This window comes from Pinus tabuliformis, chromosome 2_1 (assembly GCF_031772625.1).
Source record: "Pinus tabuliformis cultivar Carrire ecotype Pingquan chromosome 2_1, CPIR1, whole genome shotgun sequence".
NCBI lineage: Eukaryota > Viridiplantae > Streptophyta > Pinopsida > Pinales > Pinaceae > Pinus > Pinus tabuliformis.
In genome coordinates this window covers 479,029,786-479,101,874 of record NC_142299.1, presented here as the reverse complement: position 1 = coordinate 479,101,874, position 72,089 = coordinate 479,029,786, and the positions used below count along the sequence as shown (strand labels likewise).

The following is a 72,089-nucleotide window of genomic DNA, read 5'->3' as shown; positions in this document are numbered from 1 at the left end:
TATATAAATATTGTTGGCATTAAAATCTGAAATCTCCCTCCAAATGTATTGATTGAGAATGTATTTATTATAAGTCAAATGTGAGAAGAAATGTTCATTTTTTGTAACAAGCATATGCCTCCAATCCCTTTATGAAGGATTTGATATTCCATATCAATCACAATACAAATCCTTCAATGTTAAGAACCTTAGATTCTTCATGCTTACAAGCTTCAACCAATAATACAATACCAATTTCACTCAAAATATAAATTAATATATGCCATTTGTTCCATGGAAGACCATGAAGAGGATCTGAAGTATACCAAATTCCTATTTATTTTTTACCTTTAGTATTTTTATCTCTAATAATAACTTTTTAGTTCCTAATTATTGTTTGTTTTCCTTCCTTCTTAGTTTCTTTAATCTTTCCGATTTACTTAGTTAATTCTATTTGGTCTTTTGGAATGAAGTATTTTCTTTATAAATATTTTGGCCTCTTTTATGCTTTGTAATTTTGCTTAATATACTATATTTATGGTCCTTAAAACTTCACTTACTATAATCAACCTATCTTTAAATTCAATTATTTTTTCCAATCTCTTTACTTTTATGAAATAAATTGTTTCAATATATAATTTATGTTTTAATTCTTGTTAACATGTCTTTTATCTTTCAACACTTCCCAAAAAACAAAAAAAAACAAAAAACAAGCCAATAAATATATAAAATAGAATTATATTTCTTTATATTTAGATTCCTTCACTCTTGAGAACATGTCCCGTTCTTTTTAAAAATAATTATAAAATATAATTGAAAATTAAATCACTTTGATGGTGATATTAAGTATAATAAGTTTCCTTAGTTTATGGCCAGTTATAAAAAATAACTATATGAAATCATAGCAAACAAATTGGAATCCTTTATTTAGACATAATAGAAATATAAAATTGTTTTATAAAACAAAATAGAGGATGTTTACTTATATTATAATCATAATATAAAATAGTATATAATAATAAAATGATTAATTAATATTTAATATTAAATATTAAATATTAAATATAATAAATTTAATTGATTTATTATGAGTTTTAAATTTTGTTATAACTTATTTATTGTAAAATTTATTTTTACATTTATGAATTTATTACATTTAATTTTTATTCTTTGAAAATTTTCAAAATAGATATTACTTCCAAAATTAATTTGTTAACGAAATTATAAGGGTGTTATATTTTGTTCAAAAAGTAATTTACGCTGGCTTGAATTTAATCATTATAAAAAAGAGTAACATCCTGAAAACTAAGCCATTAATAATCTCTTTAAATTGGTGCCATAAACCTAAATAAAATATTAAATATATATTTTTAATTAAAATATAATTATTTTAAAATTTTAGTTTTATCATTTACTTTTTAATACTAATTTGAATGTTCAGTAAAAAATATACCATATTAAAAATTATTTTCCATAAAACACAACAATAAAATTTAAACTACCTCCTCTTTATCCTAATTTATTGAATTTCTTTAAATTTTTATCTAAATTAAATTACTTTACAGTTTTAACAATAATCAATCAATTGTTGAGTTGAGGCTTTCATTGTTGGCATTTGTTGTCCTTGATGGCAAAATGACAAATTATAGTGCAGCAGGTCAGTAGCAAGGAATTGATGATCAGACTACAAGTATGAAGAGAAAATATTTACACGCAGGTTCACTATATACCAAGTAGGGTATACATGCAGGTTCACTATATACCAAGTCGCGTATACGCAGGTTCGCTATATACCAAGTAGGGTATACACGCAGTTTCATGCACGGAAAAGCGCATACATGTCGGAAAGCTTACTTTTGGTCTGTGGTAGTTAGTCCTCAGTATTTGAACCTATGGTTTTGGACCATGGTATCTCGACAAGTGTGTTAAACCCAAGTATTGGGCTCTTGGTATTGTTTATTATGGTTTTGGACCGTGGTATTGTGCAAGGCCCATAACTATAAAAGAGGAAGGAGATCATGTGGCAAGGAATCATCTGAATTATTGAATATCATATATTGTGCTAGATCTGGAATAGGTGTGATCGGGTTATGGTGTAGATCTAGATCTAAAAAAGGAGGAACCTAAGCACAAGAAGGATAAGGGCTATTGATGGATCAAAATCTCAAGGCTTGAACATTGGTATCTCTGTATAATTTTGATCTATTTGGCGCTCTCTTGATCTATAAATCTGGGTTAACTAATGTCTGAATGCTTAAAAGAATAAATTATCCTTTATATATCTGTACGCAGGTTCAGTGAATTGAAGGTGCGTATACACGCTTTTTATGTGAATGAAATACGCGTATACGCAGGTTGGTTATGGTACAGAAGTGTATACTCGCAGGTTGATGAACAGTGAAGTAGCATATATATCTTGATTTATGTTCTAGTTGCTTCTGTTTTATTCTTGCAGTTCTCTGGGTTCAGAATTGGTGTTTGATTACAGTTACTGTGTTCTGGGTACAGTGATCAGAGAAGTGCTTATTTGTTTCGGCTTTTGATTGGTGAAAAGGAGTTTGGGTTATGCAGAAATTCTTGATGTGTGATTGATGTTACTTGTGGATCCAGTCTGAAAATTAATGAAACGAGGTCCTTGAAAGCAAAGAGAAGGTTGCAGCCTTCTGCAGGTAGGAGCCTGCGTACTAGTATCTCAAGCTAGTACAAGAACTAAGGGGGTTGGAGCTCCCTTTAGGAAAGCTGGAAAATGAGAGGGAGAGAGAGAGTTGTAGCTCTCTGCAGGTTGCAGCCTACGTACTGGTAAAGTCTGCTCCAGTACAAGACATTGTAAAGAGAAGTTTCTAATCAAAAAGAAGATATAGATGAATTGCAGCAGGGGGTTTTCACCCACATTGGGTTTCCTCCTTATATCTTGTGTTCTTGTGTGTGACTGTCTTCTGCTATGTTTCACTGTTTCTGGTACTGTTTATGTGCATCTGAATCACAGATTAATAACTGACATCTGAAAGATATTTCAAATTATAAGTTTGCTTTATATACGCGTGTTTATTTATCTGTAGTTGCGTATATACGTTGTTTTTATTAACTGAAGTAGCGTATATCATCTAGAATTTAAAAAGGAAATATTTGGCTAAATAATACTGATTCACCCCCCCCAGTATTATTTCCAACAATTGGTATCAGAGCAGGTCCTTCTGAAACAGCTTGATCGCTTGAAGGAAAATCTTTCATCATGAGCAACTACGAGAGGGAAGCATCAATCAGGCCACCGGTTTTTGATGGGACAAACTTCGTATATTGGAAGGTAAGAGTTACTGCCTATCTTCAATCCTTGGGTACAGAAGTCTGGGATATCATAGATACAGGATATACTTTTCCTGCAGCAACTCCTACAGATTCGGCTGAGAAGAAGAAATATGAAACAAATGCAAAGGCAATCAATACTCTATTGGGATGTCTGTCGCAATCTGAATTTGTCAAAGTTATGCAGTGTAAATCCGCAAAAGAAATATGGGACAAGATTGTTCTGAGCTATGAAGGAGATGATCAGGTAAAAAGAGAAAAACTTCAAACCCTCAGGATTTGGTATGAAAATCTCAAGATGTATAATGATGAAAGTGTGGCTAACTATTTTCTTCGTGTGGATGAGATTGTTAATTGCATGAAAAATTTGGGTGAAGAAATAAAAGAGGCTGTTGTGGTTGAAAAAGTTATAAGATCTTTGTCACCTAGATTTGACTCTAAAGTTTCTGTTATAGAAGAAAAGGAGAATCTACAACATCTTAAAATGTCACAACTACATGGAATTCTAACTGCTTATGAAATGAGGAAAGGAGGTCCATCTGACAGGAGAGAAGCTACCTTCAAGGCTTCAGGCAAAGGAGAGTACTATGAATCAGGACATGGGTCAGAAGAAGAAGATGAATCAATTTTTTTCAAAAATCTTCAAAGGGGTGTTGGACGATTCCGAGGTAAGTTACCTTTCAAGTGCTTTGCTTGTGGAAGAGTAGGTCACTATGCTGCCAAGTGTCCTCATAAAGATAAGATTGAAAAAAGAAAGGAACCTGTTAGATGGAACAAGAAACAGAATCCAAATAAGAAAAGCTATTACACTCATGAAGATATTGATGGACTCTCAAATAGTGACGAAGATGAACGAGGTAATGAGTATAAACTTTTAATGGCTTTTGAAGATGATGAGTACATGGATGATATAGATGTAGAGGGTTTTTATAATGAAATGTCTGATCTCAAAGTTTTCTTAGAAGAGAAAAGTGCAATTATTGATTCTCTACAATGTCAACTAGCTGAAAGGGAAAAACATCGAGAAAAATTGGAATGTGAAAGTTTTTGTCTTAGAAAGGAGATTGAGAAAACAAAAGCTATTAATCTTAAATTTGTTAAAGGATCTGAAACTCTGGATGAGATTATCAATGTGCAGCGTTCTCCACTAATCAAGACAGGTCTGGGATATAATGGAGAAACATCTCAAGCATCCACATCCAAAAGTTATCTTGATGCAGCAAGGAGGAGCGAGCAAAGGCCTAATAGAAATCATCAGGTAAATCAGGGACAGTTTACCTCAAGAACAAACAAAGATTATCAAGAAAATCGGGGCAAGCTATCTTAAGGACAAATAGAAGCTACAATCAGCCACAGGTAAAATCTTCTCAATTTGCCTCAAGAATGGATGTCAGTAGAAACTACAATCGGTTGGATGATAGATTTGATAATCGCAGGAGTTTCTTCAATGGCCAATGTTTCTCTTGCCATAATTTTGGTCACAAAGCAGCTCAATGTGTTTCCTATAAAACAATCATGACCAGAGAAGCCCAAAAACAAAAGAATATGACTGGGATCACGAAAAGGACCTATAACAACTTTTCGGCCCTTGAAAATGAAGTTGAATGTTCTATTTGTAATAACTTTGGTCATGAAGATTCTGAATGCAGGAGCAGGTTTTGGAAGACAACTCAGAAGGAACAAACCTCAAGTGCCAGAACATGGAGAATGAAGGAACCACAACCAGAAAGATGTGGGATAGCCTTTTATGCAGAAGGATAGGAAAATCTATGGTATATCGACAATGTATGTTCGAAGCATATGACAGGGGATAAAGAAAAACTTGAATCATATACTGCATTAGAAAAAGGGAAGAAGGTTTCTTTTGGAAACGATTCCCCTGCAGCCATAAAAGGAAAAGGTATTGCTTAGTTGAAAGAAAAGGTCAAAGCTGTAAATGTGTTGTATGTTGATGGATTGAAACATAATCTTTTGAGTGTCAGTAAGATGTGCGATCAAGGAACCGAGGTAATATTTAGATCAAATGGATGTCGTGTTCGCGATCTTGATACAGGTGAAACAATGATCAAAGGTAGAAGAACTCCAAATAATCTATACATATTTGAAGAAGGACAACAACAATGCTATTTGAGCAAGGATGATGAACACTAGTTATGGCACCGGAGGTTGGGGCATCTAAGCTTTTCACAAATAAGGAAAGCATGCAAATATCAGGCAGTTCGTGGTCTTCCAGATATCAAAATTCCAGACAACACCATATACAAATCATGTCAGTTTGGTAAGCAAACCAGAACTAACTTTCCTGAGAAGGAAGGATCAGCTAGCAGGCCTCTTGAGCTAGTTCGTACAGATGTATGTGGTCCATCTAGGAAAAGGTCACCTCGAGGAGAAGAATACTTTATATTATTCATTGATGACTTTTCCAGGATGGTTTGGATAGGACTGATGAAGCACAAAGATGAAGCGTTCGAAAAATTCAAATCTTTCAAAGCATTGGTTGAAAACGAATCAGATCGCAAAATTAAATGCCTCAGGTATGATAGAGGTGGGGAGTTTACCTCAAATGAGTTTTTCGATTTCTGTGAAGAACATGGAATAAGAAGGGAATTCTCTACAGGTAGGACTCCTCAACAAAATGGAGTAGCGGAAAGAATGAACAAAACGGTTCAACAAATGGCTCGTGCTATGCTTGATGAATCTGGAACTCCTGCAACCTTCTGGGGTGAAGCGGCTTATGCTGCGGTGGTTATTCTCAACAAAACAAATGTCCGGGTAAATAGCACTCAAACTCCTCATGAGCTTTGGTATGGTGAGACTCCCTCGGTAAAACATTTCAAAATTTTTGGAAGCAAATGCTACATTAAGAATAATGATGAACATCTTGGCAAGTTTGAACCTAGAGCTGATGAAGGCATTCTTCTTGGTTATTCTCCCCGCAGCAAAGCATATATATGTTACAATAAAATACTTGGAAGAATTATTGACAGCATTGATGTTGTGGTTGATGAAAAAGGAAACGTTCCTAGGCAAGTAAATTATGAAAATATAGAAGAAGATGAAGACTACCCTCCAAATCAAACTGATGATGAAGAAGAAACTCAAGAGGCACCAGTGAAACATATAAGGATAGAAGAGAAGACTCCATCCAGGTATGTGCAGAAGAATCATCCAGAATCTCATATTTTGGGGCAGAAAGAAGCAGGTGTACAAACTAGAAGAGAAATTGCATAAGCCTCAAGCTATTTGGCATTGCCCTCCTCCACTGAACCAAAAAATGTAAAAGAAGTGTGCAAAGATGAATGTTGGGTCAAGGAAATGGATGAAGAACTCAAGCAGATCGAAAAGAACAAAACTTGGGAGTTGGTCCCTAGACCAAAAGATAAGAATGTCATAGGAACAAAATGGATCTTCAACAACAAGTTGAATGAAAATGGGGAAGTTATTAGAAACAAGGCCAGGCTTGTTTGCAAAGGGTATGCTCAACAGGAAGGAATCGACTTTGAAGAAACTTTTTCTCCCGTAGCTAGACTTGAGGCCATCAGAATGTTCCTTTCCCTCTCTAGCTTTCAAAAATTCAAAGTATTTCAAATGGACGTAAAATCAGCCTTTTTGAATGGAGACTTAGAAGAAGAAGTGTACATTGAGCAACCAGATGGCTTTATCCTTGGAAATGATCCAAATCTTGTATGCAGACTTAAAAAGGATCTCTATGGGCTTAAACAAGCTCCAAGGGCTTGGTACTATCGGTTGGACAAATACCTTCATCAACAAGGATTTTCAAAAGGATCAGCAGATAGAAATCTCTATATAAAAATTGAAAATAACAAATTGCTAATACTTGTTGTGTATGTAGATGATATTATATTTGGAAGCAATGAAGAAGCTATGAGTCAAAGCTTTTCCTTGGTAATGCAGAAAGAATTCGAAATGTCCTTGCTTGGAGAACTGACATACTTTCTTGGATTGAAAATCCAACAAAATTAAGATGGTATCTTCTTGTCTCAAACCAAGTACCTCAAGCAGATTCTGAAGAAGTATGGCATGGAAGATTCAAAACCTGTATGTACCCCCATGATTACAGGATGCAGCCTCAGTACAAATGATGAATCAGCAGCAGTGCATCAACCAACCTACAGATCCATGATTGGGAGTTTTCTTTATTTGACAGGTACCCAACCAGATATTATGCATGCAGTGGGAATAGTTGGAAGGTTTCAAGCCAACCCAAAGGAAACTCATCTTCAGGCAGTCAAAAGAATCTTCAAGTACCTTCAAGGAACTCAAAACATGTCTTATGGTATCCTATAGATATATATCTCACTCTTCATGCTTACACAGATGCAGATTGGGCCAGAAGCGTGGATGACAGGAAGAGCACAAGTGGCAGTGCATTCTTTATGGGTTCCAGATTAGTATCTTGGTTCAGCAAGAAATAGAGTTCGATTGCTTTATCTACAGCAAAAGCGGAATATGTGGCTGCTGCATCTTGTTGCACTCAACTCCTTTGGATGATGCAAACCTTGCAGGATTTTCAAATCACTAGTACTCCACCTGTCTCTATCTTATGTGATAATACAAGTGCTATAAGCATTTCAAAGAACCCAGTCATGCATTCAAAAACCAAGCACATACCGATCAAGTATCACTTTCTCCGGGAACAAGTGTTGGAACAAAAGGTTAAATTGGAGTATGTTCCTTCTAAGGAACAAGTTGCTGATATTCTCACCAAACCACTTCCCAGGGAAACTTTTGAATATCTCAGACAGAAGTTGGGAGTCGTTGATGCTTCATCCTGTTGTTGAAGCTTGTCTGTTCCAAAGAAAAGTTGGTATACACGAGTTGGATGAGGGGTATCCGCGTACATACGCTGATTTATGCAGGTTCAGTCGCGTATATGGAGTTCTGAAGAAAATCAGCAAGGGCAGACTCTGGTTGGAGAGAGTCTGAGATGGGTCTGTCAGAGACCATCAGGCATAGGTTCAGTGGGAGCAATTAATCTTCTAATAATGCAATGTTGGCATTTCCTTAGAAGTTCTTGGTTCTCGTACTCAAGTTGTTTTGTTTCAGGTGGATCAGCTGCAGAAAGGAGAACAAAAGATCAACAATTGATTCCTCTTGAAGAACATCTTTTTGCAGATCTTGTCTTCAGTCAGGAAGAGCATGAACAGCACACTTCAGCAGTACAGAGACTTGGCATGTACTCAGGGGGAGCATGGACAGATTGGTACACTTTGTCATATACAAAGGGGGAGCACATTTGAGATTTCAGAAGGTACTCAGGGGGAGTATGGACAGCAGAATGTTTATCAAGGAAAGAGAATATCTTGGTCCACCCTTTGCCCTTGATGTCAAAGGGGGAGAGTGATTTGGTGTTGTTGCCATAAAGTCCAAAGGGGGAGATTGTTGGCATTATGATGCATGTGTTGTACTTGATGGCAACCCTCTCATAGAAGAACATCTCACTTACATATAACTGGATCAATCTACAGATGTGACTAAATGCATGGGATGCAGGACAGCTCAAAGGAATAAGAAGATCTAAGTATGACAAGTTAGCTTTGCCATCAAGTCCAAAGGGGGAGATTGTTTGCATTTGTTGTCCTTGATGGCAAAATGACAAATTATAGTGCAACAGGTCAGTAGAAAGGAATTGATGATCAGACTACAAGTATGAAGAGAAAATATATATACATAGGTTCACTATATACCAAGTAGGGTATACACGCAGGTTCACTATATACCAAGTTGCGTATACGCAGGTTCGCTATATACCAAGTAGGGTATACACGCAGTTTCATGCACGGAAAAGCACGTACATGTCGGAAAGCTTACTTTTGTCCGTGGTAGTTAGTCCTCGGTATTTGAACCTATGGTTTTGGACCATGGTATCTCGACAAGTGTGTTGAACCCAAGTATTGGGCTCTTGGTATTTTTTATTATGGTTTTGGACCGTGGTATTGTGCAAGGCCTATAACTATAAAAGAGGAAGGAGATCATGTGGCAAGGAATCATCTGAATTATTGAATATATGATATTGTGCTAGATCTGAAATAGGTGTGATCGGGTTATGGTGCAGATCTAGATCTGAAAAAGGAGGAACCTAAGCACAAGAAGGATAAGGGCTATTGATGGATCAAAATTTCAAGGCTTGAACATTCGTATCTCTGTATAATTTTGATCTATTTGGCACTCTCTTGATCTATAAATCTGGGTTAACTAATGTCTGAATGCTTAAAAGAATAAATTATCCTTTATAGATCTGTACGCAGGTTCAGTGAATTGAAGGTACGTATACACGCTTTTTATGTGAATGAAATACACGTATACGCAGGTTGGTTGTGGTACAGAAGCGTATACTCGCAGGTAGTTGAACAGTGAAGTAGCGTATATATCTTGATTTATGTTCTAGCTGCTTCTGTTTTATTGTTGCAGTGCTCTGGGTTCAGAATTGGTGTTTGATTACAGTTACTGTGTTCTGGGTACAGTGATCAGAGAAGTGCTTATTTGTTTCGGCTTTTGATTGGTGAAAAGGAGTTTGGGTTATGCAGAAATTCTTGATGTGTGATTGATGTTACTTGTGGATCCAGTGTGAAAATTAATGAAACGAGGTCCCTGAAAGCAAAGAGAATGTTGCAGCCTTCTGCATGTAGGAGCCTGCGTACTAGTATCTCAAGCTAGTACAAGAACTAAGGGGGTTGGAGCTCCCTTCCAGGAAAGCTGGAAAACGAGAGAGAGTTGTAGCTCTCTGCAGGTTGCAGCCTGCGTACTGGTAAAGTCTGCTCCAGTACAAGACATTGTAAAGAGAAGTTTCTAATCAAAAAGAAGATAGAGACGAATTGCAGCAGGGGGTTTTCACCCACATTGGGTTTCCTCCTTATATCTTGTGTTCTTGTGTGTGACTGTATTCTGCTCTGTTTCACTGTTTCTGGTACTGTTTATGTGCATCTGAATCACAGATTAATAACTGACATCTGAAAGATATTTCAAATTATAAGTCTGCTTTATATACGCGAGTTTCTTTATCTGTAGTTGCGTATATACGCTGTTTTTATTAACTGAAGTAGCGTATATCATCTGGAATTTAAAAAGGAAATATTTGGCTTGATAATACTGATTCACCCCCCCCCCCCCCCCTCTTAGTATTATTTCCAACATCCATCACCGAAAATTTAGGGAGGCGCTTGAGATTGAGAAAAGGCCAAACAATCTCAACAAAGAGGATGGCTGGAAGAATAGCAGTTGCTAGGTCCCAGCTCTCTCCTCCTAGTCATGGTCTGTCCCCCCTCCTCCCCCTTCCCTCTCTTGTCTTTTATTTTTTATTTTTTTATTATTTTTTTATTATTATTATTTTATTTTTTATGATATATATATATATATATATATATATATATATATATATATATATATATATATATATAGATATATATATATATATATATATATATACTTATTTATTTATTTATTTATTATTATTATTATTATTATTATTTATCTTTTATCTTTTATTTTTATTCTTATTTTTATTTTTTTCGTCTGTTTCATGTTTCTTGGTGCCTTTCTTCCTTGAAGTTCTTATAGTTGCTCTTTTTATGCTAATAACTTTATGGGAATTTAGCTTTCAATTTTTCTTTGATTGTTTTAACCTTTATTTTTAAATATTAACATTTTCTTTCTAACCCTTAAATTACTCTAATTTTTAACTAACTTTTATAGTTAAAATTTTGAATTAAAATTATTATTATTATTATTATTTTATTTTTATTTTTAATCCGAATATATTGTCCCTCAATCTTACATAATAGTCACTTTTTATTACCCTTATGTTTATAATTTTTATTACTATCTACTCTAATATTTAGTTTTCATAAATTGGATTACATATTATTATTGTAGATTAATTTATTTATATATATATTTATAATATCATCAAATTACTCTATTATCATAACCTAAATTACCCTATTATTTATATATATATTTGTTGAACTTTTATAAATAACTATTATTTAATATTAATTTAATTAATTTAATATTTATTTATTAATGTATGGAACACCCCTTTGACTTATGTTTGATTTTAGTAATTAGGTACTTTTATATATTTAATAAATATTATAACTAACTAACTATTAATATATATCAGCTTTCGTTATAATTTATTTTTAATATATATCTATAATTATAGGTGGTTAAAAATGATCCATGGTCCTAATTAATCAGTCAAATCTAGTCATTGTCAATATAACCGTTTTTTAGTTGTTGGAGTTTCTGCTCTATTTATTTAACATGCAATGCCTCATCTGCTCATTCAACTTGCCCAGACGATGAACCACACTAGTTGGTTTGAAACGCGTCGACAAATAAAATTTCTTTTGATGTACGCCGAAAAATCTCTCATAAAAAAATAATCAATCAAATAAATTACTTTTTAAGACCCTGTACTCACACGTTAATTAAATTAAATTAAATTTCTTTACACTATCAATTAAATTACTATTAAAACCATGTAACTCGCATGTTATAATAAGCACGAGTACCATGATGTGAATATAATTGTCTAACACTGAATACACTCGGACAGTAGTGGGTGTCTATTATTAAAAAAACAAAACATAAATAAAAACATTTCTAAGCGTTATGACCATCTGTTACAGTGATCTAATTATTATTGTTGGAGAGGTAAATCCCCTCTACGGATAGAGGCGATCCCTACTAGCCCAGCAGGGGTCTAGCAACAATCACACAATGTTGCTATGCATGTTCCTAATTACGATTAAACAAGAGGTAAAGAGCACCTACTTGGATTCCTGCGCTGTCGTTTGACGAAGAGATGTTGCCTTCGCTCCTTCGCTTCGGCTGGTCACAATCCTCCGCGATCCCCGCGAATAGATACCTGCACACACGAAGAGGAAACAAACGCAAGCGTGAAATCTAGTAAAAGCAACCATACATCAGTCAGAAAAGATGTAATTCACATTTAACCATTGCATAGACAAATGAGAATGGAACAATAATAGCAGTCATCTATTATTAATCATTATAGAGAAGAGTACAGCCAAGTGTTCTGACATCGGTAACCTTCTCAGGAGGGGCCAGTCAGCATGTATCTCAAGCATTCACCTTTGAGGATGATTCTCCCAAGACAAACAACTCTCTCTCTCACACACAAGCAACACAAAACAACCTTCCCTAAGCAATCAATCACTTCCACACCTGGCACACCAAACCTATAGTAGCAGCAATCTGAGCACTACAAGCTCTATACAATCCAAGCTATTCCAAGCTATGTCTAACTAGCTGCTCATGGTAATGGTGGGAGTTTATATAGGAGAAGGAGTCTCCTAAAAGGGTGGAAGGATGAGCTTATCTTCAAGGGAAGTTGTTGCAAAGGGTCGAACAGACATGCCATGGAAAGGAGTCGATATTCACAAAGCTAACAACCAAGCCTGGAATTATCTAGAAGGCTTGCTGTTTGAACAAATTCGCCCAAACTGGATCAGCGCGGATTATTAGGCAACTGTCGCGCTGTCGCCACGTCTCAATAACTGGGACAGTCATGTCAGTGCGGAAGTACACGGGAAAGGCGCGCTGTCGACCAGCGCGGAAAAGTGATGTCCTTCCGCACTGGCAGCGCACGGAATACACTACAGGGCGCCAGTCATCGCGGATATTTTAGGAACAGACGCGCTGATGAACAAAACTTTAGAAAAATGGGTTTTTGGGCCAGTTCAGAAAGCAGGAACTTAGTGATTATGAATTCTTGGCACAGCAAGGTGACTGACAGGAAGGCAGTGACAAATTACTGTGTAACAGATGCCCCCTAAAGCATGAAGACCGAGAGAGTGGGAGGGGTGAAATGCTTTACAACACACGCCGAACTGGAACACCACCAGGAAGGACCGAAAATCTCTGACAATCAAGTACATGCAGTCTAGGCATGGGCGCAGCCATCTAAAGACGTGCGAAAAGGTCTGTGGAATGGACGCAGCCACCCAGCTGAAGAGACCAAAATGATGACAAGGTATGGTCGCAGCCATCCATGAAGACTCAAGTATGGGCGCAACCATCCATCAATGAGTCATGTAATGATCATCCACAAAATCGCAGCCTGGACCGTAACAGACAGGGATCCAGGGTCTTGCGCTCCATCCCGACCCGAACAAAGTACAAGTTCAAGCATGTGAATACAGGAGTTGAAGTCGAGCATGCATGAACATCGTCTGATTACCAGTCAATGATGGAAACTGTTAACAGACGCGAGAGGTACCACCAATAATGACAATGGCCCTCAAGGTACTATAGGTACAATCCGTGGCGTGTGAATCAATGAGCTGGTGTCGAACACCCACGGAATCATTCGATCGGAGGTCAATGATGAAAACCTCGCATCGAACACGAAGAACCTGCCATTGAGGCATGCAGGCTCTAAGGCACCTGAAGGGAGTCTCTAAGTCACCTTCCCAGATAATGAGTTGGAGTCGACGGGAAAGGACCTTGATCGAAGGTGGGCCATGATGTTTCCCACATCATCGACGCGAGACAGAGGTAAAATAGTTTGTTTGAGATAGCAGACGAGGTTGTATTGTTGCAGAGGTCAACTTCTCTTGAACATATGGCGGCACTAAAACGGGTTTGGCAGTACTTGACATCAAATGAGCAGAGGATATGGTGATGATGGCAGTGAGCAAATGAGAGGCAAAATAGGATAACCCAAACCCATGGAGGCTAGTGAAAACAAGATGAGATGGCCCCACCCAGACACGAAGCAGTGGAGTGCCATGTTCAAGAGCGACGTACTGCCGAAACCACTGTAATCATAGTTCCATTTTCCCCACCATTTCTGGCAGGTACCCCGATTATTTTTGGATGACAAGCTTGACGGGGATAGCATATGCTTGATGTGTATCATTTCGACAATACCCGATGTCATTGAGTGTTTAACGAGCCTGACAAAGGAAAAACTCGGCATCTTTTCTTGTTTCGAGAGTCTGAAAAGATCGCGGAAAAGGAGACTCCAGGGGGGGTCCTTTTTCGTACAGTTGTGTCTCTCGAGCCCGAAAAAGTATAAAACTATGCTCGAAAGAACCGCCCGACCATTACGACCGAGGAGTACTTTTCGTGGATAGTGCTTTCGACCCGAAAAAGTAAAAAAGCGGTCGAAAACACGTCGTTTTAGAGCCGATATCGAGTGTGAAACGACAAACACCCGGCAATCTTTTTAGTTCAACGGTCGAAAAAGAGCTTAAAATGATCGCCTTTCATTCCCTTTAACGAGCTGAAAGGAGGCTCGGCTATCTTCTCTCGTTTAATGTCGGAAAAGAGCTTAGAGACGACATATTTGGGGACCAAATGCACGAAGAACCATCACGACCAAGCTGGTTTATCCGAACCTGCACAAGAGCACTACCCGCATAAATTCATTCGACATGTGTAAAAAACATATTAAAACATGCATTCGCCGAACCTAGGGCTAAAGTCATGGCAAAAGATGGTAGAAACCCAAAAATATGGTCATTTGTGAGTTTTTACTATAAATAGGGGGGTGAAAAATCATTTTTACCATTTTACCATTTTGGGATGTGAAGGACGTGGAGAAACCAGAAAGTTGACGGAGTGATTTCCAGCCCGTACGGACACCATTTCTCGAACCGCTTCTTCCAGGTAGGTTCTTTTCTCCTTGCCCTGCATTTTGATCATATTTGATAGGATTTTAGCGGTCGAATTTTCCTAATTGGGCGAATTCTTGGCGCATAGATGCGCTCTCGGTCAGCGCGGATATCCCACGCGGGTCCGCGCTGGCCGAATTAGGACAAAACGCTGCCAACTTCGGGTCAGCGCGGAAAACCCATGTTCTTCCGCACTGAAAAAAATTTTGTTCCAATTTTGAACGTAAAAAATTCCATGCCAGCACTTCTAATTTCTTTTCATGGCTTGTGCAGGACGTAATGGCTTTCCAATGGTAGGAAAGAGTGCACAAGGTCGAAGATATAGCTGCTTGGGCAAATGTGGATTGCTGCAATGCCATGCGGGCTTGCAGTTTCATGAAGTTTTTCCTCACACCGCGCCTAAGAGCTCAACATGATCTCCTTGAGCTACTGATCAGGGCATGGAACCCGGTGGATGGGAAGTTCACCATCCGGGGCCAAGACATTGAATTTGACCACATGGATATCTTCTTTCTGACTGGGTTGTCACGCCGGGGTGCGAGGCCCATCATAGAGGGACAACGACCTGGCGGCAGTCCTCTAGATGATCTCATGGCTCGAGTATGTCCGGAGGCTGAGAAGACGCGGAGTGGGAAAGTAGCAATCCCCACAGTGGGAAACATAGTCCTTCACACCATCCTTTTCATGGTGACCCGGGCAGTGGGAAGCATGGCCAACCACGAGGCTTCGAAGACCCACCTTATGCTAGCTCTCGATTGCCTCGAGCCTACAGTGTTTGATTGGGCCACAGCAGTGACCAACAACATGAAGAGGCAGCTGAGCAACTGTCGTCGCGGAGAGACGAAGCAGTTTGGCTACGGGTCTATCCTGGTCCCGCTCATTCTAGAGCGAGTGCCAGCCATGCGGCTGCAGACGATGGCCGTGGATGCTCCTAGGGATCCTCGGGAGACGAGGGCCACACGATGGGCTCGCATCATGCCACGCGGAGGTGGTGGCCGGCCACATAGCTGGGGAGCATTCTTCCGGGACTGGCTAGATCAGCAGGTTATCTTCGTGGAGGACTGGCCATACGCGGGCATGGATTTCCGCAATGACCCTGATATGGTGCTGCCCCCAGGTGAACAGTGGGATGATGCAGGTATAACACTTGACTTTTGAGTTTTGCAATGTTTTTGAATTTTTTATGTACATGTCTTAATAAATGTCATGGTATGCAGATGTGGGGCCTACTAGACTGATTGGCCTGGCTGCCGAGGCACGGAGAGAAGGACAGGGAGTTGGGGCCTTGGCCTTAGTCCCTCCAGGGGTTGACACGTCAGAGATTGTAGCTCGCAACCTTGAGGGGTTGCTGGAGGGAGTGCCTGACTACCAGGGGGTCGAAGAGGTCCCCTTAGAGCATCAAATCCATACAGTGGGGGTGGCACCTAGGGTGCACCGCCTTCTGAGGCGGGTAGCACGAGCAGCTGTCATGGAAAATTTTAGGGGCTAATGTTCGCCCAGTGGGCTAATTTTCCATGATTTTTCCACAAAAAAGATTCGCCAATTTCCAATTTTATAAAAGACGATTCGCCCAAATTTTAGAATATAAAATTATTTTACCTTAAAAATCGCCAACATTATAAAGAGACTATATATAAAATAATTATAAATTTGATTAATTTTACAAATATATCAATAAACATTTATAATTTGCATATTAGGGATTAGTGAGATTCGCCAATTTTTTAAACTTCAAGAAAATTTTCCATCCTTAAAATTTTCCTTGGTGCCAGCTGTGTACTACAGAGAGCATCACCCGGCTCAATAGTTACCTAGGTTTTATTTCCACTGTTATTTTGAGACACACGACTCAGATGTACTGATATTTTGGACATGTACACCTATTTTTGAGCGCCTTAGTGCGCCACACGATATATATATATATACATACCGGCTTTTTAGATGGACCATTGTTACATGTGATGATGTCTTGTTTATGTTATGCAATTGTTCAGTACAATTGTGATCTTATGTATGAATTTGCATGACACATGACCCATGCATTTTATATTTTTTAATGCAAGATTAAAAGCACACACATGCATGCATGCAAACTATGCTTGAGAAAATTAACGTATGCTTATTCTTAGATGGATCTTTTACATATGATGATGTGTTTTATATGCTATGCGACTGTTCGACACACATGTGATCTGATGTATCTACTTGCATAACAAACGACCCATCGTGAAATATGCACATATTTTATTTTTATGAAAGCTTGAAAACACACATGATAATCACGTATGCAAACTATGCTTTGAACAATGGATTTTATTTTTGATGCAAGCTTAAAGGCACGTATATACATGCAAACTATGCTTGATGGGAAAGGAACGGGCATGCCCCCAGCATCGTGTCTCAATTCGAGGTACATGCCCCCCAAGCTTCAAGCCATTGAAAATGGGTTGAAGGTTGACAAAATGGTTATTGCGCTCGAATTGCACGAGCTTATGTTTCATTGTTTTAACGAGGTTGACACAGGTAAAAGAACTGTCCTCGGAACGTCGTGTTTCATTTTTTAGCGAGCTTGACACAAGACAAGGAACTGTGCTCCAAACAGACTTCATCATAATGAACGGGAAGTGGAGGCCCCCAAGAAAGTGGCTCCGGAGGGGAGGCCAACATCTTGGAAATCAGGACCTAATGCCCCCAGGACACTATGCACGATGGTGTCATCACTGGGTACGGGCACAGGGTGGGTGGCCACGTAGTTGATTTGCGGTGAGGCAAATGCAACTTGTGGATGAAAACCAGGAGGGAAGGATGAGTGCGCCGGAGGGGCTTGTGGACGAACGAACGATAATTGATCGAACGTCACTATTCTTCCATCGTGTGGAAAGCAGACCACACGGAAAAGTGAAGAAACAAGGGCGCCCATGGCATACACATAATCACGACCAAGGAGAAGACTAAAGTCTAGAGAACCTTGGGTAACCGAGACGTCTATATAGACAGTCTTGCCTCCCAAAGTAATAGGAAACTTCGGGAGGATCCCTAATGGCTGACTCGTTCCTCCATCAAACGCGGTGAGATGCGGTGCGACAGGTACAAGCGATGGGGAACCCAAAGCTCGCCAAGTAGTAACGGGCATGAGACTAACCGATGCTCCTTCGTCTAACACAGTGCCGGGCAGTGCCTTATTGCAGGCATAGGCGGTGACCCAGAAAGGCACATGGGACGGAAGGGGAGGGGCAGTCAAACGACTCCAATCAAAGGAGATGACCGAACTACTTGGTGGGGGAACCATATGGTTGCCCCCCTGCTCGGAAAGAACCGAATTTAAATTCTCCGGAGAGGTTTCAGGAGAACCTTTATCAAACTCGGGAGAATTTGAGGAGACGAGAAGAACATGAGAATTTTTCTTTTCCGAAACAGAGTGCTTGAGAGGAGGTGAACTCGAATCAACACCCTTTTCGACCAACGGCGGGTCTGGAACAGGCTGGGAACAACCAGGTTCGGGAAGAGGGGTCTGGACAAAAGGGGAATCTGAAGCGATCTCTTTGTCAACAGGGGCGCGATCTACAACTGTAGAAAGACGTTGATAACCAGCGGGAAATGGATTCGGAGGAACAGCAAGACTTTCCAACACAGCAGAGGCTTTATCCATGAGTGGACAAAGGTGAAGGGGATGCTTGCCTTCACAAAGTCGACAGGGGATTCGAAGCTTCCCTTTCTCCTTACCATTCCCAACTGATGAGGTAGCATCGCCATGATCATCAGTGGACGATGAAGGGCGGGCCGGATCGTGAGACCAAACTTCTAATACCCTGGGAATGCCAGGGTAATCACGAAGGAGATGGTCCTCCTTGCATAATCGACAAGGAAACTTGACCTTCCACGGAGGAGCAGAAGGTGACCCGACTTCAGGTATACTGGAGGGGATAGCTGGACTTGAGGGGGGGACTGTGTGTGTAGGCTCTCCCTTAGGGGACTTCTTCTTCTTGGTCTTCTTCTTCTTCTTCTTAGCCACCTGGTTATGCGAATCGAGACTTTCACCAGGCGAAGTACAAGAGGACGACGTAGAAGTAGGCGTCGAAGGGGAGAGATCCACCTTAGGATCAACATGACGTTGTTCAGGTGGAGGGACTGATGGACTAACAGCCGATACGGTAGGGACCAAAGAGGTTGAAAACAACCACACAGGCAACCCGACAGTTAACCCTGGGAGGGACAACGTCGCCATATACGGAGCACCAACATTCCCAAGAGGAGGGAATTGTCCTGGATTCCCATCAGAGGGGGAACCTGGGTTAGTGAATCCTGGAAAAGTTGCCATAGCAAATGAAAACGAAACCTACTCAAGCTAACGCGCACAAGATCTAACCAAGTGATGTTATCGTGGCCAAATTAATTATAAGACACAAGAACCAAACTTGACCTTTTCATGTTTCAGGAGTCGAGAAAAGGACGAAAAGATGACTCCAGTCTCCTTCGAATATTTAATGAGCACGAAGTGACAAGACGCTCACAGGCACCTTTTCATTTAGGGAGTCCGAAAAGGATCAAAAGTGACTGCTCTGGAGACTCTAGGTATAAGGTTTACCAAGCAACCCGTAAAACTGCTTATACACCTCAGCAATCGTATGAGAGCCAAGGACTTTCCGTACTGCAGTCAATCTTCCCGAATGCTGTGTTCGGTGCGTTACGGTTCGCAAGGCGGCAGACTCGGCTTCCTATGGATAAAGGATAAAAGCCTAATGGGGTCTCCCTATATACGCGACGGTACGTGGGAGCACAGTCCGTGTTAGACCACTATTGAGTCACAGAAGGAGGAATCACCCAACCTAATGTGAAACAACAGTGACTATGTTTAAAGACGCCAGAACACGTCTCTAACCTAGACCTCTAGATATTTGCGTTTAGTTCCAATGCATTTTTAGATTCATTTGGTTCATTTTACAGTTGATCTTGAGATTAAGTTTCGATTTCAAGCTCTATCGTATGTTCTCTCACAATTACCTAGATGCAAACTACATGCCAAAGAATTTCATTTTGTTCGATGAATTCTAGCTATGAGAGGGCAAAGAATTTTGACCAAACAAAACAAATATAAGCAAACAAGCAACTTAATGCAACTAAAGCGAGGAAAGGAAACTTTTTCTTTTGAAGATGCAAATCAACGAAATGTTCTTTTCCTTTTCAATTTTTTAAAGCAAAGCTACTAGTTTGATTTCCTTTCAATGGCACAAAGCATCTAAATGAATTTGGAGGAACCGGAACACCAAGCAAATTACTTAATGAAAGCACACAAAGTTCCCAAAACACTCAACAAAAGCTTCCAAATCAAAGGAAAACTAAGTTCTGCACGAGCTATGTGATCTAAGCTCGGCAAGACAAGCAAGGATTGCAAGTAAGGAGGAAGCGAAAACCACTTGGAAACACAACCCAAAACACTCCAACAATCACTGAACAAGTGCATAAACAAATCTGAAATCGGCTGGTCAAACAAGCAAACAAGATTCCTACGGTAGGCTTGACACACACACGACCTCTAGATGTCCTAGGGCTAGAGTGCGAAATCAATGGAGAAAAGCGAACACCCGAAGGATGAGAGTCACGACCAGTCAACTAGAGACTCAACACAATCCAACAACTATAAAAGTAATGATGGAAACACGAACCAAGCAGCGAAAGCAAAAGGGAAGGTATTCGCAAAATTAAAAAACCGAGCAAAAACGGAACCCTATGGAACCAAACTCCGCAATCAAGCAGTTCAGAGTCCAGACAGTGAAAAGCAAGTCACAAAGCAGGTGGAGAGAAGAAGGGATAGTCACAGCAAGAGGTTCAGGAGGCTAATTTGGTCAAAAAATGAACTTTACAGGATCAGCGTGGGTAGCCTTCGGCAACTCGGCGCTGACAGGAGGAGGCCTGTAACAACTTTGCGACGTCAGTGCGGAAGGACAGGGATAAAGCGCGCTGTCTCAAAAAAACGAGGTCAGCACGGAAAGAAGCCACACAGACGCGATGACACAAATCACAAAGAATCGGGGGCGCGATGTCAGCGCGGAAGGACACGAATAAAGCGCGCTGTCTTTGAAAACGAGGTCAGCGCAACTGTTAGACGTACAGGCACGATGGAAAGGATACAAAAGGAACAGGGGCGCGATGTCAACGCGACTGTTCTGAATTAAAACGCCCTGAGAGTAAAAACAAGCAAAGCCAAAGCAAAAACTTCCAAAACCAAAGGCAAGAGTCTTTTAACAATTAAGATACTTCCCAGAAGTACCCAGAAAGTTTATAAGCAGAGAGACAATCCCAAAATCTCGGAAAAGAGACCAATCAAAGTCAAACACAAAAGTGGATTCAAGAGACAAAAAGGTTGTTCCCCAGCGGAGTCGCCAAATTGTTGGAGAGGTAAATCCCCTCTACGGATAGAGGCGATCCCTACTAGCCCAGCAGGGGTCTAGCAACAATCACACAATGTTGCTACGCATGTTCCTAATTACGATTAAACAAGAGGTAAAGAGCACCTACTTGGATTCCTGCGCTGTTGTTTGACGAAGAGATGTTGCCTTCGCTCCTTCGCTTCGGCTGGTCACAATCCTCCGCGATCCCCGCAAATAGATACGTGCACACACGAAGAGGAAACAAACGCAAGCGTGAAATCTAGTAAAAGCAACCATACATCGGTCAGAAAAGATGTAATTCACATTTAACCATTGCATAGACAAATGAGAATGGAACAATAATAGCAGTCATCTATTATTAATCAGAATAGAGAAGAGTACAACCAAGTGTTCTGACGTCGGTAACCTTCTCAGGAGGGGCCAGTCAGCATGTATCTCAAGCATTCACCTTTGAGGATGATTCTCCCAAGACAAACAACTCTCTCTCTCACACACAAGCAACACAAAACAACCTTCCCTAAGTAATCAATCACTTCCACACCTGGCACACCAAACCTATAGTAGCAGCAATCTGAGCACTACAAGCTCTATACAATCCAAGCTATTCCAAGCTATGTCTAACTAGCTGCTCATGGTAATGGTGGGAGTTTATATAGGAGAAGGAGTCTCCTAAAAGGGTGGAAGGATGAGCTTATCTTCAAGGGAAGTTGTTGCAAAGGGTCGAACAGACATGCCATGGAAAGGAGTCGATATTCACAAAGCTAACAACCAAGCCTGGAATTATCTGGAAGGCTGGTTGTTTGAACAAATTTGCCCAAACTGGATCAGCGCGGATTATTAGGCAACTGTCACGCTGTCGCCGCGTCTCAATAACTGGGACAGTCATGTCAGCGCGGAAGTACACGGGAAAGGCACGTTGTCGACCAGCGCGGAAAAGTGATGTCCTTCCGCGTTGGCAGCGCACGGAATACACTACAGGGCGCCAGTCATCGCGGATATTTTAGGAACAGACGCGCTGATGAGAAAAACTTTAGAAAAAAGGGTTTTTGGGCCAATTCAGAAAGCAGGAACTTAGTGATTATGAATTCTTGGCTCAGCAGGGTGACTGACAGGAAGGCAGTGACAAATTACTGTGTAACAATTATCACTTCAATCCTCCACTCAGCGGGTCCCCTACTCCCACACAGGGCATTGTAATTTAGGACATTTTGAGACATCTAGCATATGCAACCACGTAAAATCTTCAATGCCTTCCACTTCTTCTAACTCAAGGCACTCACTAACATTCATTACCTGAAGCTTTGTCGCGTGCTCCAACCCCCGGATCCTCCTCAGCTTCACACATCCATCTGCGTAAAACCCCTCCAAGGATACCAACTTTTCCATGCTGGGCAGTTCTTCTAACTCTGAGCACCCAGAAACATTTAGGAATCTAAGATTTGTCGTCTGCCCCAACCCCTGTATAGTCTTAAGCTTCTTACATCCGTCTGCCCACAACTCCTCCAAGGATACCAACCTTTCGATGCCCGGCAATTCTTCTAACTCTGAGCATCCAGAAACATCTAAGAATATAAGCTTTGTATCCTGACACAACCCGTGTATGCTCTTTAGCTTCATACATCCCTTTGCCCGCAGCTGCTCCAAAGATACCATTGCTTCTAGACTTGGCAATTCTTCTAACTCAGAGCACTCAGAAACAATGAGGTATTTAAGTTCTGTAGCCTGCGTCAATCCCCGTATGCTCTTCAGCTTCAGACATCCACCTACCCGCAACTCTACCAAAGATACCAACTTTTCCATGCTGGGCAGTTCTTCTAACTCTGAGCACCCAGAAACATCTAGGAATCTAAGATTTGTTGTCTACCCCAACCCCTGTATAGTCTTAAGCTTCTTACATCCATCTGCCCACAACTCCTCCAAGGATACCAACCTTTCGATGCCCGGCAATTCTTCTAACTCTGAGCATCCAGAAACATGTAAGCATATAAGCTTTGTAGCCTGAGCCAACCCGTGTATGCTCTTCAGCTTCATACATCCCTCTGCCCACAGCTGCTGCAAAGATACCATTGTTTCTAGACTTGGGAGTTCTTCTAACTCATAGCACTAAAAAACAATGAGGTATTTAACTTTTGTAGCCTTCGTCAATCCCCGTATGCTCTTCAGCTTCAGACATCCACCTACCCACAACTCTACCAAAGATACCAACTTTTCCATGCTTGGTAGTTCTTCTAACTCTGAGCACCCAGAAACAATTAGGAATCTAAGATTTGTCGTCTGCCCCAACCCCTGTATAGTCTTAAGCTTCTTACATCTGTCTGCCCACAACCCCTCCAAGGATACCAACCTTTCGATTCCCGGAAATTCTTATAACTCTGAGCATCCAGAAACCTCTAAGCATATAATCTTTGTACCCTGAGCCAACCCGTGTATGCTCTTCAGCTTCATACATCCCTTTGCCAGCAGCTGCTGCAAAGATACCATTGTTTCCAGACTTGGCAGTTCTTCTAACTCAGAGCTCTTAGAAACAACGAGGGATTTAAGTTCTGTAGCCTGTGTCAATCCCCATATGCTTTTCAGCTTTAAACATCCTCCTACCCGCAACTCTTCCAAAGATACCAATGATTCCATACTTGGCACCTCTTGCAACTCTATGCATCTATAAATATTCAAAGATCTAAGCTTTGTGGCCTGTCCCAAGCCCCTTTTGCTCTTGAGTTTTCCACATTCGTCTGCTTGCAACTCCTCGCAACATAAAAATGTTTCCATACTTGGCAGGTCTTCTAGCTCAGAGCACCCAAAAACATCTATGGATATCAACTTCGTCGCCTGCGCCGACCCCCGTATGCTCTTCAGCCTCTTACATCCTTCTGCCAGCAACTCCTCCAAACATAAAAACGTTTCCATACTTGGTAGCTCTTCTAGCTTGGAGCACCAAGAAACATTTAGGGATCTCAACTTCGTCGCCTGCGCCGACCCCCGTATGCTCTTCAGGCTCTCACATCCCTTTGCCCGCAACTCCTCCAAACATAAAAACGTTTCCATACTTGGTAGCTCTTCTAGCTTGTTGCACCAAGAAACATCTAGGAATCTGAGCTTCGTCGCCTGCACCGACCCCCCAGTCCTGAAATTTCAAATATATTTTTCCCGTCAGACGAAAATTTGATGACGTTTTTTCATTTTTCATACTCTTCACTTTACGTTCTATTTAAATTTGTGAGTGTCGATCTCCCCTTATGTGAAAATTCTCTTTCAACTACTCTTACATCTTTCATTAATATCCCTTTAATAATGCCTTATTTTTTCCTATCCTAAAGTTAAGATATGTGTTTCAAAATAGCATACAACCAGATTTTACAAAGCTTATCAGCTTTTAGAGATAAATAATTTCGGTTATGTACTTAAATTTTAGCTTATAAAAAGCACTTAGAAAAAAAGACCACATAGTTAACCTTCTCCAAGTTAAGACAAGGAATACAAAGTGAAACTATGCCTTAAGGAGTCTTATTAGATAAAGAAAACACGACATAAACATAAGCTTGTTAAACCCCCTAGTATAAGATTTTAGGACATAATAGGAAAGGCATGACAATGCACAAATAATGCAAATAATTATCTTAAACCCAACTGGGGAAAATAGGAGAAGGGGACTTGAATATGTTTCCATGTTCATCTATATCAATTAAACAAATAACTAGATCATGTGTTACTTCCACTAAGTAACGACCAATACAAACAAACAAAAATTACTCTCTCATTATAAGCCTTAGCAAAGAGTTGTATAGCGTTAATCTAACTTTGGCTATAGCCTCAATTAATTGTTTAATTTTTTACTTAGTGTGGACACGTACCACAAATAAAACAGAAAGGGGTACTGCTAAATGAGCTAACAGTGATGCCCGGCTAACTCCAATTAAGGCTCGGCGAGCCTAACATTACCGGAATATATCTATAATTACTCCATTAACCAAGGACATTGTTATATAAATCATATCTCATAAGGAATTAGAAACTAACAACTACTACAACACTTAGAAGTACATTGGTTGGAATACAAAATCTATAGCTAAATTTAAGCATTGAAGTATGAACAAAGAATACCTAAAAAGAATGAATGAATATATATATATATATATATATATAACCCAAGCTTTATATATATATATAACCCAAGCTTCAAACAAACCTAGTTTATCGTTGTAATCTGTAATATGGCCAGGTATAGAGAAATATTCATTAAACATAAATTCATGAAAATAAGAACAACATTCAAACTCACAAAGTTTGATTACAATGCAAGAGTTTTGTCTATTAACCTCGACTAAGGAGGATTACATTGTAAAAGAACGAGTGGCATTCACTCATCTTGGAAGTCATGTAAACCACAAAACCATAAAGGTTCATCAAGAAACCTCTACTTGAAATACTTAAGGGCCATGCCTAGGAATTTTAATGAATGCCTCAACATTTACATAAATGTATGATCCACGAGGGCAACCAAGTCAGAATTTAAAGATGTAATTCATCCAAAGCACGTAGGGCTTCCAACCTATAGGGCAAGAGTTCGCCAAGGAGCCAAGGTCTTTTTTTTCCAGAGCAACATTTGTTAAAGTGTTCAGAAACCAAGCCAAGGTTCAAAATGTACGTGTAAGAGGACAATTTAGGGTCTATTAATGAACCAATAATAAGAAGAACAAAAAGATATAAATATATTTGGATATACAATACTAAGAAATATAGATAATAAAAAATTATCACCTGAGAAGGGGCTTCCACGAGATTCATCTGGGATACTTGCTGGACAAGAGAACATGTAATTTTAACCAGAGGTCGAAACAAAAAAATAGACAAGTCAAAATTTCCGCATTTTTCTCAATTATGTTAGACAATGACAGGGTTTAATCCCTTGCAAGATATGAATAAGGAAAAACCCTGAAAACACTACTCAGGGTTAAGCCTTGTCATTAGGTTCGGCATAACAACCCTAGCTCTTGTCTAGATTCAAATATGTTTTGGAATTCAAAATATGTCCCATGGGACGTCAAATTCAAGATCTGTTTGGTAGGCGGCATGCCTTCTAAGAAACTTGATTGTTCAGTCACACACCTAGGATTCGCACCTCTAGCAGGCTCGAACCACTGCCTCTTGGCAATGCGAACAACACATGCCTTGATACGCCAATCTCATCAACTTTCCCTTAAACATTGGCGCTGCCCAGAGGGGCTCCATGGGGAGCAACATATCGTTATTTCCAGGCATCCCCTCTTTGTAAATACACTCAAACTGATCTAACAACGCTGCCTAAGAGGATCGAACACAAGCTTCGTTTTTCGCATGGTCTGCAACACATTGGTTACAACAAATCTAGTGATTTTGCAGGATCCAAAATCGTCTCAGCAGCTCAAGCTCTCACCGACTAGATGAGAGATAGGCACATCTCAAAGGTAGAGCCATAGCCCTTTACTAATATATTGACTTGGAAGCCCTATACATATAGACATAAGTTAATGAGGGAGAGATTCACAGATATCTATGGATAGAAAGTTTACTATATAATTTCCCATAATTAGTACCAGTCGTATCCTGATAAATGATAAATAAGGTATCATAATGTTCGACTGCAGGCTGGCTACTTTGCCGGCGCTCCAGGTACAATAGATTTTTACGTTTTAAATTTGACATTGAACGTCAAAATGACAGCTTCTAGATTTATAAACACGTCAAACCTGACGTGGAAGAATTTCAACCACATGTCAAATACGTTCTAAAATCTAAAATACATCCTATAGGACGTCAAATTCCAGGCCTAGCGGCAACCACACATAGATCTCCCACGGGCCTAAACGATGCCCTTTCATATAAAGCAGTAATCATGTGCTTTATAACCAACAAAGCCAGTAGCAATGCCTTTTATGTATGTTTTGAACCAAGTGACGACCTTGCACAATATGTGGAGCACAAAACCTTCAGCGGAGGCAGATCAAGCGAAAGAATGCTACATATGTATATGTGGACAAAAGACTCAAAATTATTCCAAAATGAAACTATGTACACCAAGGCCGTTGCTTATCACATTGGTAGTGGAAATGAAGTGGATGGGGAAAAGGATGGATAGTGATGCTTGCCAGTAAAAGCCAGGTTTTAGAAGTATGCAAACTAATCATGTTTGAAGGTATTTACAATCGTCAAAGCACATCTTAATTGAAGCTTGAGTTATTGAATTGTATTCCTCCAGAATACTGCCAGGCGCCCTTTGTTTTTCTATCTGGTATTCTTTCAAAGTATTTTCGTTGTGTTTTTGCGTCCTAATAAATTGATAGATCTCTATGAACAATATATGAATCTCTATGAATGATACGTTACATAAACTATTTTACATATTCTTTAATTATTAAAGTTTCACTTTTGCATGTGTTTTATGTTGGCCCTTTTATATTGGAAGTTGGCACATTGATTTTTATATCGGGAGTAATATTATAATTGGCACATTTAGCTGTAAAATATATGACATGGATGTAAAATTTCTTTTTAAATCTCCGTTTATATGTTTCAACTAAAGAGTTGTTTGTTAAAGGAAAAAAGTAGAAGGTATTTAACTTGGTGAAATATTTGTATGGTTTGAAACAAGCAAGAGTATGAAAAATTAATTAAGCATCTTCTCAATCTAGATGATGCAACTTTATTTGTCAAGAAAGTTGGAAGATTAGTTGTATATCTAGTTATATTTGTTGATGATTTGCTTATCATAAGGAATAATGATGATTATATAGCATCCATTAAAAAGGAGTTGTAAAAGTTTTTTGATATGATATATTTGGGTTTACTTCAACATTATTTAGGAATTGAAGTTGATCAGAAACCTAAGTATATTTTTATTGGAGAGTTATTGAGTAAATTTGGTATGCACGATTATAATTTTGTTTCTACTCCAATGAAGTAGAACCTAATGCTTACTTCAAATGAAGGCGGTACATTTGAAGATCCAACAAAGTACATGCAGCGTGTTGGAAGTTTGATTTATCTTAGTACTACTCGTTGTGACATAACTTTTGTTGTAGGAATACTTTTCAGGTTTATGCATCAGCCTTGTGAAGATCAATGGGTCGCAACAAAACGAGTGCTTAAATATTTAAAAGGCACTTAGCCATATGGAATCAAATATTCTAAAGTCTCATACTTTCAACTCACTCGTTATTTAGATTCAGATTTCGATGGAGATAAAGAGCATGGGGTGTCTACTTCTAGTCATTTGATAAATCTCAGATCAACAACTATCACTTGCAGATCACAAAAGAAATATGTTCTTGTTGATTCTACCACTAATACCAAATATGTTGCAGCACCTCAAGCTACAAAAGAAATCATTTGGCTTCGGAACATACTTGAATATTTGTAGGAGAAACAAAAGACTTCAATGCTTCTCTTTATTGACAATATTTCTACAATTCAATTGGCCAAGGATCCCAAATTCCATGATCGAATCAAACATTTCGACATCATGTAGAGACCAAAACCATTCATCTAACAAATTATCTTACTTCAGAGAAAATCACAGATATCTTTACCAAAGCATTGGGATGTGAAAAGTTTGAAAAATTCATAATGTTACTTGACATGTCAGATGTCCCTTCAGATTAAAAGGGGGGTGTTGACTAATCTTTCAGGATTACTTTGTATATTATTAATTAGATGAAGAAATTATTGAGACATAAGTGTCTCTTCTCTACTCTTTATTTGTGTAAATAAATATTTTCAACATCAATATTCGATTGTGGAGTTTATTCATGGGCCTCTCTATGCTTTCTCCTCCAATTTCTTGTAACAAATTGTTGCCTTTTTCATGTTTCCCTTTGTACTCGATTGTTCAAATGTTATTCTCAAGTGGCATTTGGCAATTGGGAACTGTCAAACTATTCTGCTTTTTTAGACCTGATCGAATATTGACATTTTTATTGATGATTTGAGTTGTAAATGGGTTCAAAAATTAGAATAGTTAGACTACTTTCTATGTATGCTCTGCCATAAAAAATAATTATTCTACGACTGCGTTTTCCTCTACATATTTTTTTTCCGCTTCCTAAAAATTCTTCGCCAACTTGCTGTTATGCAACCTCCATGACTATATTCTCATAAATGTTGCACCATCCTTTTGAAAAAAAATCTCTGCATACTATTTTCCTCACATTTTACGAAGTGATTATCATCAATGTTAGCAAATGGGGGAGTTAACAAAAATGTTCCTCCATATTTCAACCTCTCGATGCATGCTATCAACTACATGTTGCTTGGATGATTTCATTTGTATCTGTAACTTTTTTTCACTGTTATGATGTTGGTTTGGTTTTTTCCCTGTCAAGAATTTTGCTTCTCTTCCAACTTTTCTTCACTCTCCACGTTGGCCAAATACACTCTTCAATTGTCGATTTCTTCGTCAAGATACCTCTCTCAGTCATCCTCTCTTTGGCTTCTCTCAACAATTCACTCGCTAGGAACCATTGTCGTGAGTCTTATAGTCCTCCCTATGAACTATTCACTCATTACCTGTAGTCATGTCTCTCAATGCCAATCTGATGTCCTCAGGCATTCAGTTGCACCATAGTACTTTCTGATGTCCTCGGGCATTCAACAACACCATAGTACTTTCTAATGCTCCTCCGAGCATGCCAATGATTATTTCCTTGAACGAACTCTTTAATTAAGAAAATAAACTCTTGCTCTAAAATCTACCTCGATTGTCGACATGATTCTCCTCCTAATATTTTTGGTTTCTCTAATAGCAATCTAATTCGCCTCAAACCTCCAACAATTCCATTCCTCAAAATTGTTCATGAGTATGCATATACTTTGTTTGCAGATATATAGAGCATGGTCTTGAATTATTCTTCAAACATGAATTGAGAGAATTGGCAATAAACAAAGAAAATAGACACCACAAAAACACTAACTAGAACAAGAGACTAAGAGAAGATTTTATTCAGATGGATTAACATATCAGGGAAATATAGAATACTCAGATAGCAGCACATTAATAACATTCTTTATTCAATCCACACCCAAATCTCATACAGAAAAGTCAGTGACAACCAAGAAATGTCCCCCAGAATTAGCACCTAGTTTATCTCCATTCTTATAGGAAATTGCATAACAGAGACTGTGTTGCCCATAATTCTCTCTCTTTTCTTACAGGAAAATGCATAACAGAGACTTTGTTGCCCATAATTCTCTCTCTTTTCTTACAGGAAAATACATAAGATAAACTACGCTGCACATAATTGTTTTTCTCCAACTCTATTGTCCCTCTCAGGCTAATCTCATGCTTAAATAGGAATGTTACAACCCGAGAGCCATTAAAAGTACATTACCAAACTAGCATGGTGCATAAAGATTTGTGTTAGAAAAAATTATGGGTTTTGACTTTTGAGAATTAGAAATGCCAGGAATGTGATATTGTGACATCAGAACTAGATGTGAGTGTAACTTTTCACTTAATTAAATGAATTGCAAATAAGATTTGAAAAAGGGTAAATTGAAAGAACAAAAAAGCTAAAACTTTGAATTAGTTCAATCGTGTACATTACTCTCTCATCATACTCATCATTGCTACCAGATAAAATGAATATTCAAAATACGTTTTCATATAAATATTATAATAAATCGATTTCAATATTGGTTGTGTTTATGGTTGTTAAGTTCTAAATTGCTCAATGGATCTGATAATATAATATAAACTTTAAAACAAATTTAATTAAGTATAAAATATTTAACACAAGTAAGATAGATAAAATATTTGAGATAGGGTAACATCACAATGCTCAAAAGATTAAATGTTATACCTTATTACATTATTTTATATTGTGCCTATTATTTTTTAAGAACATTTTAGTGAAAAAACATTTTAATAGGTGGAACTTTCCAGTAACTCTTATTTTCTAAGAACACTAAATTGTAAATGTATATCGTTTATAAATCTCTTGGATATCTCACTAGGTACCCTATATTACCCTCCATAGATATGTACATTTCATTCCCCTTCAAAAGTTTCATCCTTGAAACACGAAAATAAATTATACAATCAATGTAGCCATATGGCACCAAGTACTGACATCCATCCATCCTAATGACAGGTGATCAAGGGGTTCTATTTTTTGCTTGCTAGGTTGAGCTAGAATTATGGTGCTCCTTACTATGTTGCTCTAACGTCTCCATGTGATATTGTGATGCCTCCATGTGTCTCATCTTCTTGTTGTTTTAGTGCCACATTGGTCCATGATAAACTTGTTGATGCTCACACCTATGCCTTATTGATTGATGTTTCACTGAGTGGTTTGGGTGCTGATATACAATAGCCTTAGCTCTCAATTCCTCTTGCTTGGACTCTTCAACCTAAGGTTTCCTTAGCTTCTTCTTCTTGTTTATGGCCCTCTTGTGGTGGTTCTTCAAGTGCTTCTGTATGCTCTTCTGTTGTTTCCACCTTGGATTTGTTAGTTATAGTTATGTTCCTGATAGAGACTTACGCATGTGGCACTTTCAACCCCTTTTGTTTAGCTAGAGACAACCTACAATGTGATTTTTTTCTTATACCAAATCATCATAAATTTCTTTTGAACATTAATATTAATAGTACCAATTGATTCCATCCAAATATTTCCAAGAATAACATGCACATCCTTCACATCCATGGCATAAAAATTAGATTGCAACACATTTATCCATGATATCAACATGTATGCTAGGAACATTATATGTAGGTACTTCCAATTTTCTAGCCAAATTAGCATTGATGAAATTATATGATCGGTTGGGCTTATAGAAACAATAATTTTATTTTGCTAAATCCATCCATGATTTGTTATATAGATTTTCCACGTGAAAATAAACTATAGATGCTATCTTTATCCTGTGTTCTCAACATAGAACCACTTATCTAAAAATAGTGTTTCATAGCCTTTATTTCATAGTACATCTATATCTTCAAAGTTAAATTCAGCCCACCAAATTTGAGAGCCCTCCCTCATATACATATGCAGAACATTTCTACAAAAATAATAAATGTTGAGATTTCATTTAATTTATGTATTCATTAACTGTCATCTTTGTCACTAAAATCCATCTTACTATACATAACTTGAAAATAAAACTTGGGTTTTGAAAAAAAATCACTTATAGGACTAAATTAAAATGGCAATAGGTGTGCTTACACTATTCCAATTTTCTATTATTATTACAATTATAAAACATACTTATTGTGCATCTAATGGTTGCAGTAAGGCTAAAATCTTGTTATTCATTAGAAAAATATCTAATTTGCACTTCACACAAATCTCAGAAATTTGAAGTTGTAGGCAAATAATTATTTATTTATTTATTTATTTTTATAAGTCTGAGTATTTTTTCTAAAAAATGATTATTTATTTATTTAAGTTTAGAGTATTTTTTCGAAAAGATTTCATATCTATAACTAATTTTTTCAAATTTTAACTTAAAATTTTCAAAAAATAATTTTAATCAAGTAACCCTCTTTTCCCATATATATAAAAAAAACTCAATAAAATACTCTAACAAATACAACTCTCATCGTATAGTGAAACCATAGATTATTCGCTAAAAAAAAATAATGCACTTCAACTAATATTCCATATATTTACAATAATTTTCAACATACATATTTCATTACATTACATATTTCATTACATTACTTAAATTTTACTTTGTTTTTTTATTTTTTTAAATAATTTGAATTAAATCCACATTATTATAATTCCCTAAATACTCCATATTATTCTATATTGTCCTATAAATATCTTACATCACTAAATGTTTAATAAACCTATTATCTATCTAGCTATTAATGTATACCTTTATTTCAATAATAATAGTTAAAAAGTTGGGCAGCACCAATGTTCATTTGTATTAATATGCACATTTCTATTAATGGCAGCTACCGGACTTCCATGGAAGGAAGCACAAAACGTACTCTAGGACAGCACAAATGTCCACCAGGGCTAGTAACTCGTGTATTAAATATACCACCACTTCCCAAATCTCCATTGGACTTCTGTGCTCATGGAATTTGAAAAGGATGCTATATGGCTACTTTACCATTAATGTTAGATTATGATGAAGGTGCGCACCATAAAAGCTCAGCATAGAATCAAATATTTAATTAAAAAACATGACTGTAGTTGAGATCGTTATAGCAGAACAGCTTTAAGAGAAGAATTCGTTGTTTCAGCCGGTCATCTTAAAACAAGCGGAACAAACATTAGAAGACTCGATGCAAAATTTAGAAGACTCGGTGTAATAAATGTCAAAAAGATCAAGTGCCATACATTTTGGTCAGTAAGAGAGCTCATCTGCTGCTTGCACTAAGAACTATGGCCACTGGCAACAGAAAGTAATTTAAAAAAAATAAAAGTTTACTGTTACTGCCATTCACAAGACAAGAATGAAGAGTAAAGATAACGGGCACAAAAACAGCTGTTGTTGTTCGGCAACAAAGGTAATAATTTGAAGTGCTATTACTACATAATTGCAGAGGTAACTGCTTTTCATTTGATGATGCAATCTTTCAGTTGTTTATCAAGCTGCTCCAGCACTCCCGAACCCCACTGCAGGTTGGGACAACCAGCGGCGTTAAGCTTCTCCAACGATATCAAATGTTCAACACCTGACAGCTCTTTTAAGCTAGAGCAATTAGCAACGTGTAGTCTTCGAAGCTTTGTCATCTGGGCCAACCCCTGTATGCTCTTCAAATTGACACATTCACGTACCTGCAACTCCTCCAAAGATACCAATTCTCCCATTTCTAAAAGTTCTAGGCAAGAGCTTTCCAAATGCAGAATTTCCAAATGGCTTAGCTCTCCAATAGCACTCGGCAATTCTCTTAAGAATGGGCAAAACAAATACATTTCTCTCAGGAACCGTTGATTTGTGATTTGGGGAGGCAATACTTCAATTCCATAACAACCTGAGATTTCTAATGCTTCAAGTGTTCGGATCTGTCCGAGCGTCTCGTTAGAAATGCTCAATTCGTAACATTTTCCCAAATACAGGTGTTTAAGTTGTATTAAATTTCCAAAGGAATTTGGAAGTATTGGCAAATTGGAGCACCCAGACAAGTTAATATGCTGGAGGTTCGTTAAGTTGCCAAAGGAATTTGGAAGCATCTGCAAGTTCGAGCACCAGGACAAGTCAATATGTCGAAGGTTCCTTAAGTTTCCAAAGGAATTTGGAAGAGTCTGAAAATTGGAGCACCAAGACAAGTTCATGTATTGGAGTTGCTTTAAGTTTTCCAAAGAATTTGGAAGCATCTGCAAATTGGAGCACTTGGACAAGTTAATATGTTGGAGGTTTCTCAAGTTTCCAAAAGAATATGGAAGCATCTCTAAATTGGAACACTTAGACAAGTCAAGATGTCGGAGGTTCTTTAAGTTCCTGAACGAATTTGGAAGCATATGCAACCCAGAACACCCAGATAAGTCAATACGTTCGAGGCCCTCTAGGTTCCCAAAGTAATTTGGAATCATTTGCAAATTGGAACACCCGCGCAAGTCAATACTTTGGAGATTCCATAATTTGCCAACTGAATATGGGAGCCTCTGCAAACTGGAGCACCCATTCAAGTTAATATTTTGAAGGTTTACCAAGTCCCCAAACAAATCTGGCAGCCTCTGCAAACTGGAGCACCCATTCAAGTCGAGAGTCTGGAGGCCCGTCAGCTGGCCCACCCAGTCTGGGAGCCACTCCAAGCTGGAGCACCCGGAAAGGTCGAGAGTCTGGAGGCCCGTCAATATCCCAACTGAATCCTGCAGCAACATCATTTGTTCACAGTTTTGTAACGTGATATGTTTCAATGAATGCATATCATAGAATTCATTTGGTAAACTTTTAAAATAACCATTTTTCAGTACAATTCCTTCGAGCTGATCCAGTTTCCCAATAGACTGAAACCTCTGAAAGGGGAGCATCAACATACAATTCCGTCAACTGTAGTGGTAACTGTAGTGGTGCCTACAATGTGTACATAAAAACATTAAAGTTGATTTGCTTACGTAAATGTCACCTATTTGACATTGTGATCAGTCCTCGAATTTCAAATCTATCTATTTTGCCTTCAGATGAAAATTTGATGACATTTTTGCATTTTTCATACTCTTCACTTTACGTTTTATTTAAATTTGTGAGTGTCGATCTTCCTTTATGTGAAAATTCTCTTTCAACTACTCTTACATCTTTCATTAATACCCCTTTAATAATGCCTTATTTTTTCCTATCCTAAAGTTAGGATATGTGTTTCAAAATAGCATACAACCAGATTTTACAAAGCTTATCAGCTTTTAGAGATAAATAATTTCGGTTATGTACTTAAATTTTAACTTATAAAAAGCACTTAGAAAAAAAGACCACATAGTTAACCTTCTACAAGTTAAGGCAAGGAATACAAAGTGAAACTATGCCTTAAGGAGTCTTATTAGATAAAGAAAACACGACATAAACATAAGCTTGTTAAACCCCGTAGTATAAGATGTTAGGATATAATGGGAAAGGCATGACAATGCACAAATAATGCAAATCCTTATCTTAAACCCAACTAGGGAAACTAGGAGAAAGGGACTTGAATATGTTTCCATGTTCATCTGTATCAATTAAACAAATAACTAGATCATGTGTTACTTCCACTAAGTAATGACCAATACAAACAAACAAAAAGTACTCTTTCATTATAAGCCTTAGCAAAGAGTTGTATATCATTAATCTAACTTTGGCTATAGCCTCAATTAATTGTTTAATTTTTTTTACTTAGTGTGGACACATACCACAAATAAAACAAAAAGGGGTACTGCTAAATGAGCTAACAGTGATGCCCGGCTAACTCCAATTAAGGCTCAGCGAGCCTAACATTACCGGAATATATCTATAATTACTCCATTAACCAAGGACATTGTTATATAAATCATATCTTATAAGGAATTAGAAACTAACTGTTAGACCAGAGCATACATAACACACAGCGGATTTATACTCAGAGACTTAGACGTCAATAGTAGAGAATAATTCACATAGAGACAAATGGAGAAACAACAAAATTACTTAGTCAGAAACAGCAGAATAGATAAAACAATCACTGGAGAACAGAAATCACTTTGCATTACATAATAGGATTGGGCCTTGGCTTGCTTTCCTTGGCCAGAGAAATTACAAATTTATAGAGGCAGAAGAAGGATCTAGAATCCTGTATGTGATTCAGATGGAGATCTGGAATGATCTAGAAACTACTGGCGGTGTAGGAGGATCTAGAATCCTGCATGTGATTCTAGAAACTACTGGCAGTGTAGAAGGATCTAGAATCCTGCATGAATTTGGCTTCACACTTAACATTCTCCCACTTGAAGCCAAATAAGAGTGATCAAGTCACACCGAGTCCTACCATGCCTCTACATAACTCATGTTTATTTCGTGGTAGAATCTTAGTGAGCATATCAACAAGGTTCTTATTTGTATGGATCTTTTCCAAGGATAACTGTTCTTTCTCCAACACATGCCGGTTCCAATGGTACCTTAAGTCAATGTGCTTGGTTTTTGAATGAAATGCTGAGTTTTTCGCCAAGTGAATGGCACTCTGACTATCACAATATAACACATACTTGTCCTACTTTATTCCTATCTCTCCTAGGAATCGTTGCATCCACAACATCTCTTTACAAGCTTCTGTTGCAGCTATGTACTCTACTTCTGTTGTAGAGAGGGCTACTATTCTTTGTAGCCTTGACACCCAAGATACTGCTGCACCTGCAAATGTATACAAATAACCTGTAGTGGACTTTCTGGTATCCATATCTCCAGCCATATCTGCATCTGTAAATCCTTCAAGCACAGTGTCATCATGACCAAAACATAAACAATAATGACTAGTACCCTTGAGATACCTTAAAATCCATTTCACTGCTTGCCAATGTTGTTTGCCTGGATTGGTAAGGAACCTGCTCACTACTCCCACTGAATATGCAATGTCTGGTCGTGTGCATACCATGGCATACATTAAGCTGCCAACTGCTGAAGCATAAGGAATTCTGCTCATCTCTTCTTTCTCTTTGTCATTACTAGGACATAATTCAGTACTCAGCTTGAAGTGGGCTGCAAGGGGTGTACCAACTGGCTTGGCATCCTTCATATTAAACCTGTCAAGCACCTTCTTGATATATTTTTCTTGTGACAGCCACAACCTTTTGTTTTTCCTGTCACGCATAATCTGCATGCCCAATATCTATTGTGCTGGTCCCAAATCCTTCATTGCAAATTTGCTACCCAAATCTTTCTTCAACCTATTGATCTTATTCTTATCATGCCCAACAATCAACATGTCATCCACATATAACAATAATATGATATACTTTCCTTGATCATACCTCTTGATATAGACACAATGGTCAGCTTCCAACCTCTGAAAACCATGTTCCAACATGAATCACTCAAATTTCTTGTACCAATGTCGAGGTGCCTGTTTCAACCCATAGAGACTCTTCTTCAACCTACAAACAAGGCCGTCTTTACCTTTTCCTATGAAGCCTTCTGGCTGCTCCATATAAATTTTTTCCTCCAATTCACCATAAAGGAAAGCAGTTTTTACATCTAATTGTTCACATTCTAGGTCTAAAGCAGCAACTAGACCAAGAATGACTCTAATGGATGAAATTTTAACAACAAGTGAGAAAATTTCAGTGAAGTCAATACCTTCTTTTTGGGCAAAACTTTTCACCACCAGTCTTGCTTTATACCTCTCCTTCTTTCTGTCACCTTCATGCTTAATCCTGTACACCCATTTGTTTTGTAGAGCCTTTCTACCTTTTGGGAGGTTTACCAACTCCCAAGTTTTATTTTCCTGCAAAGAGTTCATTTCTTCTTCCATTGCTTTCTTCCATTCTTTATTGTGCTCGACTTTACAAGCTTCTTGAAAACAATTAGGTTCACCTTCATCAGTGGAAAAAATATAGTTTGAAAGAGGATACCTTTGTGAAGGCTTATGAGGCCTAGAAGATCTGCGAACCATCTGTGGTGGTGCATTATCAAGTTGAATCTCCTGTAAAGGTTCCTGCAAGATTCCTTCTTCTTGTTGTTCATCATTTTCCACTTCTTGTTCTTCATGCTCCTGAATTCGCTGTTCATTTTCTTGTATTGGTGTTATGTTTTCGTGCTGCTCTTCAAACCTGTCAATAACCTTCTTGACCTCCAACTCACCTACAGTCCTCTTAAACATTTCTGACTCATTAAATATAACACCCCTGCTTCTAATAATTTTATGTTTGACTTGATCCCATAGACGATAACCAAAATCTTCATCCACATATCCCAAAAAAATGCATTTCATAGATTTATCATCTAGCTTAGTTCTATTTTCTTTGGGAATATGTACGAATGCTTCACATCCAAATATTTTCAAGTGAGAATAATTCAAATTCTTACCAGTCCAAACTTCTTCAGGGATACCGCCATCCAAGGCTGTAGTTGGAGATCTCTTTATGAAGCAGCAAGCGATCCTGACTGCTTCAGCCCAAAAGTTCTTCTCCAAACCGGAATTGGACAACATACTTCGTACCTTTTCCATAATCATGTGATTCATCCTTTCTACGACACCATTTTGTTGAGGAGTACCAGGCACAGTCTTCTCATGCTTTATGCCAAACCTGTTACAATATTCCTTAAATGCATTTGAGCAATATTCTCCACCATTATCTGTTCTTAAACACTTCAGCAATTTGTTAGTCTCTCTTTCAACAGCAACATGGAATTTTTGAAATATTCCAAACACTTCACTTTTATTTTTCATAGGATATGCCCAAACTTTCCTGGATGCATCATCTATAAATGTTACAAAATATGATGCTTCTCCTAATGATTTGATGTTAACAGGCCCAAACACATCCGAGTGTATCAATTCTAACACATTTTTCTTTCTGTCATGGCCACCTCTAAGGAATGAAACCCCTCTTTGTCCACCATATATACAGTGCTCACAAAGATCAAGATTGTAGAATTTCAAACTTGGCAATAAATTTTTACCAACAAGGATTTTTAAGCCCTTTTCGCTCATGTGACCCAAATGCTTATGCCACAGAATCTACTGAATTTCCTTCTTTTGTGACAACAGCCAAATCTGATTTTCCTATCAGTGTCTTCAATGTGTATAATGTTCCTGTCTTGGGTCCTTTGGCCACGACCAATGCACCTTTTCTAATTTTCCAGCCTCCTTTTCCAAAGCTTGTCGAATAGCCTTCATCATCCAATCGTCCCATAGAGATTAAACTCATGCGCATTTCTGGTACATGCCTAACTTGTTTCAACAATATATCTTGTCCATCTTTCATCTTGATCTGGACATCTCCCACTCCAACAATACTGTAAAATGATTATTCCCCAAATGCACTCTACCATAATCACCAGGATTATATGAAACAAAACTATCTTTGCATGGGGTTACATGGTGAGATGCCCCAGAGTCAAGGATCCAATCAAAGTTACTGCTAGATGTATATACACATGCATCCTCTACTGAAACAGTAAACAACACATCACCATTTGTGGCTATAGCAGTAGTCTCACCTTCATTTGTGTTGGATGACTTGTGATTTGTACTAGACGGTCTCTGATCCTTTTGTCCTTTCTTCCAGAATTGACATTCTTTCTTCATGTGCCCGGGTTTGCCACAATGAAAGCAGATGATCCTTCCTCTCCTTGATTTTGATCGGCCTCTCGATCTTGATCGCCCTTGCCGGCCTCGATCCATTCTCCTACCACGATCAGCTAGAGCTAGAGCCTCTCCTCCCTGGTTTTCCGCAATTGACTTGCGTCACAATTCCTCATTCATTAAACTGTTGCTGACATCATCAAACTTCAGGGTCCCTGTAGTTGTTGAAGTGCTCATAGCTACAATTAAATTTTCCCAGCTGTCTGGCATAGAACACATTAGCAAAATAGCTCTAATTTCATCATCTAAAATGATTTTAACAGAGGCAAGTTGATTAGTAATAATATTAAATGCATTCAAGTGCTCAGCAATTGAAGCACCCTCCTTCATTTTGAGATTATAAAGCTTCTTCATCAAGAACACTTTGTTTGATGTTGTGTTCTTCTCATATAGATCATGGAGCTTCTTCCATAATCCTTCAGTCGTCTTTTCTCCGGACACATTAAAATAAACATTCTTTGTTAAATATTGGCAGATTGTTGCAATCGCCTTTCTATCTAGCTTATTCCACTCTTCATTTGTCATCGATGAGGGTTTCTTTGTTGTGCCCTCAATCGGCAAACACTAATCCTTTAAAATTAGTATATCCTCCATCTGTGATTTCCATAGGGCAAAATTAGCCCCACTCAACTTCTCCATATCTGTAAGTGTTGTTTCCATTTTCAATCAAATTCACGCCCCAAAACACAAAAAACTCCACTTAAAAATAAAACTTTAATTATTACTCTTTAAAATTTAGTAATAATGACCTTCCTCCTTTTAAAATACCCTTTTCAAAATTCCTGCTCCTTTTTAAAATATACTTTTCAAAATTCCAACATATAATTATATATGTTTCATAATAAATATAAAAACATATATAATGTTTTAACCTTTTCACATTTCACACATACATATGTTGGTTTGAAAAAAAACTTGACATATACGTGCAAGCTTGATGTAAAAAAAAACTTACGAACACCACGTTTCAACTCCAATCTCCACGGATCTCCACTTTTCAAACTCCAGCAACACGTTTCAACATAGGTCCACGACCTTGTTTTTCTTGCAGCAACTGTCTTTTAGTTCCAGCGTTCCTCAGCTATTTCCTGGACAGATCCTTCAACAACTCCAGGGGTAACAACCAATGTTTTAACGAACGCTGCCAGAGCAAGGCGATGGCACTAAGCGGCTTGCATGGTGGATATTTGAACTTGGCTCCGATACCAGTTGTTAGTTCAGAGCATACATAACACACAGCGGATTTATACTCAGAGACTTAGATGGCAATAGCAGAGAATAATTCACAGAGATAGACAAATGGAGAAACAACAAGATTACTTAGTCAGAAACAACAGAATAGATAAAACAATCACTGGAGAACAGAAATCACTTTGCATTACATAACAGGCTTGGGCCTTGGCTTGCTTTCTTTGGCCAGAGAAATTACAAATTTATAGAGGCAGAAGAAGGATCTAGAATCCTGTATGTGATTCAGATAGAGATCTGGAATGATCTCGAAACTACTGGTGATGTAGGAGGATCTAGAGTCCTGCATGTGATTCTAGAAACTACTGACAATGTAGAAGGATCTAAAATCCTGCATGAATTTGGCTTCACACTTAACACTAACAACTACTACAACACTTAAAACTACACTGGTTGGAATACAAAATCTATAGCTAAATTTAAGCATTGAAGTATGAACAAAGAATACCTAAAAAAAAATGAATGAATATATATATAACCCAAGCTTCAAACAAACTTAGTTTCGTTGTAATCTGTAATATGGCTAGGTATAGAGAAATATTCATTAAACATAAATTCATGAAAATAAGAACAACATTCAAACTCACAAAGTTTGAGTACAATGCAAGAGTTTCGTCTATTAACCTCGACTAAGGAAGATTACATTGTAAAAGAACCAGTGGCATTCGCTCATCTTGGAAGTCATGTAAACCACAAAACCATAAAGATTCATCAAGAAACCTCTACTTGAAATACTTAAGGGCTATGCCTAGGAATTTTAATGAATGCCTCAACATTTACATAAATGTATGATCCACGAGGGCAACCAAGTCAGAATTTAAAGATGTAATTCATCCAAAGCGTGTAGGGCTTCCAACCTGTAGGGCAAGAGTTCGCCAAGGAGCCAAGGTCTTTTTTTTCCAGAGCAACATTTGTTAAAGTGTTCAAAAACCAAGCCAAGGTTCAAAATTTACGTGTAAAAGGACGATTTAGGGTCTATTAATGAACCAATAATAAGAAGAAAAAAAAGATATAAATATATTCAGATATACAATACTAAGAAATATAGATAAGAAAAAATTATCACCTGAGAAGGGGCTTCCACGAGATTCATATGGGATACTTGTTGGACAAGAGAACACGTAATTTTAACCAGAGGTCGAAACAAAAAAACAGACACATCAAAATTTCCACATTTTTCTCAATTGTGTTAGACAATGACAAGGTTTAATCCCTTGCAAGATATGAATAAGGAAAAACCCTGAAAACCCTACTCAGGGTTAAGCCTTGTCATTAGGTTCGGCATAACAACCCTAGCTCTCGTCTAGATTCAAATATGTTTTGGAATTCAAAATATGTTTCACGGGACGTCAAATTCAAGGTCTGTTTGGTAGGCAGCGTGCCTTCTAAGAAACTTGATTTTTCAGTGACACACCTGGGATTCGCACCTCTGGCAGGCTCGAACCACCGCCTCTTGGCAATGCGAACAATGCATGCCTTGATACGCCAGTCTCATCAACTTTCCCTTAAACATCGGCCCTGCCCGGAGGGGCCATGGGGAGCAACATATCGTTATTGCCAGGCATCCCCTCTTTGTAAATACACTCAAACCGATCTAACAACGCTGCCTAAGAGGATCGAACACGAGCTTCGTTTTTCGCGTGGTCCGCAACACATTGGTTACAACAAATCTGGTGATTTTGCAAGATCTGTAATCGTCTCAGCAGCTCAAGCTCTCATCGACTAGATGAGAGATAGGCACATCTCAAAGGCAGTGCCAGAGGCCTGTACTAATATATTGACCTGCAAGCCCTATTCGTATAGACATAAGTTAATCAGGGAGAGATTCACAGATATCTATGGATAAAATGTTTACTATATAATTTTCCATAATTAGTACCAGTCGTATCCTGATAAATGATAAATAAGGTATCATAATGTTTGACTGCAGGCTGGCTACTTTGTCGGCGCTCCAGGTATAATAGATTTTTACGTTTTAAATTTGACATTGAACGTCAGAATGACAGCTTCTAGATTTATAAACACGTCAAACCTAACGTGAAAGAATTTCAACCACATGTCAAATACGTTCTAAAATCTAAAATACGTCCTATAAGACATCAAATTCCAGGCCTGCCCCCCTATGCTCTTCAGCCAAACATAAAAACGTTTCCATAAACGGTAGCTCTTCTAGCTTGGAGCACAAATAAACATTTAGGGATCTCAACTTTGTCGCCTGCGCCGACCCCCGTATGCTCTTCAGGCTCTCACATCCCTGTGCCCGCAACTCCTTTTCCATACTTGGTAGCTCTTCTATTGAAAACGTAATTTCAACTGCTCAACAGTTGAGTCATGCAGCAGCATTAAGACAATAACCGTGCGCATGTATTTCTACCAAAACAGCTCCAGAAAACCGCCAAGCTTATCAGACCGATTTTGCTCTGCAAGCGACTTATTACTTCACGGAAACCATATGAACGAGGCTATAGCCATATAGAGGTCTCACAAGTCTCATCATCCTTTTATCGCAATCGGAGGAGGCAGGCAGCGAAAGCGATGTGGAATATCGCCGATGAGCGATCGCCGATATCGCATCGACGTATCGCAATGGAGGACTTACAAAAGATTTGGGCTTTATTATTTGTGCCATGAGCGATCGCCGATATCGCTATCGGCGTTTCCAATGGAGCATGGGCCTTTCACATATATATGAGCGATCGCCAATATCGCTATCGGCAATATCGCATCGGCGCTTTCAAAGGGGGCAGGGTTTTTAACATATGTATGTTGCAATGTGATGTGTCGGACCCGATAGGATCCCAAATCTCCCGTGCATATACTTTCAAGTCCAGTTTCCGCCTGCGATAGTGTAATGGAATATATACGTGAGTTTTCCCTCTGCGATGTGATGCGACTTGAGCTATCGCAGATCGCTCCATTAGTCAAACCAATTCTTGGGCACACGAAGAAGCAGGTTGCGATCCAACTCTTGCACATTGAATTCTCAGCTACCGCAGTTAAAGTGCAGCTCAGCCAAGGACGAGAAGGACAGCCTCGAGCAGTTCACAGCATGGGACTCCATTTTTGTTCATTAAATCATTCAGATTTTGTATGTAATTTTTTTTTGTGTGGTTGTCTGTTGAGAGAGAGAAGGTAGAAGCGCAGCAGCGCATGTGAATGAAATTTTGTTGTTGAACATGAAATGTAATACGCAGCAGCGTAGTATACACAATGTAATGGGAAAGGAATGAATAGAGTAGCACTGCGTATGTTTTCTTTTGTGAATCCCTGTGAGTGAAAGAGGATGAATTATGTATTAGGAATTTTACTTTAATGAATACAAATCTCTTTATGGGTGTGTAATACTCTGTTTTCATAAATAAATTTGAAGCTTCCTTGTGCTAAGATCCTGGAGCGAAACAGAGCATTGTCTTTGTGTTCAGTTTGTTTTGTTTTTGGGATTTTACCAAAAAAATTCCCAATAGTGATATCAGAGCGATCCAGGCTCTTTGAAGGGTTCAAAGAAGCTGAAGGAAGGAGTTTTTTTTGTTGCAACAACTTCTCCAGCAGAGTGAAGTCTCAGGCAAAAGAATCCAAGGTATTTCTCTTAAATACTTGACTGTATTTTGAAGCATAGTTAAGAGTGCAAGAATGGCTGGCACCAGCACCAGCAATAGCATGGGTATGCAGCTCCCACTATTTGATGGCAAAAACTATGACTATTGGGCAATAACAATGAAAGCCTTGTTTGTTTCCCAAGACTTATGGGAAATAGTTGAAGATGGCTTTAAATAACCAGCAGATGAAAATGAGTTTAATAATCTAACTCAGGCAGAGGAAGATCTGTTGAAGAGCTACAAGAAGAAAAATTCAAAAGCCCTCTTCTTCTTGTATCAAGCAGTGCATGGAATCGTGTTTCCAAGGTTAGCAGCAGCTAAGACATCCAAAAAAGCATGGCAAACTCTTAAAACAACCTATCAAGGTATGGAGAGAGTGAAGACAGCAAAACTACAGTTGCTGAGGAAAGATTTTGAGTGCCTGTGCATGAAGGAGTCAGATACTATTGACTCATTCTTCACACAAGTAATTGGTCTGGTCACACAGATAAGATCTCATGGAGAGATTCTTGAAGAAAGGAGGATTGTGGAGAAACTGTTGAGCGTCCTACCCTCAAAGTTTGATGTGATTGTCACCACCATAGAAGAGACAAAAGATCTCTCAAACTTTTCAGTTGATGAACTTCATGCATCACTGATAACACATGAGTAGAAGTTAAGTAGAAATGAAAACTCATCTCTAGAGCAAGCCTTCAAGACCCAGATGTCCTTTGGAAGAGGAAGAGGTCAAGGCAAAGGAAACAAAAGAGGAAGAGGCAGAAGCCAAAACAGAGGTGGAAGAAACAGTTCAGCAAATGCTCAAGGAAGAGGCAGCAATCCAAATCAGAACCAAGGACAAGGCAGAAACCAACAAAGTGGACAACATCATGCTCAAGGACAAAGGTATGAAAAATCCAATGTCCAATGTTATTACTGTAAAAAATATGGGCATTATGCCAATGAATGTAGGAAGAAGCAGCATGATATGAATAATAGATCTAGTGCAAATATCAGTAGAGAAAATATCAGCCAAGATAATGTGTTCTTAGCTTGTAACATGGCTGAAACAAACAGTGATGATATATGGTTTCTAGATTCCGGTTGTAGCAACCATATGACAGGAAACATAGCCCTATTTTATGCTTTAGATCAGAGTGTGAAGTCACAAGTCACACTTGGGACTGATAGTAAAGTTTCTGATATGGGTAAAGGAGAAGTTAAAATATTTACAAAGAAAGGTGAAAAGAAAATCATAGCAGATGTCTATTATGTTCCGGGAATGAAGTGTAACCTCTTAAGTATTAGACAGCTTGTTCAAAAGGGTTACAATGTTTTCTTTGTGAATGATGTATGCACCATCATAGATAGAGCACCCAGCAAACGATGTATTACTGAAGTGAGGATGACAAGGAACAGGATGTTCCCTCTCAGAATAAGGGCAGATTTGAAAAAAAAAAAAAAGTAATTGCAGCAGTTACCCAAGAGGCTTTCCAAAGCATACCAAAGGATGAAAATTGGTTGTGGCACTTGAGATTTGGACATCTCAACTTTGGAGGTCTTAACTTGTTGAGTAGAAAAAGAATGGTAAGAGGATTACCATTGATAGAGAAACCAGACAGCGTTTGTGAAGGTTGTATCTTAGGAAAACAACACAGAGAAAGTTTTCCATCAGGGAAAAGCATAAGGGCAAAAGCACCCTTAGAGATTGTCCACTCAGATTTATGTGGACCGATGCAAACTCCATCACTAGCAGGCAGCCAATATTTTCTAACATTTATTGATGATTTTACAAGAAAAACTTGGGTTTATTTTCTAAAGAACAAAAGTGAAGTGTTTGAAAATTTTCGCAATTTCAAAGCACTTGTAGAAAATCAAAGTGGGTTGCACATCAAAGTTTTGAGAACTGATAGAGGAGGTGAGTATATCTCCAATGAATCCCTACGGTTTTGTAGAGAAAATGGAATACATAAACAGTTTACCACAAGGTACACCCCGCAGCAAAATGGAGTTGCTGAGAGGAAGAATAGGACCATCATAGATATGGCAAGGAGCATGTTGAAGGCAAAGCATTTGCCAAATGATTATTGGGCTGAAGCTATACACTGTGCAGTATATATTTTGAATAAGTGTCCTACAAAAGCTGTGATGAACAAAGTGCCGAAAGAAGCATGGAGTGGGAGAAAGCAAGGAGTCACCCACATGAAAGTTTTTAGTTGTGTCTCTTATGCACACATTCCAGGTCAGCTAAGGAAGAAGTTGGACAGCAAAGGGGAGAAATGTATTTTCATTGGATACAGTGAGGAATCCAAAGCTTACAGGCTGTATATCCCATCCACCAAGAAGTTTTTTGTGAGCAGAGATGTTCAGTTCATTGAGGAGGAAGCTTGGGATGGAAGCATAAAGAAAACAGTGAATGTTAAAAACTATTTGTCTCATGATGAAAATGATGAGGAGATGGTTGAAATATATCCCCAAACAACAACGCCAACACAAGGGCAGCAAAGAACACCCTTGAGGAGAAATGAGAGTGCTTCTCCAAGCACACCACAAGGAGGAAATTCAAGTGCATCTTCAAGCACTTGCACACTGAATGAAAGAGGTAAGAAGTTCATAAATTTAAGTGACATTTATAATGAAGGAATGAATTCTTTGTTTGTATTATAGTCATGTTGATGACCCTATTCATTTCGAAGATGCTATTACGGATAGGAAATTGATAGAAGCTATGGATGAGGAGATCAATGCCATAGAAAGAAACAAGACATGGGATTTGGTTGAGTTACCAAAAGGTAAAGAAGTCATTGGAGTCAAATGGGTCTACAAGACCAAGAGTAATGCTGAAGGAAAAATAGAAAGACACAAGGCAAGGCTGGTTGTCAAAGGGTACAAGTAGCAGTATGGGAGAGACTATGAGGAGACTTTTGCACCGGTTGCAAGAATGGAAACCGTGAGAGCAGTGTTGTCCATAGCAGCTCAAAACAAGTGGAAAGTTTACTAAATGGATGTGAAGTCAACATTCCTAAATGGAGTGTTAATGGAAGAGGTTTACATTGAACAACCTCCAGGCTATGAAAAGAAAGGCCATGAGCACAAAGTGTGCAGATTGAAGAAAGCTCTTTATGGGCTGAAACAAGCACCAAGAGCATGGTATAGTAGAATAGATTCCTATCTACTAGAAAAAGAATTTGAGAAGTGTGAGGGAGAGCCCACCCTCTACATCAAAGAAAATGATGGTAAAATTCTGATTGTTGTGTTGTATGTTGATGATGTTATTTTCACAGGCAATGATGTTTAGCTTATTGAAAATTTCAAATCAGTCATGAAAGAAGAATTTGAAATCACTGACGTGGGTTTGTTGAGATACTTCTTAAGAATAAAAGTAGATCAAAATGAAAATGGAATTTTTATCTCACAGACAAAATATGTAAATGAAGTGTTGGGCAGATTTAACATGCAAGAGTGCAAGGCAGCAATCGCTCCCACAGTGATGGGATTAAAACTCAGCAAAGAGGACAGTAGCAAGGATTTTGATCCTAGTTTCTACAAGAGCATAGTTGGCAGCCTTGTGTATTTGACTGCAACTAGACCAGATATAATATTTGTTGTTGGTTTAATTTCCAGATTCATGGAGAGGCCAAAGGAAGCACATTGGCAGGAAACAAAAAGAATTCTGAGGTTTGTCAAAGGTACTAAAATGTTTGGCATTTTATATACTGTCTCAGAATGTTCAGATTTAGTTGGATATATTGATAATGATTGGGCTAGAAGTGTGGATGATCGGAAAAGCACATCTGGTTATGTTTTTCACATGGGTTTAGGAGCCATTTCATGGGCTTCTAAGAAACAGCCTATTGTGGCGTTGCCTACAACATACGCTGAATATGTGGCAGCTACAGCAGCAGCATGTCAAGTAGTTTGGATGAGAAGGATGTTAAGGCTTAGTCCAGGAGCAGGCAAAAGCAACGATGATTTTTTGTGACAATAGCTCAACTATTGCATTATCAAAGAATTCAGTGTTTCATAAGAGAACGAAACACATTGACACAAGGTTTCACTACATCAGAGAATTGGTAAGCAATGGAGAAATCATTTTACAACATTGCAGGACTCAGGAACAGGTTGCAGACATTTTGACAAAGCCATTAGATCAGAAAAGCTTTGAATTTTTGAGGAAATGTTTGGGTATGACTGAATGCCCAGCAGTTGAAATTAAAGGGAAGTGTTGAAAACGTAATTTCAACTACGCAACAGTTGAGCCATGCAGTAGCATTAAGACAATAACCGTGCGCATGTATTTCTACCAAAACAGCTCCAAAAAACCGCCAAGCTTATCGGACCGATTTTGCTCTGCAAGCGACTTATTACTTCACGGAAACCATATGAATGAGGCTATAGCCATATAGAGGTCCCACAAGTCTCGTCATCCTTTTATTGCAATCGGAGGAGGCAGGCAACGGCAGCGATGTGGAATATCGCCGATATCGCATCGGCGTATCGCAATGCAGGACTTACAAAAGATTTGGGCTTTATTATTTGCGCGATGGACGATCCCCAATATCGCTATCGGCGTATCGCTATCGATGTTTCCAATTGAGCATGGGCCTTTCGCATATATATGAGCGATCGTCGATATCGCTATCGGCGTATCGCTATCGGCAATATCGCATCGGCACTTTCAAAGGGGGTAGGGTTTTTAACATATGTATGTTGCGATGCGATGTGCCAGACCCGATAGGATCCCAAATCTCCCGTGCATATACTTTCAAGTCTGGGTTCCGCCTGCGATGGTGTAACGGCATATATACGTGAGTTTTCTATCTGCGATGCGATGCGACCTGAGCTATCGCAGATCGCTCCATTAGTCAAACCAATTCTTGGGCACGAGAAGAAGCAGGTTGCGATCCAACTATTGCACATTGAATTTTCAGCTACCGCAGTTAAAGTGCAGCTCAGTCAAGGACGAGAAGGACAGCGTCGAGCAGTTCATAGCATGGGTCTCCATTTTTGTTCATTAAATCAGTCAAATTTTGTATGTAATTTTTTTTATGTGGTTGTCTGTTGAGAGAGAGGATGTAGAAGCGCAACAGCGCATGTGAATGAAATATTGTTGTTGAACATGAAATGTAATACGCAGCAGCATGGTATACACAATGTAATGGGAAAGGAATGAATAGAGTAGCACTGCGTATGTTTTCTTTGTGAATCCCTCTGAGTGAAAGAGGATGAATTTGGTATCAGGGATTTTACTTTAATGAATACAAATCTCTTTATGGATGTGTAATACTCTGTTTTCAGAAATAAATTTGAAGCTTTCCTATGCTAAAATCCTGGAGCGAAACAGAGCATTGTCTCTATGTTCAATTTATTTTGTTTTTGGAATTTTACCAGAAAAATACCCAAGATCTTCTAGCTTTTTCCACCAAGAAAAAATCTAAGAATCTGATCTTCGTCGCCTACTCCGGGACCCGTATGCTTTTTAGCCTCACACATCGGCTTGCATGCAACTCCTCCAAACATGAAAACGTTTCCATACTTGGCAGCTCTTCTAGGAAGAAACATTTAGGAATCTAAGCTTCGTCGCCTGCGCCAGGACCGGTATGCTTTTCAGCCTCACACATTGGCTTGCATGCAACTCCTCCAAAGACGCTGGGAACTGCAGAGGTGCGTGCAAAAGCAAAATGTTCACTCGTTACCACCACAAGTAATATCATAATTCACATTATCATAACCTTACGAATTCTTTTCAAACGAAAATGTTGTGCGACAGTAATAGCTACTAAACATACAAACGTCAACCTAACAAATTTCTAAACATACAAACGTCAACATAACAATGACAAATTTCTAAACATACAAACGTCAACATAACAAATTTCTACTTACTGATGATTCGCATTCACTGTCCAACAATGTTTTTAATTCGCTTTCATCCACTCGTAGAACCCTTAATTTCTTCATTGTAACCAACGAAGGCAGGGAAGAGTAGGGACATCCTTTCCAGCTGAGCCACAATAGATTTGGTAACTTCACCCTCGTCAGGATGCGTTCCAAGAGAGAGCCTTCAATATGAAGAATTTGCAACCTCCTCAAAATGCGGTTCCAGCCATCATTTTCAGTCTCAATAATGTCACATAGATCATCGCCACCAAATTCGCCTTCAACCAGCCGAATTCCCCGCACGGTGATTTCCTGTCCATAGTTGAAAAACGAATGTTATGGCTGGTTCGTTCAAAAATTCGTACCACGCTTTTAGTGAATAATCTTAAAAAAGAGAATGACTAAACACTTACAAATGATTGTTGTGACAAATAATCAATAACCCTTTTTGTCTGCCAAAGACGATGTGGCGACGAAGTAGCAGCAACCTCTCTTCCCAGGTCTCTTACGTGGTCGTGCATACGTATACAATTCCAGTCGTCCACTTCTACAAGAGACTTGTCCTGCAGATTTAGAAACCCTCGCTTTCCTCTCCAATCTGATCCGTTCCATATGCTTATGGCCGAATCCCTGTTTTCACCTATGAAAAAGCACGCGATATCTAGGAATATCTCTTTTTCCTGTTTATCGAGTGAGCAATAACTTCTAAAAAGTGTCTTCTGTATCTCACTGGGAAGTATTTCTTTAAGAGCCTCCAATTCGTCTTCCCACTCGGATATTTCTTTATTATAAAGTAATGCCCCAACTATTTTCAGAGATAAGGGCAATCCATGGCAACATTCTAAAAACTTATATACTAGATGCTGAAACGCTGGAAGCGGATCAGCTTGGCTGAAGGCATAGGAACAGAAGAGCTCTTGGGAGTGCTCTTCATTAAGCCCAGATAGCTTATAAATAGATGAATCTTCAACTCTTGAGTTTCTGAGAACACCCCTATCTCTAGATGTAATCAATATTAAACTCCGTGAATTGAGATTATCAGTTTGGACAGGCAAAAATGCATTCACCTGGTCAACATTATCAACATCATCAAACACTATTAAAGTGTCAAAACATTTGAGAGGCTCTCCCAGCATCTCTTTACCTTCATGAACATTGTTTACCTGCTCATCCCTTCCATTCAAGGTCTTAAGGAGTTGACCCTGTAACAAATGTAAAGACCCCTTACTTGCATGATCTCTGACGTCAGCTAAAAAACAGGATTTGCTATAATCTGATATTTTCCTATTGAAGAAAAATTTTGCTAACGTTGTTTTTCCTACGCCACCTAACCCTACAATCCCCAAGATCTGAGGTTTCCCGCTTTCCTCTTTCTGCAACAGCACTCTATCTTCGAAATCTTTGAGCTTTGAATCCAACCCTGTTGGATAATCAGCCACGTGCAAGCCTGGCCTTGGCACCATTTCTGACAGACGTTTAACCAACTTATCTAGCAGCTCCAGCTCCAACTCCTCACTAATTATTCAGAAACAACAAGTAGACCTAGTGAGAAACAAACGCCTATGTCTATTTATCAGTATAAAACACAACTATATCAATACGGAAGGTTGAGTTCTCACCCATTGGACGACTCCAGCTCGAAACCGCAGTTACTTGCAACTTGATGAAGAGCGTTTCTCCATTCTTTAACAGTGTTGGTATCATATCGCCCCTTCTTCTCAAGAGATTGTAGGGCTTCACCATAGAAGCCCAGCATCCACCGGACGTCAGCGGGCCTGACACGGTAAAAGACTGGTATTACAGGAGCATTTGACTGTAACATCATTACGAGCTCGTTCAGGCACCAAGATGACTCAGCATATCTAGGAGAAAAGATCGCCACATGAACAGAGGCGGTTCTAATAACGTGCTCTAATTGAGAAGAAATTTCGTATCCCACTTGCATCTCCTCATCATCGAGAAAAACCGTCAATCCTTTCTCTCGGAGGCGAAGATACAGAGATCTGGCGAAGGTTGTCTTCACGTCATCCCCGCGATGGTTTATGAAAATTTTGAAGGATTTGTAGCTGGGATTAGCCACGGCAGAGGTGGAGGATGAGGATGTACCCATTGCGAACTGGAAAACAAAAATGAAAGGTAGTAAGGTTCGATACTATGGACGCAATTTGCAGAGGGGTAGACAAGTTAGGGTTTGTAAAGCGCAGAGACATCGTGGGAAACACTGGCTGTAAATATTAAACCTTCACCTGCGGTTTATGCAAGGTTATTTTATGCACCTGTGGTTTATGCGTAGTTATTTTATAAAATACAGAGCATAGTAATCGACATCGAGCATCAAATTTCAACGCATTTTTGAAACCCCACGCGCATTCAACTTAAAGTAAGAGGCAAACAAGCCCCACACGCAATTGGAGGTAACACATAGGCCCCACAAGATGCTCTGCACGTCATGACAGCGTTAATTAAACGCGTATACATTTAAAAAGAAAAGATGCTCAACTGTCCAAAATTTTGACAAGATTGTGAATTTTAAAATGTGAGGTTGAATATACAAATGAATGGAGCGTTTCCGTAAATTTTGAAAGCATTTACACCGTAGATTATAGAACTCAGAATTATCATTCCAAAAGTTCACAAATAAAAATTATCATTTCAAAAAAATCTGTACAAAATTTCGGAAAAAAAAAATATCATTAAAAAATCAAAAACATTAACCACTCAGAATAAAACTACATAATTTCAAGCTGTAGATTATAGAACTCAGAATTATCATTCCAAAAGTTCACAAATAAAAGTTATCATTTCAAAAAATTCTTTACTAAATTTCGGGGAAAAAATTATCATTAAAAAATCAAAAACATTAACAACTCATGATAAAACTACATAATTTAAACTTGTATTTCAAGATTATATTAATACTATAGTTTAACTATGTTAATATTAAAATATTTATCTATTGTTGAATTGAGGCTTTTGTGATCCATATCAAGTTTAAGAGAAATTTTTCGGAGTAAATCACAAGATATATCATTTGTCAACGCGTTTCGAACCAACGAGTGTGGTTCATCGTCAGGACAAGTTGAAAAATCAGATCCATCTTTGCCTGTTAAATAGTATGAGCAAAGCCTCCAACAGCTAACAAGGGTAACTGTTAAATTTGACTAGGGACGCGGATCAAACCAGTGAAAAATAAGGGACCTTACCTTTACCTAAATATAATTTATAAGTATAAATTAATTTTAATTAAATTGGTTCATGAGTTAATAAATAGTTAAAAGTATTAACTATTTTATAGATAAATGGAAATTATAAATATTAGAAAAGATCGTATAACTAAAAATATATAAAGGAATAACTAACTAATTAAAACTATATATATATATATACTTTTTAAATGAGAGGTTAAGTTAGTTGGAAAAAAATAAAAATAAAAATAAAAATAAAAATAAAAATAAAATAAAATAAAAAATAAAAATAAAAATATTTATATTAATATTAATATTAAAAAAATAAATAAATATTAAAAATATATCTATATATATTAAGTTAAAAAAATAATAATAATAATTAAAATGGAAAAATACTTAAAACCAAAAACAAAAAATAAAAATATTAGAGAAAAATAAATATATATATATATATATAGGTTTTGAATTTGATTTATTTTTGGATTTTGAATTTGATTTATTTGTAATAAGAATTTTTTAGATTTTGAATTTGATTTATTTATATTTAATTTTTTTTTGTGTGGAAAAGGTATTATTAGAGATATGAAAAGCTTTTATTTAAAAAAAAAAATAATGAAATTGGAAATTGAAGAAAGTATTTTTTAAAATTGGTATAAATAATAATTTTGAACCAATACCATGTTAAGGGTTTCAAGTGTTTTTTTTTACTTTAAAACAAAGTTAAGTATTTAAAAATAATTATTATTAAATGAATTAAAAGTTAAAAGATAAATGTCTTATTATATTATGTAGTAAAAATATGGACATTCTATTATTAGAAGAAGAAGCATTTTGCCAATTTTTGATATAAAGCATATAGACACACTAAGAGCAAAGATTGTCATTCAAGATAATGGTCTATACATTGTCATGATGAAATGGATTAAAATTGAGGAATTGAAAAAAAGATTTCAAACAAGCTATTAGAGATTCAAGACCTAGTATAAAAGATTACAATAGAATAATGGTGTGACATAGAGATTTGGTAACCACTAAAAATCAAAATACTGAATAGAAACAAATTAACATATATAGCAAAATAAATTCAACTACACAAAAAAAAATAGATTTGATCTTTTATCCAATTAATATGAAAAACTATATCAAGCAATATATAAAAATGAGAAATCAACTTGGATTAAACCATCTTGAACAATATTAAGATACAAAGGCCAAAACTTCAATCCTCAAAGAGCCAAATATGATCTTCTTTGTTACAAAATAGACATTATATGTGGAAAGACAAGAAGTTTGATATATTTGGAATTTTAATTACTAGTGGTTTCATCACCTAGTCCAACTTCCTTCAATGGTTCATATTTAGTTCGAAGGTTAAATGTTCATGGAGATGATGTCCTCATGTAGTTCAAGTTCCAAATCTTTCATTCATCATAACTTCTTTTGTGCTAAAAAAAATTGTAAGTATGTGCTAAAAAAAAAATTGTACACAAGTACCATGATTCTAAGATCTTTAGTACTCCGTGTCCTCTACAAAACCTATATTTTGAAATTTGCAACTTACCCTTCTTTCATTAATTTGAATTGGGTGCTTCTTTAAGGGTGGGTGCTTGTATCAAATTTTTTATTTTTACTTTTCACAAAAATGTAAGTATGGGTTCTAATTCAACGCCAAAATAGATTATTCATCTTGAAAGACATTTTTCTTTAATAATAATAATAATAGAAGATAAGTAAAAGTGAGAATAAATCATTAATAAATAGATCAACTAACAAATAATTATAAATATTTATTTATTTATATTATTATTTAATAATGCATTACACTATACCTATCCCAAATGCCTATGAAGCTTTAGTAAAATGTATGTAATCTTTTTCAACATAAATCATTTTGTAAAACAAAATGTAGGTAAGCTCAATTAGGTTCTTAACAAAACTTCGGCCCAACAAAATTTCCCAAATGATCGCTATTCCATAGATATAAGTCTGCAAAAATGTTGCGATATTTGATTTTCATTAGTTAGCCAAGTGCATGTAATCAACACTTAAATCTGCACTAAAGGAAGGCTAATGACTCAAGTCAAGTTTTGTAAAATGTTGAGGGTAATCGTCATTTAATTCACTACTAAACCATTTCATTTCCTATCCTAATTCCATTCTTAATTCCTAGTATATTTGAAAGAAATTTACCCTAATTCCAACCACTTAGGAAATGCCCACCTAAAGCACTGGAATGAATGTCAAGGTAAAAGTAGGCTTATCTAGGGCCTTAAACTTTAATTGGAAATTCTTTTAATACTTTTGTACCTACCTATGATTTCAAAATGGATGTAATATAACTTACTTATCTAGGGAGTGTCCCACATAAGAGTCTTGTGGTTGAAAATTTTCGCGAGCATCCAATTCATGAGGGATGGATTGCAAATTTACCAAATGGCAGTGGTCACCCAAATCAACCAATTTCTTCTTCAAAAACACATGATGCTTAGTCTTTTGAACCTCAAAAACTTATCTTAATTAGGTATTATTTATACTCCTTACTCCTTGTCTCCGGACAAATTCTTTCTACTGACACCTCCTCAACTTGCACTAGCTTCTTTAATGGAATATGTTTTTAACAATCTACCACTAGTTCTTTCTCAACTACCTTTTTTTTCTTTAATGTCTTCATCGTGCTCATAATATTCACAACATTAAAAACTAGTGAAATGTCCAAATCATCAAATATATCCAACTTATACGTGCATTATTAGAAATATTTTCAAGGATTTCACATGGTCTTATCTTCTTATACTTTAGTTGATATAAGTTCCCTTAGGAAAATTTTCCTTCCTTAGATGATACATTACTAGGTCTCCTTCTAAAATTGTCTTCACTTCCATTTTCTAATCGTCTTTCTCTTTGTACTCCCCATTACTTTGGAGCAACTTATTATTTACTTGCTCGTGTACATCTCCCATGTACTCTACAAACATCACTACATATTCACTATTTGCATGCCCCACAATTAGAAATATCACCAAATCTATCACTTCCTTTGGTGATCTCCCATGCACACTCTAAAAAGGTAGTCTTCCATATGGATCTATTTACTAAATTTTTATAAGAACTTCTACTTTAAAATCATAGCCCATTACCTTGGTTTATCTCCTACCAAATATCTTATCAAATTACGAAGACATACAATTATAACCTACATCATTCCATCCATTTAAGGATAATATGTAGACTAAACTACAACCTAGATCCCAACCTTTTCCTCAAGGTCTTCAAAAAATGTCTTAAGAATCTAGTATCCCTATTTGAAGTGATACTCTTGGGTAATCCATCCAACTGAACTTGTTTTTTAAAGATAACAATATTTATAGCATCACTTGTCTTCTCATGTAATAAAATGTGACATTTTTTAAAATATGTCCACAACCATCAACATTTAATTATTACCTCTTTGAGTTCCTTAGTAATACCAAAACAAAATCCATGTGTAGATCTCCCCAAGGTTTCTCTAGTAAAAGTAAAGGTGTATAAAAACTTATATTTTGACCACTTCCTTTTGCATGCTAATATATTTTAAAACCTTCAACCAATCCCCTCCCATCTCTATAGATGATTTATCTTTCTTCAATCAAAGGTTTATTCCTGTCATTGCCAAAATGACCACCCAAACCTCCACTATGTAATTCCCCAAAGAGATTTTCTCTCATGGAGATTTTTGGTATGCACAACTTTTGATTCTTGAATTAAAATCCTTCTTGAACACAAAAAAAACCAAATATGGATTGTTCCCCATGCTCTATGGACTATGGCTTTTTGCAAGCTTTCCAAATATCTAGAAACTCTACAGCATCCTCATATAAGGCTTTCATATTATCTAGACTCACAATCTTAACAAACATAGTACTTAGTAACAATAATGTTGTACATAATGCATCACCAACCTTATTAATATTCCTTAATCTATGCTTCAAAACCAATCAGGAAGTTTGCAATAATTCAACCCATTTCATATGTCTCTAATTCAACTTTCTCGAAATGTTAAAATATTGAAATGTGTGGTGGTCACCATATAACACATATTCCTTAGGTAAAATATAGTGTCTACACTTCTTTTCTACTTGAATTATGGATAAAATTCTTGACCATAAACATAGCACTTTATTTGGGTTTCATTTAACTTTTCAATAAAGAAAGCAATAATCTTACCTTCTTGACTCAATTTTGTTCCAATTACTCACTAACATCTCAATCAACTTAGAAAATTTTGTTGAAATATAAATGCTAATATTGGTTATTTAGTAACTTTCTTCTTCAAGATGTCAAAGTTACTTTTTGTAATTGGTGTCCACTGAAAGCTTCATTTCTTCATACATTTAGTGAATGATGCACATATATACCACTAATATCTCAAATGAACTTCCTGTAGTCTGAAACATCTATCATAAAAAGTGATTTTAAAAACAACCTATTCAACTCTTACTCTTAACTTTCCTCTATCCATCATGAATCATTATTAGCAAACCATAAACCCCAATTACACCAACTCTTGTTCCATGATGGTACATTTATTCCATCTTTAATTGGAAAATTTTGCGTGTTTAACATCTCCAATACTTGTTTTAAATGTTGGATGTGAAAAAAGAATTTGAAATGCTCATGCTTGTGGAACTATGATTCTTTCGTGGATTGTGTATCTAGCAAATAGAGAAAGGGATTTTTATCTCTCAAAATAAATACCTCAAAGAAATAATGAGGAAATGTGCTATGGAGGAATGTAAACATATAAGTACACCCATGGCAACAAGTTATAAACTCAGTAAGGATAATTAATATACAAAGGTAAATCAAAGTATGTATCAGTCTATGATTGGAAACCTACTTTGTCTCACAACTTCAATACCAAACACCATGCAAGTAGTAGGTTTGGTGGTAAGATTTCAGTCAAACCCAAAGGAAACTTATATGTAGGTTGTTAAGAGTATTTTTAAATATTTCCAAGGAACTATTGGTTTTGGCTTATGGTACTCAAGGAGCAAATATTTCACTCAAACAACATACATAGATGCAGATTGGGCAAGTAGTGTTAATAATAAGAAAATCACAAGTTGAGCAACATTCTTCTTGGGAAATTGTTTAGTATATGTTGTAGTTGCTGCAATACCCTCCAAAATTTTGGCTTACACTCAATTTTAGAGCCTTCCTTAGTGTTTTACATTGTTTTTGCAAACACTAGAGCTCATTTCATGAGTTTTATTGCAGTGCTTTGGTCCCTTGTGCATGTCGGGTTATCTGTCGTCTTTTGGCACGTTTGGTTGTCATGCAATGTTTGCAAGCCTATTCTGATGGTTTCGAAAGTTAGTCTTTGTGTATATTAGTTCTCCTAACCATGTAAACATTTGTCACATCCATACACAAAGTCTTGAGCACTGTCGCACAAGTGTCATCATGGTCATCCTAAAGCCTATCTTAAGTGTCACACTTGTCGTATCTTATCGTGAGGCAATCACAGAGAGGGAAATAGTTTGTTCATGTGTTATGATGATCTATGTTGTCGTGTCATCAAAGTATGCTAAGTGTGTGATCACAGTCAAGGTTCATCTCAGTTCATCACTTATCCCACACAACCATTTTCAAAAAAATCTTCCCGATCGAGCAACTTAGCTTCACCGGACCCCAACTGAACTGTGCATTGTGTAGTCTTAGCCCTCTAAGCTATGACCTTTCTGCTTGGAATTGCGCAATGCACAGTCCCCGTCCCCGAGGGCTGCTTCTCTGAGCAATTCCTTTTCACAGCTCCCGATCTTGACCCCCATAATTGTGCAGTTATGTCTCCTAGCCTGCCTTGAACTACGCACTTCGCATCTTAAACCCTCAAAATTTTCCCTTGGCTACTAGAAATATGCAATGTGAAAAATCTGTAGAAATTCCCACTGTAGATCAACAGATTATGCAATATACTAAAGCAAAATACAAGATCTACTTCTACAACAAACTTGCGGAAGCTTAATCGAATATGAGCAAGATCAAATAGAACACATATAACAGAGAATGAGAAAGAAATCACACATGAACACAGAAGAATACTCTGGGGAAAGCCTCAGCTAAAAACCCCGCTATCTGTATTATCATACAAGTGGAAATATCTCAAGATTACACAAAGCTTTAGTTCTCAAGCTATATGGCTCTTAGTACAATCCCTCACTGCTGCTCATAGACAGTCAAAGGCTTCTCACAAACCTTCTCCTCTGCCCTCCAAGCCTCCTATTTCCTTGCGCAGTTTCTCCTGGGTCCTCTAGCTGCCACCTGTGTGAATTCACCTCTCACACAACTCACCAACCTCTGAAATAACTGCGCAATCCTGAAGGAGATAATTCCTTCTGCATGGATGAGTTTCCTTTATAGGAAAAATCCTCCAACTGATAGTACAATGTCCCTGTCTTTAATCTCAACTGGGTCTCTGTCTGAACTGACATGCATCAGTTATTTATGAGAGAATATTCAGTTATCTGAAGTACACTAGTTGCATGCATGCATGCGTTAACTAATTGAACTCACAATTAGTTCCTCCAACTGTTTGGAACTAATTTAACTGGACTTAACTCAGTTAACTGAGCTAACTAATTACAACTCATCCTGATCTCCTTAATTAAGGGATAACTTCCTCAATCAAAGGGATAATTGTTGCATGTCTTCACATAGACTTCATGTTTGATTTTCTCCAACTAATTAACTCAAGATTAATTAATTAATTATTTTTCAAACAGCTAGTGAGACTAAATTCGAATTTTAATTCAGGGACTAATTAAAATTGGAATCTATCTTGAAATGCTATTTATAGCAATGTTATTTTTAGCATTTCTATTTTTTGCTATTTCCAACAGAGTTGGAGTATATCCTGAAATGCTATTTATAGCAATGCTATTTTTAGCATTTCTATTTTTAGCATTTCTTGTTTCTATTTTCAACACTCCCTTTCAACAAGAAAGGCATTCAACTCGAACCCAATCCTAAACCTTTGGAATGTTCTGCATGCAACACTTCTCTCAAGTGTTGTTGCTCCAACAACTCTAGGAACACAAAAAATATCCAACTTGAATCAGAATGATGCCTCTGTCATCAAAGTCTCTGACTGCTATTGCCTCTGTCGACTGAAAACTCTGCACCTCTGTGCTCTTCAGTATCTGACTACTCTAGCCTCTGTCACTTTGATCTCTGATTGCATCAATCACACTGATTCCTCCTGCTGCATCTATGTTGTTTCTGGTCCTATCTCCCAGCACTACATCCGCACTGCACCTCCTCTCATCATGTTGCATCGTGCTGCCCAATGCTGCATTGCAACTCAGTTACTGAGAAGTAAGTAACAGATCTTCCATCTGACCTCCCTGTTGGGCTAGAAACACCCTCTGATGCTGAAGCTCCCTCTGCCACTGACAAGTGCTCCCTCTCTGACCTCTGCACTACTACAACAACTCCTTGCATCTCGCACCATTGCACACCTCTCTGTGCCATCCTACACTGGTGCAACACTCTTGTGCCTCTCACATTGCTGCAACCTGCTAGCTCTGCGTTGTCTTGGGACTCCTGCACTGTAGCTCTCTCTGCTGCTCCATCCGCATCTGTCTCTACCCACTCATCCAGTCCTATTACTCCTCGTCGGGGCTCCCGTAGCAAGGTCTAATCAAAGAGGTTGGGTACCTCAAAGATCCTGCCTCTATTTCAGCCTTCATGGGACTATCACTTCACATCGCCCCACCTCACACCTGGAGGTATGGCTGCATGTGATCCCTCTACCCACTTGGCTTGAAATTTCCCCCTACTGGAGGTCTCTGCATGAGTGGATGCCTCCACTCAGTCTCCTCTCGGCTTCTCCAGTTGTGGCTACTCCACAACCTCCTGAAGCTGCTTCACCAATTATGGCTCCTCCACAATTGTCTGAGACTTCTTCCGGTGCTGCATGTTGAGAGGTAATGTACTCTCCCTCTCAACCACCAAGTCTCCAACATTTGCCTTGCTCCTCAAGGCTTTGAATGCATCTTGTACCTCAAGTGCATATAGGTTCTTGGCTAGCACACCAATCTGTTTCATCTTTCCCACCGTCACGAATTTTTTTGGAAAAAGAGCTGATTTTAAATCAATGATATCTCCCTCATCCGAACTCTGATTCAACCGTTTTTTTTTTTTTAATTTGGGCCTTTTTCCCCAAGGAATCCAGATCTGCTATTTGTTTCTGAAATTTTTCACAAAAAATTTCAAATCTGCTCTGAAATTTTGCGGCCCAATTATGATTATGATTATTATTATTATTATTATTATTATTATTATTATTTTAATTTTATTTTTAATTCGAATTTTCTTCTTCGTATACTGTTCACTGTTTCGATCACATTTGCTCTGATACCATGTAGAAATTCCCACTGTAGATCAACAAATTATGCAATATACTAAAGCAAAATACAAGATCTACTTCTACAACAAACTTGCGGAATCTTAATCGAATATGAGCAAGATCAAATAGAACACATATAACAGAGAATGAGAAAGCAATCACACATGAACACAGAAGAATACTCTGGGGAAAGCCTCAGCTAAAAACCCCGCTATCTGTATTATCATACAAGTGGAAATATCTCAAGATTACATAAAGCTTTAGCTCTCAAGCTATATGGCTCTCAGTACAATCCCTCACTGCTGCTCATAGATAGCCAAAGGCTTCTCACAAACCTTCTCCTCTGCCCTCCAAGCCTCCTATTTCCTTGCGCAGTTTCTCCTAGGTCCTCTGGTTGCCACCTGTGTGAATTCACCTCTCACACAACTCACCAACCTCTGAAATAACTGTGTAATCCTAAAGGAGATAATTCCTTCTGCATGGATGAGTTTCCTTTATAGGAAAAATCCTCCAACTGATAATACAATGTCCCTATCTTTAATCTCAACTGGGTCTCTGTTTGAACTGACATGCATGAGTTATTTATGAGAGAATATTTAGTTATCTAAAGTACACTAGTTGCATGCATGCATGCATTGACTAACTGAACTCACAATTAGTTCCTCCAACTGTTTGGAACTAATTTAACTGGACTTAACTCAATTAACTGAGCTAACTAATTACAACTCAAAGTAAAACTCAACCTGATCTCCTTAATTAAGGGATAACTTCCTCAATCAAAGGGATAACTGTTGCATGTCTTCACATAGACTTCATGTTTTATTTTCTCCAACTAATTAACTCAAGATGAATTAATTAATTATTTTTCAAATAGCTAGTGAGACTAAATTCGAATTTTAATTCAGGGACTAATTAAAATTGGAATCTATCCCAAAATTCTATTTATAGCAATGCTATTTTTATCATTTCTATTTTTTGCTATTTCCAACAGAGTTGGAGTATATCCTGAAATGCTATTTATAGTAATGCTATTTTTAACATTTCTATTTTTAGCATTTCTTGTTGTTATTTTCAACAAAATCCAGCCTCCCTTGACATCCAAAACTGCACAGTTTGCTTTCCAAGTTTCCTTTCCCTCAGCTGGACCCCACTACCTCCAGAAACTTTGCAATCTTGTCCTTCAAGCCTCCCTCAGCTGCACATTGCGCAATCTCAGAGCCCAAGCTCTCCCCTTGACTACTAGAACTGTGCAATTCACAGTCACTGAGCCCCTCTTCCAAGTCTGTCACCATGCCCTGGGCTCAGTTGATGGATCAGAATATATCATCTTAGACTAGGGGATTTTTGGATTGATGTCGTCTCATCATGAGTGAATTGCAAGAACAGGTACACTATCGTGTCATGGTGAGATGATGGAGAAGGAGAAGTAGGAGGGAAGCATGCCTAAAGACTCTCTTGTAACTAAACTCACAAGAATATCAATCGAGAGAAAGAGAAGGGACACACAAGTTTGCAACCACCTTCCAAGACTAAATATCATTGAAGATTTTGCATCACCAAGCCATGCGAAGGTGAAGAGAAAGCATATCCAATAAGACATCCAACACTTAGTAGCAATAGTGGCTTGACATTGCCACGTCATCAAGCAGTCCATGTCAACAGTGTCATGTCATGTCATGTCATGAGTGGTCATATGCCACATGACTATTGTGTACCATGTATATTGTATTCAAATGTATTGTAAAGTGGAAGTCCAAAGGACACACATGTAATGTAAAGAGTCATGTAAGTTGAAAAGTCATAGGAATTTAAACGGTCATGAGGGTAGTCAAAGAGTCACCCTTGGTTATATACTCCCTCATTATATGAGAAAAAGACTTTTCACCTTGGCTCCTCCCACAAGGCATTAGAGAGATCAGCTAGTTCTTTGAGGAGCAAGGAGTGGCTCCAATGTCCCACTATTGGGGCTTAGTGATGTACATTGTAAACATGTGTCTTGGAAATTTTACTTTATAATAGAAACCTTTAAGGCCAGCACGTTCTTTATGCATGGACTATGAATGTTTGTAAGACTATTCTGTGGACATTTGTATTTCATGTTTGCATTCACATGTGCTAAGATAATTGAACTATTTCAGTTATTTTAGTATTTATCTTATTGAGAATGTGTTTTAATGGTTGTTATTGTTGTCCCATACTTGTGGAATATTCCGCGGGATACTAGACATATCCTTCCTCACTTATTGCTTGTAACGACTGTCACATCTGTTGTGGACTATTCCATTGGATGTTAAACGAATCCATTTGGTTCATGTGTGTCTCTTCTTGGGTGGTACTATTACCTCTCACTTAGAGGCTCACTTTTCTCCCCGCTCTGCAGTAGAAGAACCTTGACACAGTTGCAACTAAACACTCACCATCCACACCCCCTTGCTTTTCGAAGACACCACTACATCCCTCTCTCGTGTTGACAGCTAGATTCAAGGAAAATCTTTAAGGATTTGGCAACTAGGCCTTTATACCGGATGGAAATCCTACACCAAATAGTGTGAGGTCTAATTGGGACTTCATATTGGGGAGATCCCCTGAATATTGGTGGGTCCATCACCGTCAACATTTCTGGCACTAGAATGAGGGCAGTCAGTATTTTATGGCTGATAAACGCACTGACTCCATCATTCCATCTTCTGGTCAAGGTAGCAACGTTCATTACACCCCCCTACTCGTGCTTCTAAAGTTGGTGACTCTTCTCAGCCTAGGCCTGGACATGAAATTTTGTATGATCAGATTCAGGCCATCCGCCCTATAACCCATCAATTTGAAAATTTGTTGGATTGATCCCAGGAGTAATCAATCTTCCATATTCTTCAAAGAAAAACAAGAGCACCTCCACACGGATAGTATTTTCGACTCTTGAAGACTTGGTTCTTGCCACTCTTAAAGAATTATCAGACTCTATGGAAAAATAAGAAGAACCCCTACTCTTTCACGGTGGTGACGAAGACAACATTCCACTCTCAGACACAACTTTTGGCAGGACAAGCGGATAAGAAGAAGAGGAAGAAGAACCATCAGAATATGATAAAGAAGAGGAGGACAATGAAGAAGGAGACATGGCAGACCAAAATATGGACTGGATGACTCAGGGCCCACTCGCAATTCTGGGTGTTCTACACAAGATGCCAAGGCATTCAGAGAAGCTCTTAACAAAGTATGACCTTGATAAGACAATGAAGGTTGAAGACCATCTGGACAACTTCTACCTGCATCTGCAAACACTTGAGGTACGTTACGACGATGTTGCATGTAGACTTTTCCCATGTACCTTGGATGGTAGAGTATTTGTATGGTATCACAACCTTCCTCCAAACTCCATCCAGAATTGGAGGGGATTTAAGAAGGTCTTCCTTGAAAAATTTGTTGATGATAAGACCCCCGCCATGTTATTAAAAGGGCTAGATAATCTTAAGATGGAGAAAAATGAAAAGGTGAAATATTTTAACCAGGGGTTCAATTGCATCTTGAACAAATTTCCAGAAAACACTAAACCTCATGACTCCATCACCATAGATTACTACACCTCTTCCTTGCCACCAAGCATTGCGAAGTCTGTGAAGAAAACTGTGAAACAAACATTGACAAAAAATTATGAAGAGGCTATCATTGTCGAGAATAACTTGCACGCAATCGGAGTCATCTCAAACGATGAACCAACAAAAGAATCCAAGGACACAGGTAAGATGTCTTAGGCCCCTGTGAGTAGGGCTAAAGAGAAAGAACCATCTGATCTTGAAAGCTTGACTCATCTTTTCAAGTCTCTTTCTAATGAAATGACAGAGTTAAAACAGAGGACAAGTGAGACCACTGTGAGCAGCAAGCCTCCCAGATTCAACTTGTTTAGAAGGACTACAACTTCTAGTAGTAGCAACAACCATCTTTCAAAGTCTGCGCAGAGCTCCAATGTTGTGTGGGACATTGAGAAGTTGGGCACAGAATAATATTGCGCGTTTCATCAAGAACACCATTCAGAGAAAACATGCTCATAGTGGAATCAAGCCATAAGCATGGTTGCTACGCAACTTGTTGATTCGGTAATGGCTGAAGAGCAGACTGAGCCTATAGAAGAAAATGAAGAAGCTACTGTAGCCGATGGAAATCCAAGTGTCAGGCATGAAATGAATATGTTTAACTGTATACTCACAACCCAAAAGATATTGTCGATAAGCAGATTCCGAGTGACGGTCCGGCCCAAAAGCAGACCAATTGGTACAACTTGAGAAGCCAAGGGTCGGCCACTATATTCGAGTTGTCAAAGCATAAATTCAAAGAAAATTTGTTAATGAAAATCAACCCACCGGCCAACTCAGCGCAGAATACTCAGAGAAAGTTTGGGAAAGCAGTCCCAACGAAAAGTGTTTCCGTCAGCAGTAAGGACAAAACCATCACTCTGAAAACCATAGACCAAGTTACATCCCCAGACACCTCGACCATTCTTCCCGTTGTGGACTATAGCATAGTTGATGACATGAAGAAGGTTCGTGTGAAAATTTCAATGTTTGAATTAACAATATCACGAGCCATTGGGACATCCTCTTACGAGCACTTGGTAAAACCTCCACAGCTAACGCTACCTCTTCAAACAAGGGATCTGGTTAGTCTCCTAGTTCTCTCAAATATGTACTCAGTGCATTAATGATGGATTTGAATACACTCTGCCCACCTTTATTGTTAAATTTTGAAATATTCAATTTCAATATACACAATTGATTGGTTGATTTTGGTGCATTGGTGAACGTAATTCCATTATCTGTTGCCAAGAAAATCAATGCTAAATGGGACAAAATAGATGCACAAATTATTCAGCTGGATATGACTCATGTATATTCAATTGGTGAACTCATAGATGTTATCATGCGCTTATCATCCGACGAACGAGTCCACCAATGTATCAACATAGTGATTGTGGACATTTTGGAAGCATATGGAGTATTGTTGAGTAGAGACGGGTCTAACAAGCTACAAAGATACTTTTCCACAAACTGGTCACACTTATGGCTTCCGTATAGGGGCATAAATAATCAGATCTGGGTAGAATCAGAGAGATATATGAAACACACTATCACTCCCTTGAATGAACATAATGAACTGATGGCTTTTGTAGAATCACTTTTTAGCAATTGCTTCCTTGAAACTTAACTAGGGTGTTATCTTGCACAACCATCCCCAGTTCCACCAGATACACAGTTGGATATCATTCCTTGTCCAAATTGTGATAATGAACTTTGTACAATTAACAGTAGTTGTAGCAGTACTAGTGTAGTTCCTAGTCCCTATACATATGATATTTGGACTATGTACTTCGATGCTTCCAAAATGCAGGAGGGATCTAGAGCTGTTTGTGTTTTAATGGACCCCCTGCAGAGAAAGCATTTGATCTCTAGTTGCTTGGAATTTGCATGCACAAACAACACTGCAGAGTAAAAAGCACTCATCTTGGGCTTACAAAAGTCCATTGACCTCAATGTTGCCATCCTGAAAGTGGTAGGTGAAACAGAAATTGTGGTGTGACAGGTACATAAAACCATACATTGTGTTTCACCTCATCTTAGAAGTTATCAACAAGAGATATTGTGCTTCATGCCAAACGTTGATGTATTTAAAGACACAACGATCGATGAGGACGAGCACAAAAATGCATTGCAGGATGTAGCAAGTGCAAGCAAAGGAAACCTCATCCCCAAGGGTGTGGTATCATTGGAAAAATTGTATGACTTGCAAAATTGCTTCTAGGGACCTGTCAATGCTAAGACCCATAGTTCCACAATGTCGCATGAGTAGATTAACTTGGGAAAGAATAAAGATTTGAAATATGTCAATCTCAATACTTGCTGCACACCACAAGAGTGGCAAGCCTTTAACTACTTATTCAAGAAGTATTGTGATGTCTTTACATGGACTTGCAATGAACTCAAGACATATGCCACGTGAATCATCCAACATGTGATACTAATAAAGGAAGGGGCCAAGGCATTCTGAAAAAAGCTAAGGAAAGTAAATCCAATGCTTGAGCCTCTTATTCAGAAAGGGTTTAGAAAATTATTGGATGCCTAGAGCATATACAAAGTGTGACACTCAACGTGGGTGTCAAATTTAGTCCCGTTGAGGAAGAAGTCTGGGAAGATCCGTCCATGTGTAGATTTCCAAAATCTTAACCGCGCATTGGACAAGGAAAACTACCCCATGTCGTCCATGGAAAAAACATTGCAAACAATATCAGGGTTTGAAATGTTTTCTTTGTTAGATGGTTATTTCAGATACAACCAGGATCTGGTTACAGAGCCTGACAAACTTAAAACCGCGTTCCGAACGAAGTCGGGCACGTTCACATTCAGACGAACATTGTTTGGGCTAATCAATGCTAGTGCACCATTCCAACGTGTTATGGACATCACTTTCTGCAGAATCATTGGGCAGAGCATAGTGGTTTATCTTGATGATGTAACAATGTTCTCCAAATAAAGGTCAGACCACATATGCCACTTAAAGAATATTTTTGAGTGATGTCGCAAGTATAGGATATCCTTAAATCCCAAGAAAAGTATCTTCTCAATGTCCAAGGGTAGTATCTTGGGCCAAATCATTGCTAAGAGTGGGATTAAGGTAGACCCAGACAGGGTCAGGACAATCATGAAGATTCCCTTCCAAGTGAACAAGAAGGCCATGCAGTCTTTCTTAGGGAAAATCAATTTCCTCCTCAAGTTCATCTCTGACTATGACAAGATTGTCAAACCAATATAGGAGATGGTAAAGAAGGATGTAGTCTACAAATCGGATAAAAGGGAAAAGGATGCATTTTATCGTATTAAGCAGGCTATAGAAGAAGCACCCGCATTGTACAACCCAAACTTTGATAAAGATTTCTTGCTCTACACTTTTGCTTATGATACTTCTCTTTCTATTGTACGCACTGATAAGGATGAATTGAACAATGAGAAGCCTATCTCCTTTATGAGCACAAGTCTGCAAGGACCAAAGCTTAACTACCCCACCGTGGAAAAACAAGCTTATGCAGTATACAAGGTGGTAAAGCATTTTCAGCCCTCTCTATTGAAAAACCATTGCGTTATCTTTATCCCGCACTCAACAATTAGATCACTCCTTGTTCAACAAGAGCTGGGTGAAAGGAGAGCAAATTGGATGATCGGGTTGCAATAGTATGATCTAGAAATCAATCCAGTTCACACGATCAAGGGCCATGGTCTTTGTCGAATGGCAGCAAAAGCAGTAAATGTGAAGGAGGAAGAAGAAGAGCTTTTAGGATGGGAGCAATAAATTGAGATGTATAACGTTAAGCGAGGCTCCCCCACTACAAGAACAAACTCTTAGTACACAAATATGCATCAATACCTTGAGCATGACACAGTTCTCTCCCACTTTACGTGCGGCAAAAGAGGGCACTCACAATTAAAGAATTATCTTATCAGTTGGTGCATGGGGTGTTGTTAAGAAAGAACCACAATAGAGTATTGCTCAGGTGTTTGGAAGCACATGATTGAGAAAAGGTATTGCGTGATCTCCACGATGGACCAACCAGGGGACACTTCACAGGAAACATCACATCACATAAGGTTATGCGGGCCAACTTTTACTGGCCTACATTATTCAGAGATGCTCGTGCTCATGCCCGCCAGTGTTCGGTCTGTCAAAGGTGTGCCGGTAGAAACAAGAAGTCAGTCGCCCCACTGTAGTCCATTATAGTTGAAGAGCCTTTTCAACAGTGGGGCTTGGACATCATTGGGGATATTTTCCCACATTCATAAAAGCAACACCGCTATATCCTAATTGCTACATATTACTTCACACAGTGGATAGAAGCAGTTCCGCTCAAATAGGTGAATGATCAAAAAGTCATCATCTTTCTGCAACAGAACATCATTTCCAGGTTCGGTGGTCTATTGTAGCGGCTGCAACACCCTCCAAAATTTTGGCCTGTGCTCAAATTTTGGAGCCTACTATGGATCCTACAATAAATCATTCCTTAGTCACTTATTGGTAAGCTGATGATCTCAAGCTCCCCTCGTTGATCTTAAGAGTCATTCACGCTTTTATATTTGTATAGTATGTGTCATCTTTGGGCATGGGGATTATCGCTTGTCATGAAAAGGGAAGTTTGTTTTGCTTCAAGGGGAAATCTTTGCGAGAATGGGTTTTCCTCACCTCATAGACATGTTTCACATTCATCTCACGCACTCTTACACAAGTGTCGCCTTTATCCTCCCAAAGTCTATCTTCGGAGCCACACTTGCCATAAGATGCCACAAAGGTTGTTGCATTAAGTGAAGTATGTGTTATATGTTTTGGATGGTCTATGTTGTATCACTAAGTGTTCAAGTGTGTGATCATAGTCAAGTTCTAACACTGTTCAAATAATTTCCAATGGTCCCACACTTAGCCAAATTACGGAGTTTCCTTAGCAACCTAGCCTCATCGAGCTTTCCTGAACTGCGCACTTCGCATTTGCAACCCTCAATATTTTCCCTTGTCTGCTAGAACTGCGTAATGTGCAAAAATCCCAACCTCCCATAGCATTCAAAATTGCATAGTGGTTTCCTCCAGTGTTCTTTCCTCAGTCGGATCCCACTGTCTCTAGAAACTGCACAGTTTTGTCCCTCAGACATCTCAGCTGCCTAGTTTGCCTTGCATATCGAAACTGCGCAGATGTGTCCTCCCAGGGTCTCATCCCACAACAATGCCTTATATCCTAAAACTGTGCAGTTTTGTCCCTCAGATGCCCAGTCTTCCTTGCATCTTGAAACTGCGCAGATGTGTACTCCTAGGGCCTCATCTCGCAACAGTCACTTCTCTCTAAAACTGCACAATTATGTCTCTCAGGAGCCACGAAGAAGGATGACATGCTAGATGACGCTCAAAGAGCTAAGGATAAATAGCTAGCCTTTCCAATAATTGGTAGATGGTTGGTGTGGAGTGTGAGTAGGGGGGACAAGGTCAAAATTGGTTTGGATCCTTGAATAGGATATAAAGGTAATCAAATGCTTAGTAATTTAGTGAAAAGGGTCTTTTCACACTTAATCAAGTAGTTGATCTTGAAGATTCTTATATTTGAAGGAAAGAATGGTTATTATTAGATGCCATTGAGCAGGTGATGAGGATGCAACTACTTGGAGTGGGGTTATTGCTTCGTTAAGGATGAGTCATGTTCATATTAAGGATTTTAAGGGTGAACTATTGTGGTAAAAAAATATAACATGTGGATTATATGCCACTAAAAATGGATATAAATATCTTTGTGGGACGGTTTTAGTAGTGGATATAGTTTGGTGGTTCAAGGTTATTTGTAAATTCAATTATCCCCTTAAATCAAGGATATGTGTCTAAATCTTAGAGATGCACTAACATGGGTAATTTATACAAGAGGAATTGGTATGGGCCTACTAGAAGATCATTATGCATGGAATATATGGAGTATATATCATAGAGTCTCCACTTAGTCAACTTGTGCCATAGCACCTATATTCAAAGGATATTAAAGAATACCTCTAATCTCACTAGATATTGATAAAAAAACTCCCAAAATACTTTTATTGAATCCCCTCCCAATACATATTTTTTATTAAGATAACCCCTATTTTTATCAAATACCCCATTTTATACCCCCCAATACCTATAAAATCCCCCTACTCCACATCCTTCACCACTCTCCTTCCAACCACACCAATAC

General features: G+C 38.1%; 1 protein-coding gene across 2 annotated transcripts; it reads right to left on the bottom strand.

The window, feature by feature from the left end:
* Positions 1 to 33,609: 33,609 nt before the first annotated feature.
* On the bottom strand, positions 33,610 to 53,034 carry LOC149200995 (disease resistance protein Roq1-like). Of its 2 annotated transcripts, none has more exons than XM_089402838.1 (4): positions 52,396 to 53,034; positions 51,190 to 52,291; positions 50,783 to 51,088; positions 33,610 to 35,139 (listed from the first exon to the last, which is right to left on the bottom strand). In XM_089402838.1, the coding sequence occupies exons 1-4, from the start codon at positions 52,884 to 52,886 to the stop codon at positions 33,883 to 33,885; spliced, it is 3,156 nt and encodes a 1,051-aa protein (XP_089258964.1). In that variant the 5' UTR covers positions 52,887 to 53,034; the 3' UTR covers positions 33,610 to 33,882. The 2 variants fall into 2 exon arrangements, with proteins under 2 accessions (XP_089258964.1, XP_089258965.1); XM_089402839.1 differs by lacking the exon at positions 33,610 to 35,139 and adding an exon at positions 50,347 to 50,552 and having other exon boundaries at positions 52,396 to 53,030.
* Positions 53,035 to 72,089: the final 19,055 nt, after the last annotated feature.

What these genes read in the sequence shown, in the direction of transcription:
- LOC149200995 (XM_089402838.1), bottom strand. Translation starts at nt 52,886, where the DNA reads ATGGGTACATCCTCATCCTCCACCTCTGCCGTGGCTAATCCCAGCTAC. An exon ending in ATTTGTCACAACAATCATTT is followed by an intron (nt 51,089 to 51,189) that starts GTAAGTGTTTAG and finishes AACTATGGACAG; the next exon opens with GAAATCACCGTGCGGGGAAT. An exon ending in ACAGTGAATGCGAATCATCA is followed by an intron (nt 35,140 to 50,782) that starts GTAAGTAGAAAT and finishes ATGTTGCTGCAG; the next exon opens with GATTCAGTTGGGATATTGAC.